The sequence below is a fragment of the Callospermophilus lateralis genome, chromosome 19 (assembly GCF_048772815.1).
Source record: "Callospermophilus lateralis isolate mCalLat2 chromosome 19, mCalLat2.hap1, whole genome shotgun sequence".
NCBI classification, from domain to species: Eukaryota; Metazoa; Chordata; class Mammalia; order Rodentia; family Sciuridae; genus Callospermophilus; species Callospermophilus lateralis.
Genome location: NC_135323.1, coordinates 22,624,540 through 22,695,765, shown reverse-complemented (window position 1 = coordinate 22,695,765; position 71,226 = coordinate 22,624,540). Strand labels below are relative to the sequence as shown.

Sequence of the window (71,226 nt, the reverse complement as noted above, 5' to 3'; positions counted from 1 at the left end):
TTTCACTAGTGCATTGCAGTACGTGATGACAGGATTTGTTGTTCCATATTTGTACAAGCACATAGCACAACAATAATGATTTGGCCAATGTCACTCCCCAGCACGTCCCCCTCTCTCCTGCCTCTCTCCTACCCTCTGGTTGAGCGTAGTATTTTTTTTTAATTTTGTAGTTGTAAATTAAACTGGACAGAATGCCTTTATTTTATTTGTTTATGGTGCTAAGGATCGAAGTCAGTGCTTTGAACATGCTAGGCAAATGCTCTGCCACTAAGCTACAGCCTCAGTCCCAGCGTACACCTTTTTTGATAGTTTTGAGTTTTAAAAGCATAGCAGTATCCTACATATTCAAAATATATTTTATATGTATGTACATATGTGTGTGTATGTATATATATATATATATATATATATATATATATATATATACACACATGTGAATGAGAAGAAAATAAAAATTGAAAATAATGAAACTGATTCTATTGCAAAATAGTTCCATAACCACACTGAAAATGGGGGAAAGGAACAAATTCCAGTAACTGAACACGGTGTTTGACTATACACCCTCAGTTGGGGGGCAGATGTATGGTGAGGAGAACTGTGAACCAATCCTAGGTGTGATGCTGCTAATGGTCTGGATGAAGCCATTCACAATAGAAGATGAAGCTGATGTGTTGATATAGCTGGGAAACAGATTCTCACTGAGGAAGAAGGAAGTGCAAATATGGAGCAGGGAAGGCAGGAGCTAAAGCACCACAGGGAGGGGTCCAAGTGAATGAATGGTTTCTAAATATGTATGAGGCTTGTGTCATCACGCATCACGGATGTGCAGATGAGCATGCAGATCTGTGTGAATGCACATACACCTATTTCCTAACTCTGTCCACTGAAAGAGCCAAGCAGCAAAGCAGCAAATACACAGAATCTTCAGTGTCTCCTTAGTGCCACCCACCAAAAGAAATCAGGGCTTCTCAGAGAAGAGGCAGAGCCCAGGGCTGGCGAAACACACGGCAGGAAAATCCTTTTACACCAAAGCAAGGAAGTGATTTTAAAAAAATATGAATTACATTACAAGGGCAGAGGAGACAGCCTGAATGGGTTCCCACAGGCAAATCTGTGACAATCTGAGTGTGAAAATAATTACGTAATGAGTTGTAAGTTGTTAAAAACAGGAACCCACACATTCCTTCTGTGAGTCCATAACCAGGGACAGATAAGGTTTCCCGCTCACAGAAGGAAAGGAGGGCAGGTGGAAAGGTGGAAGGGTGCTGAAGGTGGCAGCCATCACGGTGAAGGCTGGATGAGGCCAGGACCGGCGCCGTGGGGCCAGGGCTGAATGCAGAGGCAACTTTGATGAAGAGCACGGCAGCACCTGGCACCCCTTACCGCCTCACTGCTTATGAGCTGAAAGGCAGGAATAAACAGAAATGACCATCCAGCGTGGCATGGGGCCACGGGGTGACTGTGTTCTGTACTCATCAAATATCTTTAATTCATTTCAAGATGATTTGGGGAAAATGTACTTTTATGTTTATATTGTGCTTCTTTTATTTTTGCAACTTTTTTATGAGTTTGAATTTATTCCCAGTAGTTTTAAAAGTGTGGGAGAAGGAGGCATTACATAGAAAGACTCTGCATGAAGCTCCTGAGGAAGGCGGGCTGGGGGCTGCCGGCTGACCCAGCAGAGGAGGAGCCAAGTACGGTGACCCCTGCTGATGGGCTTGAGGGGCCCACAGGAGTCCCCGACTGCAGTTGGAGAGGCGGATGCCTATCGTGCAGCCTGATCTTGGGGCGTCCACACTTTTGACCTCTAGCCCCTGGGCTAATGGGGAGACCTCCAGCACAGAGCTCTCCCAGATCACCCCGTGTGATCCTGCCTGGCTGGGGCCTGTGCTGGATGCAGTCCCGACTGTAGTCCCCTCCCGTGACCTCACCTGCATCTGGCCATCTCCCCCAGATCCCAGCCTGTGTTTCCCTCTAGTTGTTCTGGCTCAGGGTGCCCTGCCCTGGCCCTGACTCCATGGTCTGCTTATGACTCAGGACTCTGGCTCCTCGACCCAGGACCCCACCCTGCCCATGTTCTCGGCCTTCCCAGGGGAAGAACAGGGCCTTTTAACCCAGAACCTGACCAGTTGTCCTGAGAAAGGTCGACATGAGCCCTCTGGTCTGTGACCCCAGCTACTGACCCAGCTAAGCCTGGGGACAAGCAGTGACCCACGGAGCTTCACACAGGGCACCAGTGTGAGCGGCGAGTGCTCTCCTGGGGACCTACATGTCACAGCCATGGCCTGCCTGCCCAACCCCCCTTGCCCCACTCTGGTTAGGGGTGCTTGGGACCCACAAGGAAGGAGCTTCAGAAACAGGATGACCAGGAGGGGCTGTGTTAGTTGTATACAGAGGAACGTCACTTTGGCCCACTGTCCTGAGCCAAGGCTAAGGGGCATCTGGTGATGACTTTCTCACTAGCAGCGCCACAGCACAGGGCGTAACATGTCCCTTTGGTCTCTCGCCCTCCCCTTGTGACTGATGCATGGTATTCAGCATGGGCCTCACTCCCTGGCCTAATCTGACCTCCTCCCTCTCAAGAGACCCAGTCTGTGTTGTGTTATGAGCAACAGAAAACCAAAAAGACAAATTCAAATGGACACGTCTCCAAAAGAGACACCCGTGGCCAATCTGCACATGAAGAGACACTCAACTAGTAATCCTTAGAGAACTGCAACTCAAAGCCAACGTGAGATACCACTTCACACTGCTCAGGATGGCTACTCTTAGAAACAAGCGGGGAAGAAAACCCCCAGAAAACGAAGAATCCCCGGAGTTGGTGAGGAATAAGAGGCTGGAATCCGCACTGTGCACTGCTCCTTGGAGTGTAAAACAGTGGCTGTTGTGGAAGACACCTGGGCAGCTCCTCAGAACATCAGGTGCAGAACTGCCACAGGGCAGGCAATCCCACCCTCACACAGAGAATTAAAAGCAGAGACTCAGCCAAGAGGGGGAAACAAGTCGAGTGCCCATCAACAGATACGCAAGCATGGCAGAGACATACAAAGGAATATTAGCTGGCCATAAAAGGATGGAATTTGGATAATGGCACACATTGTACAAACCTTGAAAATTCATATGTAGTGAAATAAGCCAGACACAGATGGACCATGCAAGGTACCCAGAGTACAGAAGGGGGTACCAGGGCTGAGGGGGAAGAATGAGAGTCACAGTTCTGGAAATTGCAGTGGTGATGGTCACAGCATTGGGAATATACTTTAAGCTACTGAGTCATAAGCCTAAAAATGGTACATTTAATATTGTACATATTTTACTACAATAAAAGACATGGGTGAGGGCAAAGGCTTTGTGCTAAGAGCTGAGATATCTTGAACATCACTGTGAACCCTCCAAACCAGCTGGTGAGGGATTCTTTCCAGCACAGGCCCCATACTGAGGAGAAACTATGGGGGCTGTCAAAAAATGGAACAGGGCCAAGGCACACAAGACAAGGGAAGTTCTAGGCCAGAGTGACAAAGGGGCAGCAGGTACACATTCTGGAGAGCAGAATCCATGGTGTAGCTCCTCAGTGCTGCTGATTCAGACTGAGAGCACCCATATGCAATACACAAATGATGCACATGGTGTATTCCAATAAAATGCTACTTAAAAACAGGTGGGCCAGGACTGTGACTGTGGCTGTGGCTCAGTGGCAGAGCACTTGCCTAGCATGTGTGAGGCACAGGGTTCCATCCTCAGCACCACATAAAAATAAACAATAAAAATAAAGGTATCATGTCCATCTACAACAAAAACCAAAAAAGCAGGCAGGCCAGGCGTGGTAACTCCTAATAGCTTGGGAGGCTGAGGCAGGAGGATCATGAGTTCAAAGCCAGCCTCAGCAAGTTAGTGAGGTCTTGAGCAACTTAGTGAGACCTATCTCAAAATAAAAAATAAAAAGGGCTGGGGATGTGGCTAAATGGTAAAGCACCCCTGAGTTCAATCCCTGGTATCAAGATTAAAAACCAACCAACCAACCAACCAGAAACATGGCAGTTCTGCAAGGTAATGACGGAATATCAAGAAAAGTAGGCTCATAAAATAGTGAACCACTTTATTTTTATTTGATAATGGCAACTGAATCCACAGGTGCTTAGCCACTGAGCCATATCCCCAGCCCTTTTTATTTTTCTGAGACGGGAGTGCCCCACTGTGCCTGGCCAATCCACTGTATTGAGATAACGCTGATCTAGAGATAAAGCTTGTATATTTCACACAAACAACTTGATGAAATCTGGAGATGGATACATGTTCCTGAAAGCATTGTGGTCTATGCCATGACCTACCCATCACCCTAGAAGTTTCTTCCTACATTCTTGATTTATTACTATGACTTCATGTGACAAGAACACTTGTAGTGAGATTACCCTCTCTGAAAATCTTTGCATGCACAATGTAGTATTACTAACTGTAAGTCCTGCTATAGGAGACATCTTGGGACTTACTCATCCTGTATAACTGAAAATCTGTGTACCTCTCTTGCCCCTGCCTGTCAACCACCATCCCACTCTCTGCTTCTGGAAGTCCATTTTAGATTCCTCCTATAAGTTTGGACTTGTTAATTTAAGACCAGCTAAAAATCATTAAGAAAATAATTTAAGACATGAAAACACTGTTACCGCTTTTGACCTGTGATGAGTCCTTGCTTCCCCAGTGTTGAAGAATAAAACCAGAGAAGCATGCCAAGGCAAGGTCAGAGTGGAAAATAAGAAGTTTATTAAAGGACAGCAGAAAACACTTCTCCCAGAGAAAGAAGGGGACCCAAGAGATGGAATCTGTTGAAGGGCGAATGTGTTCCACTTTTTATAGTTTTCAGTAATGGAATGTGGGTGGGAAGGCCTGAGGGTTGGGACACAGGTGGGCCAAAGAAGTAATCTGGGTACTTCCGAGTCAGCATCTTCAAGTTTGCTGTTCATTAACACTTCTTTGGGATGGGCTATCTTCATGTTTGCTGGGGGCTGTTCATTAACTCTTCTTTGGGCTTTTTCCTAGAGTTCATTAACATTTCGAGAGTTGCTCAACTTTTCTGGGAATTCATTCTCAACATGGCCTCCATTTTAGATTTCACTCGATATTAGACCCGATTTACTTAACTACACTGACTACCTAACTTTAAATCTGGCTTCACCAAGAGTAAAGAGAACAAACATAGTGAGGGATGCCCATATGGGCATGAACCAGGCAGGAACCCAAAGAGCGTTAGAAAACATGGTCCTCAGGACCATGGTCTACTCACCCTTCATGCCCACACACTCCTCGAGAATCTTCCTGACTCCCCCAGCAGGCTCAGGACTGCATCTGGGACTGGGTAAAAGTAGGGCTCTGGAGCAGCTGGCCGAGCTCTGCTTTTGACCTGGGAGTTGTTAACAAGGAAGCTCTCCTTGTAATCCATTGAGCTATGAATTTTAACTCACAATCACAAGCTGTCCGTATCATTCCCTCCTCACGACCCATGTCTTGTATAGAACTTTTTGGTAACTGTGTTTTACTGAGCAATAAAAAAGTTAAGATCATTTCAAGCCAAGTCCTGTCATCACTGCTGTCCCCAATATCCTATGTGGACACACAGCAGATGTGACTCACCTTGAATTGAACAGAAGTGGAATCAGGGGCAGTTTCTGATGAACACAAGAGGGCCAGGCAAGCATCGCTACACATGCAGGCCCACATCTGGCTTAGAGCTGGGTCAGGAACAGATGGTCCTGTCCACGGCAGAGTGGCCCTGCAGCACAAGGTGCTCAGGAAAGGTTTCCCAGAGAAAGGCAGCAGCAGCTCTCGAGGTGGAATATGGGTATTTGAAAAACCAGGTAGTACAAGCAGATGGCACGGTATGCATGAAAGCTCGGGCTAGAAAACACTGAAGTATCCTCAGGACCACGATCTACTCATCCTTCATGCCCACACACTACTCGAGAACCTTCTTGACTCCCCCAGCAGGCTCAGGATCTCCATGATGTGCTGCCTTGGTTCCCTCTCATTTGAAACTCTATCCACAGCTGCAACTCACTAGTGAAATAGTGAAGATGGTCGTTCAATATCTCTGCTCTCTTCCTGGTGGTTGGCAATCTCCCCAGCCAGCCCAAAGCCTGCATGATCAACATGTAAGAATCCCTTCAGGAAATGAGTGCATGAGCCCATTGGCTGACAGGACACAGAGATAAACCCAATTCAGATTCATTTCTTCCTAACAGGCTCCCAACACAAGTCTCTTCCATGATCACAACATATGTGGGGGCTTCTCCCCACTGGCCACCAAGCCACCAGGTCCACAGCAGACACCAGCTGGGTATCCTTTACCACACTTCTGACACAGGGGCTGAGACTGCTCTCTGCTTCCAACACCAGTGGCAAGTCTGGGCCTCTGGAACTTCTGACTAACTGGCTACGAAGTGGGGTTCACATGCCCCCTTTCTGAGTTCAATTAATTTTCTAGAGTGGCTCACAGAACTCTGGCAAACACTTCCCAGTTATTATGTAAGGATGCAGACAAGGATACAAATAACAGTTGCATGAAGAAGCAGGCAGGGAAGGGTCCAGAGTGTAGGAGCTGCCCTCCCAGTACAGTCGGGCACGGCACTGTCCACTATGTGGACACATTTTGCTCAACTTCCTGCTAGCCTCCATGTGCTCAGCTACCCAGATGTTCACTGAGGCCCTTCCTTTGGGCTTCTATGGGACTTCGGCCTGTGTGCGTGGCTGAAGCATGGGCGACCCTACGGAAGCATGATTAGACAATATGGGTGTGATCCACTATGATCAGGCCGAGTAGGGAAATGCAGCAAGGCCTGTGTACACCTTCCTGGCTGCCTGCAAAGTGCTGCTCCCTCCAGAGTAAGGAACAGGACCCTTCTGAAATGGGGTCTTACTATCTACTATCAGACAAGGCAGGCCAAGAGCTTAAGGCCAGTTCTAAGGGGGAAAGGCTGGGAAAATGATGATTCTAGCTTCTGCAGCATCCCTTGGGGAGAAGGAGCAGGTGAAGGAGGGCAGAAGGCCAGAAACACTGCTTCCTGTGCCCTGAAGTACCTCATGTTACTATATTATAAACAACAGTAATGACGACTCACCTTTAGTATTTCGAAGCTGTTCTGAAAGCTGCTTCAGGAACCAAGTACAAAAGGGCAGATTTATGAGCTAGGAACCACTGATGAAAACCAAATATGTGTACACCAAGAAATCAGACGGCTGTGTGAGAAACTGACAAAGCCGGAAGCTTCTGTGAAGACCAGATGCGAGTGATCAAGAATTCCAGGGTTACATGTTCACTTCTTGGATAAGAGAGGTGCAGCTCGAGGGTGGGCGTCATCCGATGGGGCTGGATTATACCCACTTGTTTGTTGTAACTCTGCCCCTTGCCTTCTTTGAATGGCTTCTCCCCAATAACCCAGGTTAGAGGTGTGCTCTTTCTTACCTGCCTTGCCCCCTTGTGGAAGCTGTGCCCAAGGAGTGGTCACTGAACCCAAAAGGGTACTTTCTGTGTCTGTATCTTTGTTTAGTCAGCCAAAATTCACTTGGAGTGACCTTGACCACTTAAGTCGTGTGTCGTGACAGAAGGGCACTGACACGCTTGATGAAAACCATCTGCCCTACGTGAAGGCTTTGCTTCTGGGCTCTCCTACCCTGTTCATCTATATATCTGCATTTATGCCAGTATAACTCTATTTTGGTTATTCACTTTGTACTACATTTTGAGATCAATAAGCAATTTTCCAGACTTTTTAAAAATATCTATTTTTTAGTTGTAGTTGGACACAATACCTTTATTTTTTTTATATGTGGTACTGAGGATCGAACCCAGGTCCTTGCACATGCTAGGCAAGCGCTCTACCACTGAGCCACAACCCCAGCCCCTACCCTTTCCAACTTTTAAAAAATAAGTTTGTTTTAGCTACTCAAGTAGTTGTAGATGTGTCCATCTACAACTAAAAAAAAAAAAAATTAGCCATTGGGACTTTGATAAGGGTTATGTTGAATATATCGATCACTTTAGGTAGCGCTTAAACATCTTCCAATGCATGAACATGGAATGTGGGCTGGGGATGTGGCCCAATGCCAAAGAACTTGCCTAGCTGGAGCGGGAGGCCTTGGGAGGCCCCGGCACCACACACACAAAGAACATGGAATGTTTTCCATTGATTTGTATTAATTTCCTTCAGCAAGATTTTAAAGTCTTTTTGTTTTGTTTTTAAACATTCAAATATTTTTCTTGGTTATTTTGAATCTTAACTATTTTTTAAAGACAGGGTCTTGCTATGCTGCCCAGGCTGTTTCAAACTCCTGGGCTCAACCAACACCCTCAGACCACAAAATCCCAAGTAGCTGGAATTTCTTTATTTTCAATGTGGTTACAAATGGAATAGTTTTACTGATTTTTAGATTGTTTGTTGTTGGGGTAAGAAAATGCAACTGAAGTTTATATGTTGATTTTGTATCCTGTCACCTGCTTTTTCTGAGCTGATATGCCTGTAGGCAGGCTCCCCCTTGTTTTGTTGATGTGGTACATAATGCCTACTGATTCTTACTTGAGGCATTCTTGCATCCAGGAATAAATATCATTAAGTCACAGTGCATCACTGTCCTTATACACTAGTGTATTCTCTTGAGGATTCTGCATCAAAATTTGCAAGGGACATTAGTCTTTAGCTCTCTCTTCTTGAGGTAGTATCATCTAGATTTGGTATTGAGGTTTGTATTGGCCTCACAGTTAGGAAGTGCTTCCCTTCTTCAGCATCTTGGAGGATGCTTGGTAGAATTCATCAGTGAAGCCCAGGAGGGCATTTCTTTAACACAGGGCTTTGATTATAGATTCAGTCATATGCACGCGAGCGTGCGCGCGCGAACACACACACACACACACACACATATACACCTTTGTTTATTTACTTTTATGTGGTATTGGGGATTGAACCCAGGGCCTCACTATGTTAGGCAAGTGCTAGGCAAGTTCTCTACCGCTGAGCCACAGTCCCAACCCCTAGATTCAGTCTTTAAAAGCTGTGGTCTACTGAGATTTTCTTAGCTTTTTCATTTATCTTCTGGTGTTGGGGATTGAGTCAGGGCCTCATGAATGCTCAGCACAACTCTACCAGAACCAAACTCACATCCCCAAGATTTTTTCTTTCTTGGCACTTGCCTGGCAGGTTTGCAGGCATTTGCACATTTCGTTCTGGTTGTCAAATTTGCTGATGTACAGCTAGCTGTCCATCATACTTTCTTATAATCCTTAGTCAGTAGCAAGGTCCTCTTTCTGATTTTAGCAATCTGAATTTTCTTTTCACTTAACCAATCTAGCTAACTGTTCATTTGTTACTCTTTTCAAAGAACTAAATTTTGATTTTGATTTTTTTCTTATTCTTATCTAAGTTTAAAAAAAAATATTTTTTATTGTTGATGAACCTTTATTTACTTATATGTGGTATTGAGAATTGAATCCAGTGCCTCACACATGCTAGCCAAATGCTCTATCACTGAGTCACAATCCTACCTCTTAAGTTTTTCAAAATAATAAAATCTAATTTTTTTTGTTAGCTTTGGTTTTAACTTGTTCTCTTTTTCCCATTTCCTTAAGGTATCCGTATAGGTTGCAAATTTGTTTCTTTTTAAGTATTTGCAACTATTCATTTTCAACTGGCACTGCTTTTGCCACATCCCTTAAATTATGGAATGTGATTTCATTGTCTCATTTTCTAATTTCCCTTGTGATTTCTTCTTTGTATCATTGGTTCATAAACCTGTTTAGTTTCCACAAAACTGTTAATTTTCCAGTTTAAAAAGTATTTTTAGTTGTAGATGAACACAATACCTTTATTAGGCTTATTTTTATATATTTATGTTGTATTAGGATCGAACCCAGTGTCTCATGCATGCAAGGCAATACTCTACCACTGAGCTAGAAGCCTTTAATTTTCCAGTTCTTTTGTTACTGATTTCTAGTTTCATTCAATGGCAATCAGAAGAGAGTCTGTATGATTACCATACTTTAAAATTTGTTCTTGGGCTGGGTATATGGCTGTTGGTACAATGCTTGCCTCGTATGCACAAGGTCCTGGGCTCAATCCCCAGCATAATTAATTAATTAAAAATTTATTCTTATCTGGGCAAATAGCACACAGCTCTGTGGTCCCATCTACTCAGGAGGCTGAGGCAGGAGAATCACATTTGGAGGTCAGCCTCAGCAACTTGAGACCCCATCTCAAAGAATAAAAAGGGCTGGGGATGTTTCTCAGTGGTAAGTGTCCTGGGTTCAATCTCCAGTGCTGCAACAAAGAGTGCATCATCTCGTCTTATCCTGATACATGCTTCCTCCTGGAGAATGTTCCACATGCATTTGGAAAGTGTGTGTGGTGTTGTTTTTGAGGGAAATGTCTTCACATCTGTTAGGCCCGGTCAGTGATGCTATTGGAGTCCTGCATCCCTTTACCAATCTCACCTCATTGTTCTATTCTGTATTGAAAGGAATATTGAGGTCTCCTATAATTAAGCAATCATTATTCTCTTCAATTGTCAATTTTAGCCTCATGTATTTGGATGGGCTATTTTTACAGATGTAAACATATAATTATTGTTAAATATTCTTGCCATGTTGAACCTTTCAATATCTTTTTTTAAAACTATTTACAAAGCATTTTGTTTATTGTAAACTTCTTATTTAAAATTTAGAATATTTTGTTTGATATTACTATATTCACTTCTGCTCTCTTTCGGTTACTATTTCCAAGAAATATATATTTTTTACCCATTCACTTCCAACCTATTTGTGTGTTAGATCTGAAGTGAATCTCTTGGTGATAGCATATCATTGGATCATGTTTTCTAAATCTATCCTGTCAACTTTTGCCTTTTGATTGGAGAATTTAATCCATTTACATTTAAAGTAAGTGCTGATAGGAAATGACTTATTTTTGCCATTTTACTATTTTTATATGTATTGTTTTTGTTCATTTCCTCCATTACTACCTTCTTTTTTGTTCAGTTAAGTTTGTTACCATATGTTTTAACTAGCTTCTCATTTCCATTTGTATACATTATAGCTATTTTCTTCATGGTTACCATGGGCGATTATATATAATATCCTGAAGTTATAACAATCTCTTATATTTCTTGTTGTAGTAAAGCACACATAAAAACTTATCATCCTAGCCATTAAGTGTCTAGTTCAGAGATGTTAAACACATGCCAACTGTTGGGAAACATCACTATTGCCGCAGTCTGGCTGGGCACAAATCACGAGCCACTGAAGCAGGAACAAACTTTATTTTTGAACTGCAAGAAAACACTTCATCCACGCTCCCGGGGAATTCTCCCGAACACCACGCGGCTCCTCCAGGAACCCGCAGCCAGAAATATCTCTCCCTGAAATCCCTCCTCCTGCACTTCCCAAACCAATGGGAACTCTCGGGGAATCCCCACGAGAACTCCAAAGTAGCCCGAGAACTCCAAAGTAGCAGCTGAGGCAGATAGTAATGCCTCACCTGTCAACCAATACTGTTGGCAAAATGCCAGGGGGCATACAGACTCAGCCGTGGCTCTCAGCACACTATCATACCTTTCCATAACTTTTCATTTGGTGAAATCTGAAACTCCACACCAGCAAACAATGTCTCCCCATTCCTTCCTCCCCCAAGTTCTTGGCAACCGCCATGTTAGTTATTGTTTCTATGATTCTGACTACACTAAGTACCACATGAAGGTGGACTCATAATATTTTCCGGGGCTGGGATTGTGGCTCAGCAGTAGAGTGCTTGCCTAGCACGTGTGAGGCTAAAAAGATATTGTGTCCAACTACAACTAAAAAATAATAAATATTAAAAAATAAATTTTTAAATCATAGTGTTTTTCCTATTATGGCTGGCTAACTCAGTATGATGTTCTCATTCCATGTCACAGAATGTAAGAATTTCCCTCTTTCTCAAGTTTAAGTAACATTCCACTGAGCGTGTGTGACACATCTGGCTCACTGGTGCACCCATCAATAGACAGCTGGACTGTTTCACAGGTGTGAACAATGTTGCTGTGAACATGGTTATGACAGATATCTCAAGACTCCGCTCTCAATTCTTTTGCATATACACCAAGAAATGGAATAGCATATGGTGCTTCTCTTTTAATTTTCTGATGAACTGTCATATTGCCTCTCAGAGCAGCTATGCCATTTCACATTGCCACCAGCAGTACACAAAGGTTTCAGTTTCTCCATACCTTTTTGCTATTGTTGTTTAAGATTAGCCATTCTAATTGGTTTGAGGTAGTTCTTCCTTATTTGAAGGAGACTTTCAGGTACAAAATTTTCTTGGTTGACAGTTTTTTTATTTTAGTTTCTTAAATACATCATTTCATTGCTTTCTGGAATCCATAGTTTTTTTTCTGAGGAGACAGTTTTGAATAATCTTTTTCTTGCTTTCTGCCCTTTTTTTGTTGGTACTGGTGACTGAAACCAGAGGCACTTTAACACTCAGCTACATCCCCAGTCTTTTTTATTTTTTAAAGACAGGGTCTCAATAAGTTGCTGAGGCTGGCGGCATTACAAATACAAATCTCCTTTACTCTGTCCAGCAAACTAAGTAAGAAGACGACACAAGTCAAGAATAATGAAAGAGATCTACACACGTAACATCCAATGACAGCCACTAGGCCAGACACTGGCCTGGTCAGATGCTGCAGTCTTCCAAGCTCCTCCCAGAAGGCAAGAGTGCCTGGGCTGGGTTCAGCCTCTATTCAGGAAAATTCAACTGTCAATTCCAAGAGCAACAAGCAAATGGACATTTTTTTTTTTTTTAAAAGACTAAAACAGACACATAGCCAAAAATTAAAACAATACAGAAAGATACAAAATGAAAAGGAAGCTCCGATCCCCAGATGTGATCCTGGTTCTCTTATATAAAATGACCTTATTTCTGAAACATTTAACATGGCAGGAATATATACATTAGGGTGTATGTATTTCTCATGTATGTTAGATATGTTCTGATAAAGGTTAAGTCTTCCAGAGACTAATTGCTGAGGCTAAATTCAGGCCCCAAATATATAGAGAAAATTTTCTTGAAATCCAATAAAGAAAATAGAACAGATTCAACCTTTTTTGAAAAATCACATTTTGTCCTTTAAATCATATTTTACTTTTTCAATCTGTAACAATATAAACTCTTGAAGTAATTTTTAAACAAAATGAGTACCAATTTGGAAAATTAATTTTATGGGCATTTTCTTCCCCAAACAGGGACCAGTGAGTGCAAGAAATCAGACTTTAAGCAAGACTCCTAGGATTTAAGGCAATCGCATACTTGGAACAAATAAACTTTCCAAAGAACACTTAAAATGTCTTGACTGTAATTATCTTAATATTTTACATTAAAAAACTGATGCAAACTTGCAATGAAAAGCAAATCCAAACTCTTATTAATCATCTTCTGGTTTATTTTTTCAACCTCCAGTTTTTACATGATCTGTTCACACAAGAGAGCTACATAACTGTGCCCCTTTTAAAGATGTAAATGACTTGCCCATCATGCAAACAAAGCTCACCTGGTCTCAACAGGCACTGTGTGGCCTGGGCTGCTGACTCAGAAAGACAGCCAACACAGTATTCCTGTTGCCACTGTCATACTGTTTAGAGTTTCTACCTTGAATTGGAATGAGTTGGTCTCTAACATTCAAGACTCAGTAGGTCAGTAAACAAAGTCTGTTTGGGCAAAAGAAAGGGGCATTTAGAAAACCTGAGAAGGGCAGGCTGGACACAGTCTTATCTCTTTTTCTTATCTCTGCTCTCAAGGAAGTTCCTTTAAGGTGAGCCAACTTTGTGGTTCATTTTAATCTAGAGCCACTATGTGCTGCTCTTGGAGTCTTGAGCCAGCTAATTGTCTCACAGTTCAGCTCACATCCCAACAGCACACTTAGCTTAGGACTTGGGAAGTTCCTAGGGAAGCAGATGAAATTCATTAAGACAGAGCCCATCAAAGGCAAGAGCATTTTGCCATCTGTGTATACAGACCTCCCACAGCTGTGGCAAAGGCTACAGAGGAAGTATTCCTACCACAGAGAGGTCCAGTCATTGTTCTCCCCTCTTCAGCTCTCTGCCCTGACAACCTCAGCTGCCTCTACCATGTTTCTTCTCCCTGAGGCACAAACATTTCTTTTCAGCTTATTTTTGTGATTTTTCCCCCCCAACTAACCATGAAATTGGGCCTATTGGGATAGAGGGTAAAGTCAAATAAGCAATCCTTTGTATGTCCAGGAAATGGCCACCGGGCTCCTCTATGCTGGGTCCTCTTCATCCATTGCTGCATCGCTACTGGCATTCTTCGTCTGCTCAGCCTCTGGCCCTGCAGGCAGAATGCTCATGACAGTGTGGAGAAGAGCTTCAATCTGCTCCTCCGTGAGCCGCTCTTCACTCTCTTCCACCATCTGCCCAAGAAAGAAAATCTTCATGAATCACAGTGAGCCTAGCCATCCTGCCCCACCCTGCCCAGAGTTCAGCATCAGGGTCCTGAGCCACCTGGTCCCCAGGAGCCTCTTCATCTAGGCTCCAGGGTAGGGCAAAGCCACGTCAAATCCCAGGACATGTCAGAGCAAATGCTCAAACTGCAACTTGCAGGACCATATTAAAACAAAAACAAACAAACAAAAAAACCTAATCAAGGGCTCAGTGGTAGAATGCTTGCCTCACACATGTGAGGCACTGGGTTCAATCCTCAGCACCACATAAAAAAATAAATAAAGGAAAGATATTATGTCCATCTTAAAAAAAAAAACACAAAAACTCAAAAACCCAAAAAAACCTAATCATTCTATATTCATCCACTTCCACATACAGATATGAATGTTTTTTTGTGCAAAGAAAATCCACCTCTGGGGAGTGAAACAGCACTTTATAAACACATCTGTACCTTGATCAACTGTATCTACAACTCCTCTTTCTCCTAATTCTTACTAGCACTCAGGAGATCCCTTGGGGGGTCTCCCATGTACCTGGGGATGCACATTGTGCATGAAGACTACTATCTTCTTTTAACCCTCACAGCAATCCTAGCCAGGGGCAGAACTGGAATCTGAAGCCACGCCCACGCAAGTCTAGTGCCCACCACCTCACACTCTTCACATGATGGTTTGGATCTTGAACAGAATCTGTACACAAGGGGGCCTGGACCATCTGTCATCACACCTTTCTCGACTCCACCTTCCCGACTGAGGGCCTGTGCTACGGTATGTATCACAGCAATCTCTTGAAACCTGGCAACAGGTACCAAAGGAATTCCAGAAAGAAATCCTGGCAGATTTAAGTAAAATAAGGCTTACAGTCCTCAGAGAACCTCTGTCTGACTGTCCTATTTTAAGATGCTAGCACAAAAATTAGAGAAGTCCAAGAGCACACCACTCTCTCCTGACAAAGCATCCAAACAGCTTCTCTGCAACTAGAAAATTGTCCCTGGTATCACAGTGGGAAAGATCCTGAGCAAACCAATGGCGGCTACTTCCCTTCATGTAGTGAAATACAATGACATTTTCTGAAGATTCAGTGGCTCAGTAAAATACAACTTCTTTGCTGATCAAAAACAATCCTCAAAAATACATATTTTCCAAATATTTGGTTTTTAGTAGATGAACACCATACCTGTATTTTATTTATTTTTATATGGTACTGAGGATGGAACCCCCAAGTGCCTCTCATGTGCTAGGCAAGTGCTCTGCCACTGAGTCACAACCCCAGCCCATCCTTTATCTATTTTTGTTGTATTGGAAATTGAACCCAGAGTGCTTTACTACTGAGCTACATCCTCAGCTCTTTTTATTTTTTAATTTCGAGAAAGGGTGTGATTTTCCCAGGCTGACCTTGAACTTGCGATCCTCCTGCCTCAGTAGCTAGAATTACAGGTGTGTTCCACCATGCCCAGTTCAAAAATGCATTTTTAAAACTAGACATGCAAAATTAGGTCCTGTGACAGCAGTAATCAAATATAGACTCCCCCAAAGAATGAGGGAAGCAGGGAGCTACACAATTTGATTATTTATTTTACAACAAAAGAATGTCTCCAGGTGTAAAGCCATTGGTCTGAACAGCTGAGAAAGAGCCTCCCAATAGTTTACAGTGCTTCCCTGTGTAGGAGGCCCTGCTCCAATTACAGACACCAGTGTTTCTCCAAAGCCCTGCACACAGTCAGAACATGGGAGTTTTTTCTAAGGAAAACTTCACCTGGGCCTCAGTAGGCATAGGTCTTCTGGTGCTAAATGGCAGCTCAGTCTAGAATGCCATGGCCTCCACAGGAGGTTAACCATTTTCCTCTCTCAAAGATGCTGTACACAGACTACAGTCCACTGGTTTGAAAGTCTGGCTATGTGTCCTCTGGGGGCCTTCTTCTTTAGAAAACCAGAGAGGCCACCTTCTTCCATCCTCGTCTCTGGCTTGGCACATGCAACTCTGATCAGGTGTCACCTAGCTGTGTTTATCAGCAAAATGGCAAACCTGGTAAGACCAGAAGCTTCTGCCAGCACCCAAACCCCAGGGGTCATCAGAGTCAGAAAACTTTTTTTTTTCCCAGTCCAAGATTCCCAGTCACAAGAAGAAATCCTAAGCTGCATTGAGCTAAATAAAATATACACAAAGAAGTTTTAGAAAGAAATGTATTAACAGCTCTTGGATCAGTGAAATAAATGATAGCTACACCATGCCTCACTTTTTCCTTCCAACACAGAGAAACACAGCCTGAATAAGGAAGCACAAAGCAGCACACTAATATTCTCTGATATCAAGGGTTTCCAGTTGTTCAGAATATAAAGGCAAATTAAGTTAGCTATCCAAAGTAATGGCAGATGGGTCATGATAAATTTTTATTATATAAAATGATTATATTAATCCCCAAGGTCTGTCCAACTGGGCTGGGACTTCAAACATGGCTGTTTCTCATTTTAAGGTGCCAAGCCTAATGCATTCCTTTCCTCAAAACAAGTGAAACCCTAATTAGAGTGAAACTTACCTGAAACCTGAAATGCCCTAAAATCCAACCCTTTCTGAGTGCCAACATGACACCTCCAGTGGAAAAGCCTGCACTGACTGCACGTGACAGCCTGTAGTTACAATGGAGGCTCAGCAAAGACAAAGCACAGGGTGCTATGAAGCGTGAACAGCCTGGGTGAAGATGCGGGCCTGTCCCCAGGGTATCATCACATAAACACAAATATTCCAAAAGGAAAAACACTGTGGTCCCAAGCATCTTGGATAAGGAACACCCAACCTGTGGCCCCAACAGTCACTTCTCGCTATGTTAACAACAGCTGACTACCTTCTCCAGCTGCAGCTTTCTCCAAGGTAAAACCAAAGCAAAGAGAAGGCGCATCAGTGTCTCTAAGCCGGGCAGGGAGTGCTAGAAGCCATGAGACAGCCCCACTTCCCACAGACCCAGCCACAGGCAGTCACCAGAATGTCAAAGCCACTGTCAAGGCACAACCAGACCAGTGAGTCTCAGCTTCCAAGATGCCTGCTCCCAACCCAATACCAACAAGCACTGGGAGCCAGGATACTTTCTGGACCAAGGAAGAACCCATAGTGCTGAGTTCAACACAGAGAAAGTCTCCAGTCCTTGCATTTCCACTGTGAATGCCTCCCTTCTCATCCTTCTGTAGTGAGGAAATGTGGCTAGAGGCCCTGGCAAATGACCTGCTACCTTCTGCAGCTAGACCCTAGGATGGGAGGAATCTGGCTATGCAGCGGTCCAACTGCTCAGAAAGAGTTTTGATCGAGGCCCACCTCTCTGAGGAAGGAAGAGACTTTCTTCTCTCCAGCTGTGTCAGCTGACTTCAGGGGTCAACTTGACTAGAGGACTGGCAAGGCACTGCTCTGGTCATGTCTGTGAGGGTGCTCCTGGAAGACTGGTGTATGAGCTGGTGGGTGGAGGGGGAAATCCACCTTTGAGGTCGGTAAACACCATCCAGCTGGCTGGGGACGCCATGGACTCTCCCTCCTGAAGCTGGGACAGTCTTCTCCTATCCTTGGACATCAGAACTCCAGGTCCTGTGGTCTCTGGACCTCAGGACTCACACCAGCAGACCCTGGATTCTCAGCCTTCAGTCTCCGAGTCACCTGATCAGCTTCCCTGGTTCTGAGGCCTTCATATATGGACTGAGCCACGTTGCTGGTACCCCAGGTCTGTGAAACTTCTAGGCCTCCATAATCACTTGACCTACTCTCCAAATCCTTTCATCTCTCTCTCCAGAACCCTGATTAATACACGGGTCAAAAGTACATGGCTTGGAGGAACCAAGGGGAGGTTCTGAATGAGACCTAACTGGCCACACTCCAAACCTCTGGGCTAAGTGGAGAGAACTCTGTCCTTTCCTACACAAGGGTGAGGGCACTAAGTCCAGCTAATCTAACCAACTAATGACAGAACTTTCTATGGACTCTGGGATGAGGTCATGCAGTCTTCCTCTTCTCCATCTGTCTTCAGCCTGAGTACCATGTGCTGCTGGTTAAAGCTGGAGGAGACAGGACATGTGATCTGTGACCCTGAGGGGCAGGGATTAGTTTCTTACTGTTTTGTTTTTTTCTGTCCTGTAAATTGAATCTCCTAACAGTCTAAAGTATCAGAATAATGAGGATACTTTAAAAAAATTACCTCTATTTAGCCTAAAGGCCAATTCATCCAGAAAGGCATGCTAATGGAAGGAATTTTTCTAATTTATTTTTGGGCACATGTTGAAGAACAGAAACAACTCTGGGAAGACAATGAGGGTTTTAGTCAAAATTCTGAAGAAAAACTGCAACAAGAGAATCCAGAGAACATAGGGTTTTTTTTTGTTTGTTTGTTTTCATTTTTTTAATCATTTTCTTTCATACTTTTCTATGGAGAATTTCACAAAAAGCTGAGTACTTCTATAAAAGTAACTTTGGAAATGGCTTTATTCTTTTTTTGGAGGGGAGGGTACCACGGATTGAATTCAGGGGCACTCAACCACTGAGCCACATCCCCAGCCCTATTTTGTATTTTATTCAGAGACAGGGTCTCACTGAGTTGTTTGGCTTTTGCTAAGGCTGGCTTTGAATTTACAATCCTCTTGCCTCAGCCTCCTAAGCCACTGGGATTAAAGGCATGCGTCACCCGCCTAGCAGAAATGGCTTTACTGCTGTTGTATTAACTCTCTAGACTGAAGTTTTTATAATGATGGTCAGAGACTCTGCTCAGTACCTGTAGCTTACTGAAGCATGCAGCCATGCCCAGAAGGAAGCTGCTTTGGTGTACCAGCAGATCAGTCACTCCTTTATCACTGGACTTCATTCTCACAGTCTCCTCGTACCACCTCGGGGCTCCCAATCTGGCCGCCCTCCCCAGTTCTAAAGCAAATTCCCGATGTGTAATTTACAAATGCTGGCTCCACCAAATAGCTCTGTGCAGAGAAATGCAATCACACTTGTGGCTTAAAAGATGATCTATGATCGTGGCACAGAGGAAGGAACTGCAGGGGACCACATAGGAGGCAGGGAGAATGGGGGAGGACAACTGCAAGAGGAGGGCTAAGAAACAATAACAGAAATCAATGCCATGAAGCAGGGAGAGAAGAAAGAACAGGCAGGTGGGAGGTGGGAGCAACAGCAGAGGGGACTCACTGAATGTGAGATGAGGGGAGAGATGACTTCCAGGTTTCTGGCTCAAGAGATGAGGCCAGGAGAGAAGATGAGTGTGTGGGAAAACGTACACATGTACCACTAACCAGGAAAGGAGGGACAGGGGGAGATAACCTCCACTAGGCAGAGTTTAATGTTTTCATGCAACATCTGGCCGATGATAACCACTGCAGGGAAACAATGGCCAGAATGGCCCAGAACACAACCGCAAATAGCTGCCAAACTCCATGGGAGAAATCAAACCTCCTCCAATTCCTGCACTTTCCCTGAGTCTATTCTAACTAGGATCAAACTGGTGAGGTCGCTTTTCTCTTACAAAACGGGGACTGGGCAGCCTCTTCAAAACAACTGCAGTTCCTGCTTAGCCCTTCCAGATTTCAGACCCAGAAAACACTCTGGAGCCCAAGATTCTCACTCACCAGCTGGATCTCAACAGCAGTCACAGGCCTGTGATTCAGCAGCTGCAGCTTTTCAGCCCTGTCAGGAGAAAGCACAGAGCATTTAGACTCTTATACCCCGGGCTTGGTCAGACGTGAACTGAGACACACTGTAAGGAGGCCCCCTGTTGGTTCAGCTGTAAAATGAGAGAAGGGAACAGGAAAGTGCAGGCATAGGTGTGTTCCAGGGCCCTAAAAGGCAGAGAGAAGGGATGACAAGAAATGCAGCGACAGGAAAGGTATGGTTTTAAAAACCACATTTGACATAGTAATCTTCATCTAGAAAACGTGAAGAAAATAGTACTTTCTTAATCCAATTTAAAGAAAATAAACAAATATATTGGTTGGTCATTACTTAGAGATGGTTGAAAATATCTTTTTGAGAATAAGACAAAATGTTACTCAGATTTGATCTGCTATCTTAGGAAAAAAAACATAACAACAACAACAACAACAACAACAACAAAAAAACGGACTGTAAAGGGACAAATTAATACACAAAACTATAAAGAGGTTATAAGCCATTTGGGGGAAAGAAGATGAATATATGAAAATTTCCAAAATAAAAATTTCAGAAAAGGGTGAAAGAGAACATGTCTCTTCTGTCACAAAGGCACACACAGCTACTGCTGGTGGGGTTGAAAAGGTGAAGGGGCTTCAAAAGAAAGGGGACTTTAATTGCCACCCCTGCACAGGGGTAATTTCTAAAGTTCCCCCTCTCCAATTCTGGAGATTCAGACCCATCTTGCGATTCAGTTTGGCAAGGTTCCCTGCACTCAGACACACTGTGAGTGAGAAGACAAGTCGTCACTCCTGCAGCCACATGCTGGGAGAAGCAGTGTAAGTCACTCAGTGTCCTGGATCCAGTCCACCACGGGTGAAACAGGGTTGGTAACAGAGCTTAGCACTCAGGAGAGGGTCATGAGGGCTGATAATCTCCTACTGAGTGTGTCAGCAGCAACCGTCTATTGCTTGTTTCCACGTGGCTATCACATTTAACCCTTGGACTCAACTGAGGCCGAGACAGGAAATAACCTGTCCGAGGTACACAGCTAGTACAGGAAGAGCTGGGCTCTGCATGAAAGCTCAAGCTCCGGACCTCTGACTCCGGCAGAAATGTGACAACAGGGAATGCGTTCTTCAAGAGGCCGTCCCACAACAGTGCTTCTGTAAAGGTGGCCATTCCTAAGGCAGCTATAGTCCTGCTCTCCTCCTAATCCCTCACTGACTCTAGACTCAAAAAGGGGACCTCACAAAACAGATGACCTTTGCATGGGGCCCTGAAGGATTTTCTAGGCTAAAGAGATGGAAGAGCAAGAACAAAGGTGAACACCCAGAACAGTAAGAGTTTTCAGAGTTTTAGGCTGCTAGGAATGTACGAGACTGAGGCTGGACGCTACTTTGTAGAACTGAGCGGCAACCAAGGAAAGGAACACCGCACTCTGGCTGGTGCTGGCAGCAGTTCCAGGACAAATGCAGAAACCAATGGAAGACTCCCAGGTGAGAAGGTGAGATTGTGAACCCAGCAGTAGCAGCAGGAGGAATGGCAGTGAGAACCTGACACACAAAATGCTCCTGGTCACCCTCAGGAAGAATCATCCAGATCTGCCACCTGCCTAGCAAGAGTGGGGATGAGGCAGGGTGAAGGAAGCAGGAGAGTCGAGGTTAGCCTCAATGCTTGGGAAAAAAATTATTTAAAACTGCGTTTGCAGAAGTTTAATGACTATTATGAATAAGTGTCTGAAAAAGAGTTTATCAAATCTGGTCTAGAATTAACTAAAAAAAAAAAGACCAGAGCTAGACATGCAAAGAAAGTTAATAAGTGAAACCACACTGTGACCAACTGTGGAGCAGATGAAGACCCAGGGCAGAGCAGCACAGAACACCTCCACTTCAGGGACAGGAGAGAAGACAACCTGGGATGGTGTCAGGGAAGCCCAGAGAGGACATATCAAGGAGAGGGATCACCAGCAATGTTAAGTGCTACAGGGAAGTAAGGAGGTTAATAGTGCAGAAGTCACTGAATTTGCCCAAACAGGTCACTGGCGGTCTATGTAAGCAGTTCACTGATGACAGTGGTGTTGACAACTGGGTTGTAGGGACTGAAGAATGACTGCGGGCTGGTGCTCCACCAAGATCACAGGAACATGGAGAGGGGCTCTGAAAGGTGTGACTGCTTTCTGGACCACCTCTAGGGAAGCGCAAGTGAAGCGACCCCGGGAGGGCTGGGAGTGAAAGACAACATGGACCAGATGCTGCAGAGAATCTGGTAAGGTGAGGCCCTGAGAGAAGACCAGAGGCAGTGCTGAAGGCCCAGGTGAAATGGAATCTGAGCCCTCGTGCAAAACAAAACTACGGTGGCTTTTCTGAATTTCTTGTTTTGCAACCAAACAACAGTATGGATTTAAAAAAAAGAATAGGAACAGAAAAAAGGTATAGCGGAACAAAAGAGTATCTCCTCTCCCAATCAGCCAAAGCAGCAGAATGCAGTTCCAACTGTCCTTTTTCTGCCAGGCTCTGAACTCCTGGAAAAGCTCAATGCCACACTCTGAAAGACCCCCCAACTCTGGGCCAACCAAGGAAATTCCTGTCCCATACCACAAAGCTGTGCACTGCTGGAGTAAAACCACAGACCTGCGTGCTACAGGCTCAGAAGAAACTCTCTCACCATCTCTATAGCCCAACTTATTTCCACTGTTTCCAACTTCTTCCTAAGAGCGCATATCCCATTTACCCAAACTACCCACACTGGAAGAAGTCACTCAGCTACCTTCTGAGTCCATGTCTTACTCAGCTCGGGGTTCTCCCCCTGCTGAGGAAACATTTCCTCACCTGCATCTGGTTGACTTCTTTATAACAAAGCTATTGCCACTTCTTCCAAACAAAATAAGCATAAATTCTGACCCTGCAATATCTCTTCACTGTGTCCCCACTACCACTGAACTCTTTTTTTTTTTTTTTTTTTTAACACAATACCTTTATTTTTTATTTTTAGATTTCTATTGTAAAGTGAGTGCTGTGGTGCATGCCAGCAATCCCAGCTATTCAGGAGACTGAGACAAGAGGATCTTGAGTTTAAGGTCAGTCTGGGCAATTTAAGCAAGACCCTATGAAAAGGGAAAGGAGGGGTAGGGGTGGGGGGGGCAACGGAAAAAAAATGGCTGGAGATGTGGGTCAATGGTGAAGTGCTTACCTAGCATTTACATGCAAGGCCCTGGGTTCAATCCCCAGTACTGACAAAAAAAAATTTGTAGACAAGATGATATAAGCCCACTAAGGCCTGTCTCTCCACTGATTACACTGAAAATCTCTGGACAGAATATAAAAGCAATAGCCTGAGGACTCTGTAAAGCAAGCCAAAGCAGGTGGATTGAGGGAAACAACAGATAAAGAACAACTGGGGAGAGTATGGAATTTCTTACCCACACTCCTCTTAGGTCCTTGGACCTAGGGTGGCTCACAGGTAGTTAAGAAAACTTCAAGAGAAATCTGATGTGAAAATCCAGATGAATTTCCTAACTCAAGGGCAACTCCCCAGCAGAGAAACAGCAGCAGGAAGAGACCTTCAGGTGCAAAGTGCCCCATTTCCCTTTCTTTGCTCTCTCCCTGCTGCACCCCAAGGGCAGCCCCAGTGACAACCACACCAGCAGAGAAAACACACTGCCACTGAGCAAATCAAACCAGCCCAGACTTCAGAAACTGAGCAGATGCGGTAATCCTTGCCCTTGGAAGGTAGACTGGCCTGAGGTCTGAGCCTAAGTGGGCTGACTGCTCACTCCAATAGGAAGAATAACATCGACCAGAGGCTTAACAGAAGTCAGAGACTCAACTACTTAAATATAATATTTTAAATGCCCAGGACACTACTTAAAATTATCCCAACCAGGAAGATGTGACTCATTCTTGCACATGTGAAGCACTGGGTTAGATCCTCAGCACCACATAAAAATAAAGATTGGGTGCCTGTAATCCTAGCCACTTGGGAGGCTGAAGCAGAAGGATCATGACTAAATAAATAAATAAATAGGACCGAGGGCACAGCTCAGTGGTAAAGAACTGCTGGGCTCAATCCCTAGTACCAACAAATAAATAAATATGGGGTTATCTTTTTTTGGTACTGGGGATTTAACCCAGGGGTACTTAACAACTGAGCCCCAGCCCCTTTTTTGTATTTTATGTAGGGTCTCGCTAAGTTCCTTAGGAATTCAATAACTTGCTGAGGCTGGCTTTGAACTTTGAGATTATAGGTGAATGCCACTGCACCTGGATTGAAAGCAGGATCTTAAGGAGCTAACTGTATACCCATGTTTCTAAGAGCATTATTTACAATAGACAGAAGTTGATGTATACAAGTATACATCACTGGATGTTGAATAAACAAGATATGGTTTATATATAACGGAATGTCATTCAGCCTTGAAGAAAAAAAAAAGTGTCCACACAAGCAGCAACACAACACCCCTTGAAAACACTAAGCTGAACAAGCCAGGCACAAGGACAACCACTGCACACACGCACTCCCTGGAGGGACTCAGGGATCCTCAGGTGCAGAGACAGATGCAAAGTGACAGCTGCCAGGGGCTAGGAGGGCAGGGGTCCTGTTGAAACAGGTAGAACTCTGGCTTTGAAAGATGGAAACTGTGCTGTGGATAGATGGCAGTGAAAACTGTACAGTGTGAATACCCCTAACGCTTCCTAAAAACAGTTAAAATGGTGAAAAAATAAGGGAGATTAAACAATACTCATATTTTTTTTTAAAAAAAAGACAAATACTATATGATTCTACTTATATGAAGGAGTCAAATTCACAAAAATAGAAAGAAGAATGAAGGTTGCCAGGGAGAGGGAAGGAGCAAATGGGGAGCTGTTTAAGATACACAGAATTTCAGTTTCAGAAGATGAGAAAGTTCTAGATATTGGCTATATAATACTCATCAACATTATACTTAAAGTGGTTAGTATTATGTATATTTTACTATAATGAAAAATAAAATATATATAATACACACATGCAAGATGTTTGTCTTCAGAGTTCTTTTCAAGGAGAGAGGTCAGGTGAGGAGTATTCTTAGTTTACTGGTTGTGTAGCAACTGTGTGCCAGAAATAACACTACACTGTCCCTCCAAAAGAAAATCATCCATTACCCTGAACGATACAACAAAAGCTACTGGAATTCATCAGCACTAGTATTAAAATCAATGATATTTTGGACCCCACCATAAGCTTCAGTGAGTTACTATCTTCACGGTTTCCAGGGACTGGATGATAAAACTGATTGCTTCTGTGCTGTCTGCAGAAAACAATGCTTTTCTGCCTTCTTATTGTTGTTCTAGCAGGATCCCTGTCCAATCACCCGCCCACCCCCACATGGAACCCTGGACTGCCCATGGCCCTCCCCCAACTTCACTCTCCCCCAGCAGGAGACAGTCAGTCTGAATCAGGCCCAAATACCCTAAAAGTATTTAGAGGCCAACATCCTTAAAGGCCCCACCCATATATGCTAGTCAGCCATGAATGGGTAAGCAGAGGAGCAGGAAGACCCCTGAAGACCACAGGGAACCTTACCTGACAGACAATCCCTTGAAGATAGGAGATACCTGTGTTAAGCCCTCCCAGTCTTAACTGATAAAAATTAGTGCTGGGGTGGTGTAGAAAACTTAAATAGTTTTTTTCTCATGTAAACTTGATTTATAGTGATGTTAATTTTTATAAGCTGAAAGACCAAAAGTAACAGGACACAGCAAGAGCAGAGAGAACATTATAGGCACTTTTGCCTCATATCAACCCAAGTATCAAATGACCTTACTGTGAACCTTTCAATACAATCTGGCCTGATCACTGAGAGGAGGTAGAGGGTTAGGCCATGTGAACTGGGACCCCAAGAAGGACTTTGAGACAAACATGAGGTTCTGTCCTGCTCCGGAGCACTTGTACACCTCTTAGCTGTCTTATCCCAGGGCATCATAGCCACATAGTAGTAAGGGCAGCTCTGGGAAGCCTTCACTTTCACCACGTGTCCCTCTCGTCCACTCGGCTGGTCTTCACTTACTTGGTCAACTTGTGGCTTTTCATTGCTGTAAGAAATTCTCTGACAATTTCAGGACTCTGGTGTCTGCACGGTGTTTTTGATATATATTTTAGCGTCTACAACAAAAAACAAAAAACACAGAAACCTACTGAGAAAAAGGGAGCAATGGCTAAAAATTAGTATTCTGAAATTTTATTTTAAGAATCTTCTATAAATAAATGTTTTCAGAAAATTCAATCTTCATATGATAGGAAGGGGGAGTGTGAAGTTGAACAGGAGAAATCAACAAAATTTTAGAAGAAAATTCATTCCATTTTTAAAAAGAGAAACAAAAACTCAATCTGACAATTATGTTACCATATTTCAGACACACACAAAACATGTTTTTAAAAGAGGGAACCCGAAGAATAAAATCACCATAAGACTCTATGGATTGTAGAGGAAAAAACAAACTCAAACTCAGTTCCTTGTAAATGTCCAACGCGTTTCTGACACAGGGTACATACGGTTTTTCCTGCTACCAAGTATGCAAGGCTACATCAGCAGTGGACACCACTGGGTGTCCTCCAATCCAACATTCTGATGCTGCCTACTGGAGGGAGCCTCGGGCCTCAGACTGAGGGCTCGACCCTGTAGGCCAGCTCTCCAAACCCCAGACTGCTCAGCTGTTGCTTTCCAGGGTAACAGGCCTGAGTCTGTTAGAAGGGAGAGAGCGGGTCCTCTCAGAGAGGAGAGGGACAGAAGGCCTTCTGCCTTCCAGTGTTGCCGGGGGTCAGAGCGGTTTCCAGGGAGCTCTGCCCAGGTCCATCTCTTTACTTTTGACTGATAGCATACTAGCTGCCTGGACTGACCACCTACCTGTCTCCAGGAGAGGATGGTGTGGTGCTCAGAGTCGGGGACTTTAAGAAAACTGACTCCCCCTGCTTTTGCCTCAGTTTCCTGCCCCCTTTAAAAGGCCCTCAGCAAGCTTTCTTTGTGAGGGTCTTGATGTTTTAGTTGCCAAGGTGATTGGGGGCTGAGATAAGGGAAGGTTCACGCCACGTGATAGAATGTGACAAGACCCTGAAACAGCTGGGAATGTGACCTTGGCTGAAAGGTCACATTCCGGGCATAGAGAGCCTCCAGGTGCTTATCAGGTAAGGCTCCCTGTGGTTTTCAGCAGCCCTTGCCTTTTCCCTGCTCACCCCTTCATAAGCCCAGGGTTGTTTTACCTTTGTCTCTAACAGTCTGGCTAGAAATTCAGGTTGCCACAACCTTCCTTGGGTTCCATTAATTTGCTGGATTGGCTTACAGAACCCAGGAAACACTTAATGTTTAGTTTATTATAAAGGATAAAAGATAAGAGATTAAAAATTACACAGAGGAAGGCACAAGAGAAGGGGCAGGGAGCTCTCTATGGCACTCCCTTCCAGGAAGCTGCAGTTGGCTTTTGGAACCTCCAAATCTTATCCTTCTGGGTTTTTATGGACGCTTTACTACATAGGCATAACTGATGAACACACAGGCCACTGGGGATCAACTACCCTTCAGCTCTTCTCTCTTCCCCAGAGCCAGTGAAGGCTGATGGTCTCAGCCCCCAATCCTGCCTTGGGGTTCCTGGTGATCAGCCCCATTCTTAAGCCACCTAGAGGACACAGATATCAGTCAACTCATTAGCATACAAAAATAACCTTCAGAGAGTCTGAGGATTTTGAGTTGTTTAGAAACAGAGATGAAGACCAAATATGTATTTCCCACTATCACAGGATATATGCAATTGAATAAATAACAGACAACTTTTCTTATAGAAAAAAGGAGGGGGGGAAAATCACCATTAGGCAATTGTACCTCAGTTGATAATCACTGCAGGAAAGATCCCTTGATGAATACTAAGTTAACTGTCAAAAGTTAAGGGTCAGGTGGACATCTGCACACCTCAGAGCAATTCTCCAAACACCTCCTAATGCTGTGCTGGTTCTAACACATCCCAATTCTTTGATGCTCCCCTTCAAGAGGGGATGCTTAATCCCCTTTCCCCTGAAGGCAGGAGACAGGGACTCTTTCCTAAGAGAATAACGAAATGGAGAGAAAATCACTTTACTGTGCAGAAACCAGGCCAACACCATCTTCACCAAGTGATCAGTGTCAACATCATCAGTAAAATCACATTGTGCCAGGCACCCCAAAGTCTCACAAGAAGAAGGGCACGTCATCTCTGCAGGGTTCTTCCCTCAAGAGCCATAAGCTCAGTTTAGTCAGGAAACAACATCAGTCCAATCAAGGAACATTCTACAGAATACCTGACCATTATTATTCAGAATGTCAGGGTCATGGAAAATAAAAAAAGAACTAAGATTGGAGAATATTAGTAAAACATATTAACTAAATACTGTTGAGCAAGAACTCTTGAGACTGAAGATCTCTGAAAAAGCAGGGCTTACTGAGCTGTTGCAGATGCCAGGCAAAAAAAGGCACTGTTTTCTGGGACACATCTCCACAACTACCAGCAGCAAAGCAGACAAAAGTAGAAAAAACATGTCCACTAGATCTACAGCCAAGAGTATTTTTAGGACAGAAATCTAGGGAAGGAAAGCCTAAGATGTTTACAGTGAACCTAGACTGGCTGCAGAATAAGAAAGGCAGAGCATCAAATCAGGAAGCTCTGGAACAGGAGAGCAGCCCAAGGAGAGCCAATGCTGCTGGACTGGTTGGGGCTAGGAGCCCAGGAATTGCATACTTACACAGGGCCCAGGGCCCTGTGTGGCTAGGATGGGATTTGAGTACATGTTTCAACACTTGTTTGGGAATGTGAACTGGAATCCCCATAGCTGTTAACTGATGAATTTCCTTGTCTTTGCCCTTCTCCATTCTCCATCCTTGTAATTAATGTGGTCATCTTACCGATACAAAATGGTATTCTGAATTAGACCCTGGAACATAAAAAGGATAGTAGTGGAAAAACTCGGGAGATAAAAATAAAATCCTTAGTTTAATAGTATATACCAATGTTAACTGCCTAGTTTTGATAATAGTATCCTAGTTATGTTAAGATGTTAAATGTTAAAGAAAACTAGGGGGGAAAGTCTTTGGGAACTTCCAATACTATCTTTGTAACTCTACTGCAAAATAATTTTAAAATAAAAAGTTTTTTTTTTGTTTTTTTTTAAAGAGGGAACCCCACTTCGACATAATTTGAGAGGAATTTCAAACCTAAAAATAAATAGTAGCCTTAAGTGTCAAAGAATCTCTCAAAAATTGTAAAAATCACATCAGTCTTAGATTCTTGCCTAACATAATACCTATGCTAAACCAAAACTCTAGAGAGACCCAGGAAGCTCTAAAATAAAAGGGCTTACTGAGCTATTATAAATGCTAGACCAAAAAAGGTCTTGGGACAAGTTCCCACAACTACCAGCAGCAGAACTAGTTGTCAGTTAAGAAATATCCAGCAGATCAGAGCATTTACTATTATTTTTTTGTTGAAGGGCTTGGGACTGACCCAGGGTCGTCTTTGTGCTAAGCAAGAGCTCCACCACTGACCAATGTATACTAGCCACAAGAATATTTCTTATGACAAAAATAGGGAAGCATAGCCGTTTGCATTGATATTACACTGGCTGCAAATGAGAGAGGCAAGGAAGAGTTGGGAAAATCTGCCGCTTCTGGATGGAGGGCACTGCAAACAGCATGTGGTGGGCCAGGGGTGGGGAAGGCGTCAGAGCTCAGGTTTCAGCAGCCTTTCAGGAGTGTGCTGGCCCTAAATTACCACTGATGAGCCTCTACCTTTACTCCACTCCATCCTCCAACCCTTGCAACTAAACTCAGGACATTTTGAACTTTTTCTCTGATCACCAATAAAACCCGAGAACTTCATATTCAGACAAGTTGTTGTTCAAATTAAAAACACTAGAAATAAGCCAGGCATGGTGGTGCCTGCCGTAACCCCAAGGGATCTGGAGGCTGAGGCAGCAGGAACACAAGTTCAAAGCCAGCCTCAGCAAGACCTGTCCCTAAATAAAATATAAAAAAGGGCTGGGGATGTGTCTCAGGCTCAGTAGTTAAGCACTGGGTTCAATCCCCAGTGCAAAAAAACAAAACAAAACAAAAACACTAGAAATATATATTATCAAGTATCACAAGCCTCGAGACAATTACTACCATAACTTTCTTACATAAGAACTTAAGGAAGAAGAGAGTGGCAGCAAGTTTCAACTAATCTAAGTATACAGAGCAGGAACACTGAATGGTTTGAAATGTGGTCAAAAAACTAACAAACACCACCTTCTAAGAAATAGAGGACTATGTGATGAAAGAGAACATGAACAAACACAGGAGGGATGGAGTTTGCACAACCCTCGGAGGAGGGTGAGGAGGGTGAGGAGGGGAGTGCCAAGTCCTCTATTTTCCCTGAAAATCATTAGGACAACTTGAATAAAACTTAGTAATGTCTCTGGAAAGATGAAATAAAGACAATTAAAACCAATTCTCTACAGGGGCAAAAATCAGAATTGTAAGGAAATAGAAAGAAAAGAAAATCAGAATTGAATAGAATGAAAAGACAAGAAAGATTCTTTATGGACAAAGCACAGGTTGGAAAGAACAAGGCAAACCGGCATCCAGCCAGCATGTGATGAGCGGCTTCTGCTTTCTTCTTTATGCCCTCAGCACTAAGCTTTCTGCAATAAAACATATCACTTCTTGTGCGTATAAAGAAGCTGGCATTGCCCAAAGAAAAGCTCTGGCCTGGGGTTGGGACTATAGATCAGGGGTAAAGTGCTTGCCTCGCATGTGTGAGCTCTAGGGTCGATCCTCAGTACCACATAAAAATAAATAAAGATATTGTGTGCTCACCTTCAAATAAATAAAGAAAGAAAGAAAAGAAAAGTTCCGGTCTTTGTCCTGGGCTTCCAGAAGGTAATCTTGAGGTCCTTGGAATGCTATACCTAATGGGAGTACCCTTGCCTGGGCCTGTGGTTCACAGTGGACAGTTGTGTGTGTGTGTGTGTGTGTGTGTGTGTGTGTGTGTTTTGTTGGGGAATGAATCCAGGGGAGTTCTACTACTGAGCTACAATGTTTTATTTTGAGATAGGGTCTCACTAAATTGCTGAGGCTGACCTCAACCTGTGATCCTCTTGCCCCAGCCTCCCAAGTTGCTAGAATTACAGGCGTGTACCACCAGACTAGGTTTGCACCGTGGATACTCTTAACTACGTGACTTAGGAGGACAGAGGTTGGTCTAGTCTCTCAGCTTTAGGGTGGAAGTTGGTTGCTTGCAACAACTTTGGACTTCAAGGTTCACCAGAGCTTCCCTGGTTGGCAATATTCTGTGCACATTGCCACATAATGATTTCTGGAGAGTCATATGTCCTGATACCAAGGGAAAAGACAATGGAAATTTTGTGTCTGGTATATATCCTGGACTTTGCTCCCATTTTCTTCTTTTCTTGGCTATTTTTTTTTTCTCCAGTACTGCAAATTGAACCAGTGGTGTTTTACCACTGAGCTACATCCCCAACCCTTTTAAATTTACCATTTTGAGATACGATCTCCATAAGATGTCCTGGCTAGCCTCAAACTTGCAATCCCTCTGCTTCAGCCTCCCAAGTAGCTACAATTTCAGGCATGGTGCCTGGCTAAATAAGAGATTTTTCAAATGCAGTGTTGGGAATCAAACACAGGGCCTTGTACATGCTAGGTATATGCTCTACCATCTGCCACGCGACCAGCGCTGGCTTCATGAAAGAAGGTTCGATTCATAAGTAATTGCTAGGGAGTTTTAAATTAAAGAGACAAGACTCTCATTACTTTTAATACCAGCTCCGAGACGGCTTCTCCTAGCTCCTGTCTCCAGCCACCTAATGCGGTGGCGAGGTTTACAGAAGAGACTAGCGAGAGAGAGAACACGCCAGGGAGTGGGCTTTTATTGGGGAACGAAAAATTCAAGGGAAATTCCCATCCAGTGAAGGTTAAGGGGGGCAGCATCCCAAGGTCAGGGGCGATGACTGGGTCTTCAGGGTAGTGGCCAGGCACGCCTATGCATGGACAAGCCCTCGGACATGGGAAAGGGTGGGGAAGGCTCTAACACAGCTGTGTCTAAGCACCTCTCACCCAGCCAGGGAGGTAACTCAAATCACGTGCGAGGATGGCCTCCCACACTACCACAGAACTGCATCCCCAGCCCTTTGGTCACTTATCATCTGCATCCTTTCCCTGAAACACGGAATAACTATAAATGATGGCTTTCATTGAGCCTAGTCCCAGGAAACCGTTGAATCTGAGGAAAGTTCAGGGGGAAAGCCCCAAAGGTACAACATGTTTACAAGTGAAGGCAGTTTTCCACTCCACTCCCTCTCTAAACAACAGAACCTGGGTTACTGCCAACCCACTCCAATCAGGGAAGAGGCCAGCCATCAGCGGAGTACACTGCCTCCCAGCGGTGGCTCAGGCGGGCTTTAGCAGCCGGGCTCACCTCGTAGGTGATAGTGTTCAGATTCTGCTGCCCAGAGCTGTGCTTGTTCTTCCCGCTTTCTTTGCGCTGCTCTTTCAGATCAGTTAGTAACTGGAACACCTAGGAAGAAACACACAAAAGATTCCTGTAAATCTGAGAAATGTACCTACTACAAGGTTTCAAGGGGAAATAAGAAAGTCTAATACCTCCTTACTTCCCATAAACCAGCCTCTCAACTCTTGGTTTAGAGCAAATGCATCCCATAAGCAGGTGACTTTTTTTTTTTTAAACATTTTTTTTAGTTGTAGATGGACACAATATTTTTGTTTTTATTTATTTTTTTATGTGATGCTGAGGATTGAACTCCAGTGCCTCATGCATGCGAAGCAAGTGCTCAATCACTGAGCTACAACCCCAGCCCGCAGGTAACATTTTTAAGTGTTCTTTTTATCTACACTGAATACATTCATTAGTTTAATTAAAATATTTCAAATGTTTCCTATCAATATATACTACATTACTGATTTTGATCTCAAAGCCATATTCACTATTCCAAAGTAAATGTTCCTAAAATAAATATTTTTTAAAAAAGAGTCTGCCTAATACATATATTTAGTATAATTTCTTTCTATAAGAAAAAAATTGTTGGGGAGGTAGCTCAACGGTAGGGCACTTGTCTAGCATGTGCAAGGCCCTGGGTTCAATCCCTGGTCCCAAAACAAGAGAAAGAAAAAAAGAAAAAATTCTGAGGCAAGTGATAGTTCTTTAAAAAAAAAAATGGATGGGCTGAGAGTATAGTTCAGTGACAGGGAGATTGCCTAGCTTATATGAGGCCCTGGGTGCAGTCACAGCACTCTTAAATAAATAAAAATCTAAAAATGCTATAGATGTTAAATAGTAAACTTTCCCCACAAAGAAAAAATATCTGCCTTAGTATTGGAATGGGGGTGGGTGGTCTGTCTTTCCTGTTTGAGATTCCACCAGAAAGGTGAGGGCAATAGAGGCTCAGAGACCATAACTCGGTGCAATGCAAACCCTCCCTACCAACTAGTCCTTTCAGAAAGAGTGGCACAAGACTCAATGAACGTTGTGTTCCCCCCAAACACCACACCCAAGTCCAAGCTGGACATGGAAATTCCTGAGAGCCAATGGCTTGGCCTCACCCCACTGCATTCCTATCATAAACAGCAGCCATGCAGGGTTAACCTTTAAGACCAGCATGCTCAACTGCATTTATTCTGCATACACATCAAGCATAAACCAAAGACCCAGGTTTCCTCCACATCTCCGCAAGTCTGGCCTTTGACTGGATGTGCAGAAAACTGACGTGGTTCATTCTACACCTGGCACTAACCCATCAAATGGTTTAGCTAGTACCAAACAAGATCCAGGCAAAGCAGGAGGCAGGTGAAAATACCGTTATATTTCCCTTTCCTGTCTTTCACCAACAGCTCCACCCTCAAGCCCCCAAAATTAAAAACCTGTTAATCTCTTATTATTAAATTATTCATAATGGTGAGTTGACTGAACTCTTACTTTCAAAATGAGGACATTAATATCTTTGTGACTATTAAAGATCAAAGTAACATAAGCATGTTATAAGTCAAGGATGATAATTAAGAAAAGGCATAAACCAGGCACAGTGGCACACACCTGTAATCCCAGTAAGAGGCTAAGACAGGAGGATCTGAGTTCAAAGCCAGCTTCAGTGGGGATGGGGTTGTGGCTCAGAGGTAGAGCACTTGCCTAGCATGTGTGAGACACTGGGTTCGATCCTCAGCACCATATAAAAATAAAATAAAGATGTTATGTCCACTTACAACTAAAAAAATGTCAACCTCAGCAATGGCACGGTGCTAAGCAACTCCATGAAACTCTTGTCGCTAAATAAAATACAAAAACTAGGGCTGGGGTATGGCTCGGTGGTCAAGTATCTCTGAGCTTAATCCCCAGTACATTTAAAAAAAGAAAGGTATAAATGTTTTACTAGGAAAGTTGTGTGGGCACTCAGAAATGGCTCTAAAACAAATGCTTCTGTTCCTCAAGGGCATCCCAAAAGATGACCTACAATCTCTGGGACTTAGGGAAAGGGACCTATTATAAACCAAAGTCTTACCAGACTCCCCAAAGTACCAAGCTTAGAGTACTTCAAGGTCCACCAGATAGTGCCAATTGTCCTGTTTGAGAGTGGAAAATCCAAATGAATTCAATGATTTCTAATCAACAATCCTTACATCGAAGAGCAAGCAATCAGGAAGGAAAGAGAATGACCCACTGTAGAGCTATTTACCTCATAATTACTGAGCAGTGCAGAGCTTGCATCCTTCCTGCAAAAGAAAAGAAGCCATCATCAGTCCAGGCTCACAGCCTTCCTGAGCGTTCTTCTTGTAAAATAATTCTGTTGCCAAGAGCTAGTCATCTAGTTCAGGAACCTAAAACTGAGAAACGTCCTAAGTTCTACATGTCTTATCAGGCTGAGGACAATTTCAGAGCAGACTCTCCTTTTTATAGCCACAGCATATCACACACCAATCAGCAGGCAGGTGACTAAAACACGACACTTATTCCAAATCCACGTAGGCCGGAGTTCAGCACTTGGGAAGTGAAGATGGTCGGACACCATGGAGAAGTGAACTACAGGAAGAACAGGAGGACAAGATCATAGAGGTCGGAGGGTTCAAGGAACAGTGACAGTGTGGGTGCCAGAGATGCCTGGAGAAACCAAGTGCTGCTCCCTTCTGAACCCAGGGCCCCTTCCCATTGGCCAACAGAAATGATCAGCCTGATACAGTGTCCTACCTAACATCCACCAGGAATTCCAGCAATGGCCGGGAATCCTGTGAGACATCCACAAAACGTTAATGTGTTCATCCTCTGTCAACTCAAGAGTCTCTACATCGGGCAGTGGTTAAAAGCCTGTTGCACCTGAGAACCAAACAGTGCAAACTATCATCTTTCATATATGACTGAACACAGCAATGTGACATGTCAAATTATAACTGATCTACCCTACAATATCACATAAGAAAGTATTTACTTTCAGAACCCTAGAGCCAGTGTAGTATGCCAATCCAGAACACAATTTTGAAGTCAGACATATTTGGGTACATAACCCAGCCCTACCATGTATAAGGTGTGTAAATTTTAGTGCATCAATTTCTAAGTATATCCCTCTAAAACAAGAAATGGGGATAATTCCAAATCTGGAAAGGCAGCCTGGATTCTAAACCCAACTTCACTATGCACTAGCTAAGTGAATCTGGGAGTTATTTTATAGTTATGCTTAAGTTTCCTATCTATAAAATATAAGTGTACACAAGATTAAACTGAAACAGGAAGAGTATCTGAAAACAGTAAGCTCCATAAACGCTATTATTATCATTATTATGACTTTAGCCACCACCACTACCACCTCTTCCTACCTCATAAAACTGCTACAAGAAACTTTAAAAGTTTAGTACTGTTCTTGATACTTACTAAGATCTCTATAAATAAAGGCTATTAATATTTTTTTAGTTGTCAATGGACCTTTATTTATTTATATGTAGTGCTGAGAATTGAACCCAGTGCCACATGCTAGGCAAGTGTTCTACCACTGAGCTATAACCCTAGCCCCTTTTATTATTAAAAGATAATCACCCTTATTCTCACTAAAATTCCTGTGACAGAGGAGCTATTAGTATGATCCCTACTTTATAAATAATGAAGCTGAGACTCAGAGATTAAGTAATCAGCTCCAGGTCACACAGTAAGAAGTCTAACTAAAAGTGGAAGATAACTACAGAATAGTGAAAAATGAGACTGGATTAGATGAATGGAAACCAGTAATCAGAATCCAGAAATTCACATTGGGTAGTCTGGATTTGACATAATGGGCAACAGGGACTACTATATATTTTTAAAATAGGAATGGAGCTAGACGGTGAAAATGGCAATGACAAAACTTTAAAAGTGAGGCAAACAGATGGGTGATTTCCCCAGTCAACAAATACAGCAAAGCTGGCAGGTGCTTACCATGGGGACTTACCATGACCCAAGGTCATCAGCACACAAAGCTTAGTCAAATACTAGCAGTAATTCAACAAATGGCTGCCATTTCACAAATGTACTGCTTTGCCCAACAATCACACTGGACTCAGGTCACAAGCAATATTATTTTTAAAAAGAACCCAATCCAGGAAGGACAACAGTATTATATGATATGGTTCATTTAAAATTGAACATGATAAACCAAACAGTGTCTACTTAATCAGGAAATCCACCAAAAGGCTTCCTCCAATCTTTGCCAGAAACTGAGTTACAACTCCCCATATTCTCAAAGGAGCATTTTGTACCTGTGATGTCAAGGCAATAAGACATTTCTTCTAGGAACAATAGAATGGGGGAAAAGTACAAATGTCAATTTTCTTCAGGGCCAATGGATCCATCCCAGGTGCTGTTATTACAACTTCATTTCCAAAACAGACCCTGTCCCTCTATCATGGAGAATATTCCATTCCCTGACAGATTCATCCTAGGCCTTTCCAAGTTACTGCCCCACTACTCAGTCAATAGTTAGTTCAAGAATCCAAAGAATATAAGCTGCCTTTTCTAGGATATAGGAAGAGAAGGGAAATTCTCTTTCATATACATTTAATTTTTTGCAGTGCAGAGACGGAACCCAGGGCCTCATGCATACTAAGCAACTGTTCTACCAATGAGCTACCTCCCAGCCCCTTAACATACATTTTAATGAATCTATGTTTAAACTAGGAAAACAACAGATGTTTAAACAAGAACTGCAACTTGTACACTCTTGCTGGCAGAAGCTAATGCATTCATTTATCTTCTTTCATATAAATAATTTTTTACCCATTTATATGAGTATATGCCAATATATGCTAGGCCTTCCTTTATTCAGTAAAATGCGGGTGAGGGCTGGTTGGTACTTCAATGGTAGAACACTGCTTAACATCAACAAAGTCTGGTACATTCCCCATTATTCCCCCACCCCTGTCCCAAAAAAGGCCAATGAATACAATATCTGTCTTTTATGGAGGTCTAAATAAGCTATATACACTAGAAAACTCTTTTAAAAGTAAGTTTTTAACCTCAAGGAGTTAAGTGACAGGTTGTTGGGAACAAGATATGAGATCAGACAGACATTAACATAATCAAGTTATACAATTTAACAGCACCAATAATAAGGATGTGATGCACTGAGACACATTCCTTAAAGCAACTCTGCCAAAAAAAAAAAAAAAATGTTTAATTTGAATCTAATCATGAGAATTTAATCAGACAGCTCCAAACTGAGGAACATTCTTCAAAACAGCAGCCTAGATTCTTCAAATATCAACATCACTGTCACAAGGCCAATGTCGCAGACAAAGCCTAAGAAAACTGTTGTACGGAAGATGAAAGAATCATGCCAACTAAATGCAATGCACAATTCTTAACTGGATCCTGAAGCAGAGGAAAAAACCTCAGCTAAAATGACATTATTGGCTAAGAGAAGAAATGTGAATATGCACTGTTTTAATAATAGTAATTACATCAGTGCTTCAGTTTCCTGGGTGTGGCAATGGTGTTGTGTTACATGAGATAATGCCCCTTTTCAATAAGAGGTGGGATAACACGAGGGCTACAACTCTCAGGTGATACAGTAAACTATGTGTGTGTGTGTGCTCGGGGCGGGGGGTGGGGGGATGTGGGTATGAATGCACTGAATGGAAAGACAGCTTGTGCGTGTACAAACGAAATACAGCAAACATCACATCAAGTGGGCTGGTGTTGTGGCTCAGTGGTAGAGTATTTGCCTAGCAGGCATAAGGCACTGGGTTCAATCCCAGCAGTACATAAAAAATGAACAAATAAAAGTATTGTATCCACCTACAATCAAAAAAATTTTTTTTTAATGTTTACAAGTAACTCTAGGTAAAGGGTATAAAAGTATTTGAGTGCCACTTTTGCAACTATTCCTTAGGTCTGAAATGTTTCAACCTAAAAAGTTGAGGAAAATGGACACGTAAAATAAAGAATTCATAAGGTTAAAAAAAGTCACTGCTATAATTTATAATTGATGATATAAAATACACTTCTATTCAATGCCTTTGAGAGCTCAAAAAAATCCATCCTCTGGCATGTTGTCAAACTACACACTTATAAAATGTTGTTCCCTGCAGAGCAGGCACTTCTCTCGGAAGCCAAAACCTGATGTCATGAACACATTGACATGCGCTCAGACTTAGAAAAACTGCCCACCCACGCAGAAGTATGAAATCTTCTGTAAAACTTAGTACTGATTTATAGGTGCTTAAATATTCCAAATGAATTTTAAAGACTGAATTTATACTCCTAGCTACAGTTTCCTTACATAATGACTTACTGGGCTGAAACTGATTATTTGAAATTTGACCTGTAAAATCTATTTAACTTGCTGAGTCAATTTAACGAATGTGAACAACTACTGTGGAAAACCAAATTCTAAATAAACAGTACAAAATGATCTATTGACAGATTTTCCTTAAAAGCACACAAACAAAAGCCCACACAAACAGTGTCTACTAATTGCCACACAGTTAACTTACGAATGCAATGACGAACAGAATGGCTCAATTTCCACATTCAACCTATGCTATCAATTCATGTTTTCAAAAGTTAACCTTTGGTACAAGAAAGCTACACAGGCTTCAAAATCAGATGTCAGCTGTAGCAGCATCTCTGAAATCAACCAGCAAGCCTCCTCTTTCCAGGCCTGTTACTGAATCACTAACTACATACTAACTTTCGACCCTCAGTATTTTTAGCTATAAAGTGGAAGAAATCCTGAAAAAAATCCTCAAAAAATGACACAAATGACAACAGTATCCATTTTCTTTACTCTGTGCACTAAGTTCAAGAGGAAACAAAGAGTATTCCAGGTACACAGATGATTCCAAAGAACCAGACAAAATTAGCTTAACAGTAAATTAGACAGTAAAGAACAGTTCTTAATCTTGTTATGACTATTTTTTGTTCTTTTACCTGAGGACATCACTTCCAAACAATGATCAAGAAGCTGTTTGCTCATACTGGGCATGGTGGCACATGCCTATAATCTCAGTAACTCAGGAGACTGAGGCAGAAGGATCATGAGTTCAAAGCTAGTCTCAGCAACTTAACCAGGCCCTCAGCAACTCAGCAAGGTCTTGTCTCTAAATAAAATATTTTTTAAAAAGGGGTTAGGGATGTGGCTCAGTGGTTAAGTATCCCTAGGTTTAATCCCTGGTACAAAAAAAAAAAAAAAAAAAAAAAAAGTTGTTTGCTCATAGAGCTGTTAAACTTGCTGTGACTACTTTATGTTCTTTTACCTGAGACATTATTTCCTAACAATGATCAAGAAGTTTGATTTTTTTGGCAGAGCTGGAGATTAAACCCAGGGCCTCATGCCAGGCAAGTCATGTACCACTGAGCTACTGAGCTATACCCCCAGCCCTGCCTGGTCAAGAAATTTTCAAATTATCATTTAGTCAAATAAATATGCATGTTTAGGCCTGGTGCAGTGGTGCATGACTGTAATCCCAGCAGCTCAGGAAGCGAAGGCAGGAGGATCTCAGGTTCAGAGCCAGCCTCAGCAATTTAGCGAGGCACTAAACAACTCAATGAGACCCTGTCTTTAATAAAATATAAAATAGGGCTGGGGTTGTGTGTGGCTCAGTGGTCAAGTGCCCCTGAGTTCAATCCCTGGTACCTAAAAACAAAAATTTTAATAAACATACATGTTTAAGAAACTTCTGAAATATGTGTTATTTACTCAGTGGGTATTTACATCATAACTGAAGAAAAAAGAAAAACCTCAGGAAAGTTTTTCCCCTGTGCCTCCTCACTTCAGGTCCCTGGAGTGCCCTCAGAGTCTCAGGATTCTACTGAAGATGCTGTAGACCAAACTGCCAGAGGTCACACCTCATGCTGGAGGCCACACAGAACTAGAAGTGAGGCCTCTTGATCCTTCCACTACCAAACCACATTATCTACCCCAGCAGACTTCCCTTTCTATAAGTTGATAGCTGAAAATTTCTTGAATGGTTTCAATAAGCCAATAACTTCTTGGGAGAAGTTGTCAGGTTGCTATAGGAGTAAAAACCACTGACTTCATCTGTTTCACTTAGGAAAATCAGAAAATCTATATGCCCACCAGTCAGGATGCTAGCCAGTTAATTTATATTTATTAAACTAACACTGTTATATTTCTATATTCAACACACATTTTCTGAATGCCTACTCTGTGGTGGATGCAGTGCTAAGCACTAGGTGAACAGATACCAGTCCCAGCCCTATGGACTAGGGAAGTAAACAATCATCTATTATTACCACTTACAATTATTTAAGGGAAAAGTGAACCGAGCAGCTATGAGACAAAAAAGAAGACTTATTTTGGACTGAAGAAATAGGGCGGGTAACCTTGAAAAGAGACATTCAACCTGAATAAGGGAAAAGGCAGGAGAAAAAGTATACAGTCAGAAAGAAGAGCAACACGAAGATCTGAGGCAGGAAAGAGCTTGGAAAGGCACAGAAACTACCTATTAAGCAGAAAGCGCGCGCGCGTGCGTGTGTGTGTGTGTGTGTGTGTGTGTGTGTGGTGGAGGAAGGGAGGGTGGCAAGAGATAAGGCTGGGTTAAGAGAGCAAGGGTTGTACATTCCTCTAAGTGCAATGGAAGGCCACTCAAGGGTTTTACGCAGGAAGTGACCTGGTCCAGCTAAAGTTTAAGATCACTTTGGTTATTGTGTGGAGAATAAAATGGAAAGGGTGGCAAGGGTGAAAGCCAAAAAGGCCAGTGCTAACCCAGACCACCGAAGATGGACTCCAAGGCTGGGTGGAGAAGGTGGAAAGGAATTGCATTCAAAATGTATTCTAAATTCAAATTGCATTCTAAAGTATAAATAACAAATCAGCTGTTAGGAGTGAGGAAAGAGGAAGATTTATTTACTTATTTGTTTGTTTGTTTATTTATTTATTTATTAAATCTAAGCAATCCAGCAGATGATAAAAGCCAGAAATACACTTTGGGGAACCATTAGCATATGGATGAGTAAAATGACAGAGCAAATGTGAAGAGAGGGGTTCCAGGACTAAGCCCTAAGATATCTCAACATTTAGACACAGAGCAAGGGAAGAGACAGGAAAAGATGCTGAGAAGTAGTCCAATGCACAAGGAAGTCCAGGAGTGCACGTCATAGAGTTTCTAGTTTGTCTATCAACTGCTGAGTGATCAAGACAGTTGATGCCAGAAAAAAGAATCTTTGATTTGACAAGATGAAGTGCTCAGACTGTCTTCACAGAAGCCATTTTAGTAGAGAGAACCAAAGTCCAACAGAATGGTGGACAGAATAAGGGGATAAACAATACTTTAAGAAATTTCATTGAAGGTGGGTGCAGTGGCACACACCTGTAATCCCAGTGACTCAGGACATCGAGGCAGGAGGATCGCAAGTTTGAAGCCCACTCGGCAACTTAGCAACACCCTATCTCAAACACTAAAAAAAAAAAAAGGGCTGGGGATGTAGCTCAGTGATAAAGCACCCCTGAGTTATCTCCAATACCCAAGCAGAAAGCAGATGGGAAGCAGAAACAGAGCTACAGGTAGATATGAATGTGGAGACAAGAGATTTTTTCAAGTTGGACAAATTAGAGCAAATTTGATGCTGCCAGAAAATGTTGTAGAAGAGGGAGAAATAAATAATGACAACTTCAGACTAATGTATTATACAGTCAGCCCTCCTGATCTGCAGGTTCTGCATCCTTGGATTTAACCAAGTGCAGACCAAAAATATTAGCAAAAAAAAGTGTCCATACTGACCTTGTGCACACTTTTGTCATTATTCCCTATGCAATACAACTACTGCCATAGCATTTACTAGCACTTACTGTGTAAGTAACCCAGAGATGATTTAAAGATTATGGGAGGACGTGCAATTATAATTCTCCAGCAAATTCTGCGCCATTTATATGCCATGTTGAGTGTCCCCGGATCTGAGGAGTCTGCAGAAAGGAGACTACGGGTGTCTTTCAAGTCACAGGTTAGACCTCATCAGTGGGTTAAAAACTTTGGTGGGTCCATACTTTCAGTAAGAGAATGGATGACGTCAGAATATTGCAGCAGGACAGTGTTGGTTCGGGAAACTTTCTCTCTTTTCAGGAACAGATGACGTCAGAGCACTGCAGCCGGAGAAGTGTTGGTTCGGGAAACTTTCTCTTTGAGCTGCACGAACACAGTGTCAAAAGAAAAAAGCAGGGACTGCAGGCGCGGCTCGGGTCCCCCCATCCGGCCCTGGGACTGACGCCCGCGCCGGGGACGGTCTGAGACACGCGGTTCACCTGCGCACGCAGCAGGAGGCCCGCGCACCTGGAACGCACCGCGGACCCGAAGGCCGCCGCCGAGAAGCCCCGGGCTTGCCGCCCCGCCCCGCCAAGCTGCCCACTCCGCCAGGGTCCCAGGGCGGCTTACACTTCCATGTTGTTTGGCCTCACGACGGCGGCCACTCGCCGCGCTGCTGCCTCTGCGCTGAGAAGCCTCAGGCTCCGCGCGCCGCAATGCAGGCCGGGAGGGACGCGGTGCACGGCGGGAGCGCGCGGTGCACGCCGGGAGCGCGAGGTGCACGCCGGGAGGGCCGCGCTGCGCCGAGCCGGAGCCTCGCGCTGCACGTCGGGGGCGCGCGCCGCACGCCGTCCCCACTACTGCGCGTCAGAGCCGTCGGGAGCGCGCGCCCCAGCGATTCGGGTGAACTCTGCCTTTCGCCCCACCCGAGTGCTGTCCGGTCCATGGCGGGGCCTTGTATGCGCGGTCCAGGTTTTATTAGAGCTCTGACAAGCCGGCCCCGTGGAGCCGCAGCAGCCGCGGTACCCTTCCCAGGAAAGAGGCTGGGCTCGTGGCGCTGTGCGGCGTGGGGAAGCCGGGAGCCCGGGGCGGGAGAGTGGGCAGTGCACTGCGCTTTTCTGCTTGTTGGATTAAATGTTAAATCTCCTGCAGTCGAGGAAGCAGCGCGATCCAGGAGTAGCTCAGTTACACACGCTGAAACATGGGAGGGCCCAGATCTGTAGCGAATTCCGCGGCAGTTGGTATTCTCGATACTTGAATGTGCCGCATGTGCACAGAGAGAGAAAGAAAGTACCATGGCGCGCTGTAATCGCCGTATTGCCCGTGGAAAATACAATGCCTTAAATAAAAACTATGTAAAATTGGAAAGTCGAGCGCGGTGGCACACGCCTGGAGTCCTAGAAGCTCAGGAGACTGAGGCAGGAGGATCGCGACTCGGCAAGACCCTGCAGCGGGTGTGGCGCAGTGGTTAAGCCCTGGTTCAAACCTCCCCACCAAAAAAAAAAAAGGGCATAGAAAACAAATGCCTAGGGATAGGGAGAGTCGGGTGGAGGCTATTGTCCTCATCTCCCTACTTTTTGTGTTTGGAATATTCCCCTTGGGGAGTGAGGCGGTGCCAGCGGTCTCCGAAGGATGAGTCCAGGCTGTCCCGGGGCTTTTCATGCTTTCCTGTCCCGACCTTTGCCAGTACTTAGTACCCGTTCCTCTGAGGGGACCGTTCGCAGAGCTGGGGTGGAGCCCAGGGCCTCGCCCCAGGCAGCCTACCGTCTGCCCTACCTGTGATCCTCTGGTCTCAGCCCCGGGCTGTAAGCCCTGTAAGCCGCAGGGTGACCCTTACAGGGTGCTGGGCACGCCACAGGTTGCTTACAGGTGCTGATACTGTCGCAGGACGATCATGACACGCTATGAGTAGATCCACAACTATGCATATTTTGTGATTGGAGAAATCGAGGCAGGCTTGGAAAGACTGATTTACCCAAGGTCACTCAGCCCGAATTTGATCCAGAGAAATTGAACCCCAGTTGATCTGAACAACATAAGGAGTGTCTGATGATAGGATAAACAAAATGTGCCAGATTCATACAGTGGAATACTGTATGAATACATCAATAAAAAAGGATGAAGTACTGTCAAATGCTACTGCACAGATGACCCTCAAGACATGACCCTAAGGGAAGGAAGCTAGCATGACAGGGCCACATCTGGAATGATTCCATAGGTGAAACGTCCAGGAATAGGCAAGTCTACAGAGACAGAAAGTAGATGAGTGGCCTGTAAAGGTTAGGAGGAGGTAGGGGCCAGAGAAGTGGACTGACAGTGGAAACAGTTTCTTTGTGGGGAGATAAGAATGCCCTGAAATGGGGCTGGGGTTGTGGCTCAGTGGTAGAGCACTGCCTAGCATACATGAAGTACTGGGTTCGATCCTCAGATCCACATAAAAATAAAGGTATTGTGTCCACCTACAACTAAAAATATGTATATATATTTAAAAATGCCCTAAAACTTTTGGGGGATGATTACACAACCCTATGGAAATACTAAAAAAAACAATAATGAGTTGTACACCTTAAGTGGGTGAACTGTATGGTGTATGAATTATGTATATCAGTAAAACAAAAATTGTACTGGTAGTTGTGTCTGGGAAATTGATTAGAAGAAAGGATTTTTAACATTTAATTTTGTATACTCTGTATTTAAGATTTCCAATGAACATGTTATTTGAAGCTTCAAAAACGTTTTAAAATTAATTTACTTTTAATGACTTTTAAAGTCAACCGTTGAATAAAATCGCCCCCAGCCCAGCAGGGCGGGTTTGCATGGGTCCCCGAGCCTCCCGGCCTCCAGAGCAGTGCTGAGGAGGCTCCCTGCATTCTGGTCACCTGTGGTGACAGCTGTCAGATGCAAATGTCACAAGTATGAGTGACACCCTCTACCCTGGCCCGCAGACGGCCTGGTTGAGGAACCAGCTCTGGACACAGATAACCCCGCACACCAGGTTTGACCCGATGGGCAGGGAAGACGTGACTAATGGGGCAGGAGGCGTCCCCACGCCAGGGGAGGTGGGGGGGGGAGGAGCTCCTGTGGAAGAGAGCAGGTGCCTCAGGGCACCCGAGACAGCCAGGGGTGGCTCAGGGTGGGGATTAGAAAAGGGTCAAGTTCAAGTGGTGCCCGCCTGGGTACCTGCATACCTAGACACCTGCATAGCTGGGTACTTGCCTGAGTGGGCACCTACTCAGCTGGGTACCTGCCCACGTGGGCTGCCTACCTAGGCACCTGTCTGCCTGAGCACCTGCCTGCCTAGGCACCTGCCCACCTGTGCTGCCTGGGTACCTGCCTACTTAGGCACCTGCCCACCTGGGTACCTGCCACTCAGGCATCTACTTGTCTAGACACCTGCCCACCTGTGCCCTCCTGGGTACCTGCCTACTTAGGCACCTGCCCACCTGAGCACTACCTGCCTGGGCATCTGCCCACCTGTGCCCGCCTGGGTACCTGCCTACTTAGGCACCTGCCTGGATTCCCAAACAGATGCTGTGTTCTTCATGGACCCTCCCAGCTTGTTCTCTGTCCACATGGACCCTCCCAGCTTGCTCACTATCCATGTGGACTCTTCCAGCTTGCTCAGTGTCCACAGGTGCAAAATGCTGCCTTTTCTGTGGGTCGCTGAGTGCCCCTCCCAGCCGCCTGCTGGGTAGACCCAGGTGTCTCTGGTTTTCCCGTGTACTCACACAGTACACACCCCAGCACATGGGGACCTGGGGACCCTCGATGGCCCCCAGGGCCTCTGTGGGATGTCTGCTAGCTCATTAGCAAGGCTGGCTATGGTTGTGCCCAGCCCCAAGGCACAGCCCCTGCCTGTCACTATTGCCTTGGACACTGGAGGCTTCCTGGGTTTATCCTCCTTCTCTGGCTGCTGGAGTCCGAGGGGCCTGGTGGGAGGCACACGGTGACAGTCACAGTGTTCCTCGAAGGACTGCCCCGTGGCCTTCCACCAAGCAGGACGTGGCTCTGCACTGGGGAGGTGCTTCCTTCCTGGAGCCCACTGGTCCTGCGGGGGCTGCTCCTCGCATCAGCCCTCCCAGGCAGGCTGCCTCCTGGGCCTGCTACAGGTGCTTCCAAGCAAGAAGAGCCCCGGCAGTGCCTGCCGCTGGCCCTGCGAGGAGTGCCCAGCAAGCCCCGTGTGGCCGTGATCTCGGTAGCAGGCTTGGCCTGGAGTCTGACCCCAGGCGACCTGCTTCGTGGCCTTGGGCAAATCTGCACGTCTTCTCATTTCCCTATAGAATGGTCACCAAGCCGGTGCACCGAGAGGGTGAGAGTGACAGTAAAAAGCCGGGTTCTGGGTTCTGAGCTACTTCCCACCCACCTGGAATACGCGCTGGCCTGAGGCGTGGTCTGCGAATGGACTGTGGGAAGTCACTCTGTCCTGGGCCACAACAGGTGACGCACTCCAAAGAGCTGCAGCCCTGAGGGCCCTGGGCCAGCCTACCCGCCCAGCGTCCTCTAGACCACGGTGCTGGGGGCACAGTCACACTGGAGATGCCCACCAGCCCCAAACCTAGCAGCCCCAGCCAGAGAGTCTCCAGGCCCAGGCACAAGATGGAGATGGGGAACCCTGGGAAGGGCCCCGGGCACCCTCACAAGGACAAAACCCTCCGAGGGAGCCGTCCAGCCCCTGGGACTATCAGAGGCAATATGCTGGTCCCTTGCCTGGTTCCTTCTGCCATTTCACTTTTCTCACCTGCAGTCAATCACAGCCTGAAAATATAAAATGGAAAATTCTAGAAATGAGCAATTCATAAGAATTTTTTGTTTGTTTTGCTACCAGGGATTGAAGCCAGAGGCATTTCACCACTGAGCCACATCCCCAGCCCTTTTATTATTTTTTATTTAGAGACAGGGTCTCTCCAAGTTGGTTAGGGCTTCATTAAGTTGCTGAGGCTGACTTTGAACTTGTGATCCTCCTGCCTCAGCCTCCAGAGCTGCTGGGATTACAGACATGTGCCCCTGCACCCAACATAAGTAAATTTTTAAAATAAATTTTATTACAGTATATTGACATAATCACTATTTTACATTAGCTGTTGTTGACCTGTGTGGCTATTCCTTGGTGTTTGGGAAAGATCAAGGGATGGGCAGGGGTGGTGGCACCTGCAGTCTAGGGGTCTGGTGTGTCCCCTGCATGAGGGGACCACGGCAGTGATCACGACAGCCAGTGCACACTCGGCCTCACAACAACAGATGGCAGGGGGTACACATGTGGAATGCTTGGCCCCTGCCCTGGCCCCAGGGCCTTACCTACCGCCAGCAGCACCATCCTGTTGGGCACTCAGAGCCAGTCAGACTCAGCACAGGCCACTCCTCCTCATGCCCAGGGCCTGGGTGTCACTATCTACCTTTGACTGAGTGAGGAGGGTTGAGTAGCCCACCCAAGAGTGCTGAGCCTCCATCCACGCTGCCTCCCCGACAGGCAGCCTGAGGCGGAGCACGCTGCAGCGTGGAGACCCCGCGGGGCTCTTCTGCAACTGTGGGTGGTGAGGCCTGTGCCCACTCTCCATCAGGGACAGCAGGACTGGGGCTCTGCCATCCCTGTGGCCTTCCTTCAGGCTGGCTCAGGCATGCCCAAAGCCAGGCACACCTGGTCAGCCTAGTCAGCCAACAGAGGGTCGGGCAGTGGGCAGCGGGCAGGCCGGTGACCCCTGTCACTCTTGTGCTTTCACTCCAGGATGGGAAGGCAGGTGCTTGTCCTGCGGGTAACTTCGACAGGCCAGCTCTGCACAGGGCAAGGGCGCTGGCCAGACAGCCTGGCTCGGTTCCAGCCTGCCCTTCCGACCTGACCTCTCCCAGACTCTGTTTCCTCCTGTGCCAAATGGGGACAGTGCAGTGCCGACCCGGGGGTGAACTCGGGGAGCCTGGTGCTGCGCAGGGCCTGGTGACAGCTGCTTGCTCCTGGCTCTCCATGGGAGGACCCCAGCCCCACTGGATTCCTCACAGTCCTCTCATGTTCAGGCAGGCTCCATGCTGGGGTTTTGAGGGCCTCTCTGTTCCCTCCCATCTTCCACTTCTTCTGGAAGCAGGATGGCCACCGTTGGTGACAGCAATGAGAGCCTGTCTGTGGAGAGCGGCCTGTGTGGGCGCAGGGCTGGTCCTGGGCTCTCCACACTGTGTTGGTTCAGACCACCACAAGGGGTCACAAGATGGGGTCTGGCTCCTTCTTGTCCACCCAGCATCGTGGGCTGTGCTCCCTCAGTTCTCGGAGACTGGGAGAAGAATGGAGCAGACAGGACAGTCAGGAGGAAGCCGACAGGGCCTGTCAGAGGGTGACAAGGACACTGGGGGAGGGAACGGGAGCAGCACAGGGGGGGAGCAGGAGACATTGCCCTCCAACGCGCGGTCGCCGTGAGGAGGGGGCGCTCAGCTGTGCAGCAGACCCTGTGACCATTAGCTTCCAAGACCACATTTTGGAAGGTTCGGCCCACTGTGGACTGTCCCCAGTGTTGGGCCTGTGCAAAGGCAGCCACCATGGCAGAAGCGGATGGCAGAGTGAGACTGCTCGTCCTACAGTGGGGGGCAGGGGAGAGGGCAGGGGGCTGGGATCCCACTGTGCCTCTCAGAGGCAGGGACTTGAGGACCTGCCACCACCCCACCCCACGGCTCAGGTTCCACCACCTCCTGGAGACATCGTGCTGGGGACCACACTCCCCAACAGGGCCTCCCGCAGGACCCCCTAGGTCCAGGGTAGAGCAGCAGGTGAAATGTGGGCAGACATGAGGAAGGGAGGACGAACCCCTGGAGACCTGGGCCCCATGGCAGCAAAGGGCACAGCAGGATGGGAGTGTGCCTGGGGTTAGGAGAACAGAGAGCTGGTGGCCAGAGCAGAGCGGCTCCATGACAGGAGAATCCTGAGCCGGGAGGGCAAGAGGTTGTGTGGGAGACCACAGCAAAGGTCACAGGGAGGGAGGACACTGAAAGAATGAGAGCCCCTGGAGAAGTCCCACAAGTCACACAGCCTGACTTGTCTTTGAAAAGCTCCCCAAGACCAGGAGCCCAGGGGTGGGTGCGGGGCACCAGGGGAGCCGTCCACTGTCCAGGCAGAAGCAGAGGAGGCAGGGACAGGTGCTGGGTGTGAACTCAGGTAGAGCCAACAGGCTGCTGTGACAGAGCAGGACAGATAGGGGAAGAGGAGTCATAGGGACTCTAAGGGGGGGGTGGCTGAGTGTCAAGGAGTGTGGTGCCATCCTTGTCATGGGAAGGAGAGGACGTTGTAGAGAGCAAGAGCGTAAGTTTGGGTTGGGATAGCGCTGGGCTCCCGCAAACTCACTGTGGACACCTGCCACCAGGTGGGGTTATTTGGACGCAGGGCCGAGGGTCACCAGGGTGGAGCCTCTCTGAGTGGGATTCATGCCCTGGTAAGAGAGACCCCAGGGAGCTCGTCCATCCCAGGGACAGTGGGAAGAGGCCATCTGTGACCCAGGAAGCAGCCGCACCACACACCAAACCCCTGGATCCTTGATCCTGGACTCCCGGCCTCCAGAACTGAGTAGAGGACTTGGTGGTTGATGGGCCCCCCGAGCCGTGGTGCCTTGTTACAGCAGCCAGAGCACACCAAGAAAGATGTGTTCAAGTTCAGCTGTCCTAAACACGTGAGGGAAAGCATCAGATAGAAATGCGGACATAGAAAGTTTCTCCCCATTTTACGGCAAGTAACAGGTTGAGGTCTAAACCAAGGTAAGTCCATGAACGCCCTACCTTACCTGTTAAACGTCTGCCACCAAACCTTTGCCCCTGGCCAGAGTAGGACTCCCGGGACCTGACTTAGTATCACACGTGAAACAAATAAAAAGTCAAAAAGACAAAATGTTGCTGGGCCTGGTGGCCCACACCTGCAATCCCAGCCACCAGGAGGCTGTGACAGGAGGACAGAAGCTCAAGGCTAGCAAGATCCTGTCTCAAAGTAAAATACAAAAAAAGGGAGTTGGTAATGCTCAGTGGTAGAGCATTACCTAGGATTCATGAGGCCCTGGGGTCAAACCCCTGCACTGGAGGAAAAAACCAAAATACAGAACCATGGTAGGGGACTTTCCGTGAAGGATGAGGGCGGCTGAGAGGTGGAGGCAGAGGTGAGCTCGGCAGCCATGCAGCCTGCTGTTGTGAGCAGCTCCCAGGGACACCAGGCCAGGAGGAGGACTGAGGCGGGGTCTGCTGACACCCCAGGTGAGAAGAAGAAGAGGGGAGCCCAGGGAGGCCAAGATCTGTAGGGTCCCAAAGAAAGGTCTGCACAGCCACGTCTTTCAAACGTCCCTCAATGGAGGACTGAATAAGCAAAATGGGACCCACGTAAAATAGGAGGACAGGAAAAGGAAGGAAATCCTCCCACGCTGGAACGCAGAGGAGCCCTGAGGCCATTGAGTGACATAGCCAGCCACCGAGGACACACTGACCCCCCTCTCATGAGGCAGTGTGCTGGCCCCACTCACAGACACAGGAGAACAGCAGCTATAAGGAGCTGGCGAGGGACGGAGGAAAGTGACCGTTCAATGCGTACAGGACACTTCTGCAAACTGGTGGAGTTGTGGAATCTGTTCCATAATATATAAGAGTATCAATATTGGGACGGGGGACACAGCTCAGTTGGTAGAGTGTCTGCCTTGCATGCACAAGGCCCTGGGTTCAATCCCCAGCACCTCAAAAAAAAAAAAAAAAAAAAGAATATCAACATTAATTAACAATATACTTAAAAATGGCTGAGATGATATGTTTTATTGTGATATGTGTTTTTCATACTAAAAATGTTAATATGCAATAGCATTCCCATATAATAAAAATAGTAATGTATTATAGAAATTATGAAATCATCATTTTGTATTAAAAAAAAGTTAAATAGAGACAGGGAAGAAATAAACATGACCCATACCAAACTGGAGCTAAAAACTACAAGACCTGTGATAATAGGTCAGATTGACAGAAGATTAGACACTGTAGAAGAAAAGATAGGTGTGTTAAAGTCATAGGAAAAGAAAATAATAAAGTCATAGAGGAATTACCCAGAATGGAACAGAGAAGAAACATGCATTGGGACACACTAAGTAGCATCGTAATACACAGGTAAGAGGAGTCCCAAAAAACGGAAAGAAAAGGGAAAAATGGAAAGAGAACAAAGGAGAAAGTGGAGATAAAATATTTGAATATTAAAAATTATAAATCTGGAGCTCCAAGAAATTTGACAACCTCCAAGCACAGGAAAAAATGATTGTAACTATAAGGTCTTACTTAGCATCTGGACGGCCATCTTAAGTGGCAGCCGCCATTTTAAGGAAATATCTTCGCTTTCGCGCCCAAGGGCCTTTCTGAGAAAAGCTCACCACTGGCTCCTACCAACCCCACCCCTAACCTTCCCCATCAGGGCCCACCCGGCTCTGATTCCTGAGCCTGCCCCATAGAAGTCCCAGAACCCAAGCCTCTCCTATAGGGAGATGGCCTTTATTGGTCAGCTCTGACAAATGAACTGGTCTCAGTCTTTCACTTCTTGCTTACCCATCTCTCGTCCCTTGCTTTCCCTTCAGTAACAGTGTCCACTTTAAGCTGAGGACAGCCCTTGCTGCTCTGCCACTGAGACTTATCTCCCAACTTAACAAGTGACTTACAACTCCAGACAGAGAACACGTGGAATGTGGCCTTTGAGCCACCTCTTTAAAAGCCCCCTGTTCCTATGCATGGGCAGAATCCCAGCCTCTGGGACAGGAGTCCCCTGTGCTTCTCCTCTTCTGGCTGAAGGGAGAGTGAGGAATGAGAGACAGGTAAGCGAGGAATGAGAGACGGAGACCAGGCAGAGATGCACACAGAGTTCATTTCTCAGAGCTGACCAATAAAGGCCGTCTCTCTATAGGAGAAAGGGGCAAAACAGGCTTGAGTTCTAGGATTTTTATAGGGCAGGTTCAGGAATCAGAGCCACCTAACCAGCCACTGAGACTCTAATGCCCCTGGTTAAGGGTGGATTTGGTATGAGGGGTGGTGAGCCTTTCTCAGAAAGGCCCTTGGGCGGGAAAGCAAAACTTTTTCCTTAAAGTGGTGGCTGTCACTTAAGATGGCCATCCAGATGCTAAGAAAGGACCTTATATCCACCCTTTTCTGTTTTTTATTGGGCCCCTTAGGGAACAGGGATATAGGTCAATCTTCTATAACTGCTTCCTGCTGAGAAGGGGTGGCATTTGAATCACTGGAGCTATGATGAAGGTTGAGAGGTGGTGGAATACTGTCCCCATGGCCCAATTTTGGTGAGAGACTGGTTTTCCTTTAGCTGAGGCGAGCTGTTGTTTTTGACGTTCAAGGTCCTGTTGGAGTTGTTTTGTCTTGTCCTTTACTATACCAGATTGATTGACATGGAAATAGCATTCCTCCTGTAGGGACAGACAAAGTCCACCTTTTTTGGGCTGTAAGAAGATCAAAGCCCCTTGGATTCTGCAGAATCACAGCAGCTAAACAATTAGGCTGGGGTTGTGTGGTCAGTAAGGTTTGAGCAAGTTGCTCTAAGTCTCCTAGAAACTGGAATGGTAACTCCTGGTAACGGTCCCCCTGGGAGGTGAGTGCAGAATGAGGGAGGAGGGCCATAATGAAAAAGGAAGGATGATCCTCACGGTCTGCAGTGCCTCGTGGTCCCCAGAGACTGAAGGAAGAGTGGAGAAAGGCAGCTTGAGGGGGCCTGTGGATGTCACTGTATAAAGGGCAGAGAAAACTGTTTTAAATGGGAGTTATGAACCCAACATGGGATGCCCTCAAGGCAGGTCTCGGAGGGAGGGGTAAGAATGACCCGATAGGATCCAGTCCATTTTGCAGAGAATTGAGAGGAGGAAGGGGGCCTGTGGTGGGGGGGTGTTAAAAAGTACCAGGTGGCCATGAGACAGACTGGGAGAAGGGGAAGAGGCAGAACTAGGCTTTGCCAGAACAGCATCACTGTATTACCAAAGAAGATTCCTAATGTATGCAAGAAGGGGCCAGAAAAGATGAGAAGCAAGGGGCAGTGGAGAATCAGAGGGTGGTGAGCTGAGCAGGGAGATAGTCTGTCCATATAGGAGCTCAAAAGGGGAGATGTTGGGTGGCTTCTTTGGGAGGGCTCATAACCTAAGAAGAGCCCAGAGAAGGAGTTTAGTCCACCCTAAATGTAATTCAAGGGACAGTAGATGTTGAGGGAGGCTCCCTTTGCCAAAGTGAGGGCTCTGATGAGGACAACCAGTTCAGCCTGCTGGTTGGATATGTTACTGGGGAGGGGAGCCACTTCCACCATGGAGGTTAGAGAGACATACCCTTCCTGACTCCCTCCTGAAGGAAGGAGGAGCCATCTGTGAACTATGTGTATGTGGCCTGGAGCAAGGGCCTTCCTGTGTGAGGGAGAGATGTGGAAGGAGCTCCTCCAGAGTTTCAGTGCATGAACAGGTAAGAGGAGAAGAGGTGGCAGAGTCCTGAGGAGGAGGGAGGAGAGTAGCAGGGTTTAAAGGTGAGCACGTGTGGGAAGTAAGACTGGGATCTTCCACCAGGGAAACCTGTAGAGACAACAGGCGACAGGGGGTAAGGAATGTAAGCCCTTGTAGGTGAGGAGATCCTTTAGGTGACGGGGAGCGGTAGGTAGGCAAGGGGCCCATCCCCGAACAGTAGGGTTAAGAGCCTTCAATAGATAAGCCTCAGGGGCAAAGGTTGGCCCTAGCAGGTGTCCAAGGACTCCTATAGCAAATCCCTGCTTTTTAGCCACATAAAGGTGAAATGGGCGTGGGAGATCAGGGAGATAGAGAGGAAGCTTTGAAGTCATTCTTCTGGTTTGTAGCCAAGGGAAAAGTTATACTGACTTACTCCAATGAGGCCTGAGTGTGGATGAAAAAGAAGAAGAAGAGAGCTGGGTGAATGGAGGAAGGTGGGTGGTCATTGTCCTGGGCCCTCAGGCCACAGTCCCAGGTCCCAAAGCAGCTCAAATCCCCGAGGGGAGAGCAAAACTGATGGGAGAACAAGACCCAGTCACTGGCACCAATGAAAGACAAGTGGCGCAGGACTAGTCACACACACGCCTGGGGTAAGAAGCGGCTTGTTGGCAGGAGCCCCACAAGGCTGCTCTGCAGAAGGAGAGGGACGGCAGAGGCAAGGAGGGAGAGTGGGCATTGTGACTGGGCAGAAAAGGGAGGGGACTTGAGACGGATTGAATGGGCTCCTAGTGTAAGGCAATAGAGGACTTGAAGCATCCTAGACAGTAGTATCCACCTCAGAAGTGGGTCATACGGGAGGCACTGGCAGGCAGAATAGGGCATGGTCCTAAGGTAAGGGTGAGGATCGGGGAGCAGCAGGAGAGTCTGGATGGAAGCATGGCCCCCTTGGGCAGTTAGGAGCCCTCCCTCGAGGTGTCTTAATTTGGTCTTAACATCGGGGAAACTCTGGGAGAAAAAGTAGGTCATTAGCACTTGTCTCCCATCTGGAGTCTCAGATCCAGGTTAGTATATTGTAATAAAGCCCTGGTCAGGGGGTCTAAACATGCTGAAGGGTTTCATTCTTATCTTGGAGGACTTCCTGGAGCTTTTGATAATTGATAGCCTTATGTGCTGCGTTTCCATGTCCTGCCATGAGGCAAGTAATGAATTGGTTTCTACTGGTTACTCCTTTAGGCAAATTATAATCCCTAGTGGTGTTCCAATCAGGGACCACTTCAATGCCAATCGGATGGGCAGGGGAGGTCAGATGTACCTCAGCATAATTTCTAGCTTGCTCTCAAACTTGCCCATGCTTCTCAGGCAGGAAGGTGTTAGACAAGATCATGTGGACATTGTGGAAGGCCAAATCATATGATTGGGTCAGATATTGAAACTCCTTGATTATGTGGTGGGACTTGAAGTTTAGGACCCAAACTGCTCTTCTATCTGTGAAAGTTCTGACAAAGAGAAAGGCACATGAACCCGGATTGTACCATCTACCCCAGCCACCTCGTGTAGAGGACACCAAGATGCGGGTTGGGCAGCGGCAACCCGTGAGCGTGTAGCAGGAGGAGAGAAGGGTGGAGAGGCTGAGGGGACAGTTGCTGCGTTGACTTCATCAGAGAGAGAATTGTGGTATGGCGGGGGCTCATCTGCTGGGTCAAAAGAGGAGGAGTCCTGGGTAGGATCTTCTGTCCTTTGGAAGCTGCCTTAGGAGAGGTGAGAGCTGAGAGGACTTGTGCGGGAGAGCAAGAGTTGCAGAGAGAGGGCTTAGAATGCAAAGAGGAGAAGGCCTGAACTTATATCTCTTTCCGTTTTCCTGAATGCTCACGATAGTTGAAAAGATCCCTGATAATATTGGGAGCTAGAGTGCCGTTAAGCAGCCATTTAGAGTCATTATCCAAAGGATATTGAGGCCAGATCTGATTGCACAAAAAGATAAGCTTTTAGGGCTTTAGGTCCGGGGTGAGAGAGAGACACTGGGTTACCTAGGGGACTATTGCAGGGATGGATGAGGAGCTGCCCATGATGAGACATAGGAGATGAGTCTAGAGGTGAGGCGTCCCCCAGTCTCTAGTATATTCCAGTCGAGAGGACAGTTACGCTCAGGGGGTCGTCACCACCGCTGGGTAAGTGTCTGGGCAGGAGCCCAAAGAGGCACTCGGGTGCCTGGCCAGGACTAGGTAGTAGGGGCACAAGCTGTAGAGATAAACCCAAGGCCGAGAGGGCTCACCAGAAACAACTCCCGGTCATCCTCCGTGGTTTTTTCTCAAAACCCAGGATCCAAATAACAGACCACCTATAGACCCGGTCGACAGTAGGGATCAGCCATAGCTGTGAAAGCTGTGGCTGGGGTGCCCCTGACCACACGGTAACCCTGGGAGTACCAGACAATCAATGACCACTTCCCAGGACCCTTAGGTTGTTTAGGTCGACTGGAGACAGGGATCTTACCTAAAATGTCCAGTGGTGGGTGCAGAGAGGGCGTTCGGCAGAATGGAGGGCCTGGTCCCATGATGGAATTTGGATTGGGGCCTGGGGACGCTGAATGACCCTTGAAGAGGGATCGGGCACACAGGGAACCCAATCCTGAGTTTTGGACCAAAATGAAGGAAAAGTGAGGAATGAGAAACAGGTAAGCAAGAAATGAAAGACGGAGACCAGGCAGAGACGCATACGGAGTTTATTGTCAGAGCTGACCAATAGAGGCCGTCTCTCTACAGGGGAGAGGGCAAAACAGGCTTGGGTTCCAGGACTTTTAGGAGGGAGGCTCAGGAATCAGAGCCAGGTAGGTCCTCATGTGGGTTAGAGGTTGGGTTGGTATGAGGGGTTGTTGAGAGCCACAGCCAAAGGGGCCCCAGCAAACTTTCAGACTACCAGCTGATGATTGGCTCACAGCGGCCCCAGCAACATCTAGCTGATTGGCTCCTCTGCGGTGATGCTCACTGGGCTGTTTCCCTGCCCTTTCAGGCCACGGAGCTGCTCATTGGGGGACTTTTTTGGCTCCGCCCACGCGACCCAGCCAATCCAATCGGCCTCAAGAGCAGGAGGATTGTGGGAGGTGGAGAGGCTGATGGTTGAGGGAGAGGCTTGTGGGAAGCCAGTGGTGGCAGTTGGGCTCTGAAGGTTTTCCTGAGGAGCTGTTTTGTTTGGCGTGTGTGGTCCTAAAAATAAAGTTCGTTTCTTTTGACAAGTGGCTCCTGAATTGTGCCCAGCCAGGCCGCGGCAAGGGGTGGTGAGCCTTTCTCAGAAAGGCCCTTGGGCGGGAAAGCGAAACTTTTTCCTTAAAATGGCGGCTGTCACTTAAGATGGCCGTCCAGATGCTAAGCAAGGACCTTATACTAGCACAGCAATAAACCTTCTTTTTTCTTTTTCTTAAAACTGTGTCCTCGTTATTGGGTTGGCATCCGGGAGAAGGCCCTAGTTCTCTGCAATATAATGAGAACTACCCTGTGGCACATTATAATCGAATTGCCCCAAACCAACGATAAAGAGAAAAATAAGAGCAGCCCAAGGAGAAAATGATAATAAATACGGTGGCATGAGGAAAAGGAGAGTCTATTTCTTGTCAGAAGCAACACAAGTGAGAAGACAAAGGAGACGCATCTTTCAAGAACTGAAAGAGGGCTGGGGATGTGGCTCAAGCGGTAGCGCGCTCGCCTGGCATGCGTGCGGCCAGGGTTCGATCCTCAGCACCACATACCAACAAAGATGTTGTGTCCGCCAAATACTAAAAGATAAATATTTTTTAAAAATTCTCTCTCACTCTCTCTCTTTAAAAAAAAAAAAAAGAACTGAAAGACAAAAGGGTCAATTTGCAACACTCTGTGTGAACAACATATTTCTCCAAACCAAGAAGAAATGAAGACAAATTTAGACCTGCAAACAGAGACCTATTCATCACCAGCATTTGTGATGCCCTGGGTTTGATGCCCAGAACTGAATCAAAACAGAACACTGGTGAGCTATCACTTCACAGCCATTAGAGTGGGCACCCTGCAGGGGAAGAAAAGGGAAGAAAACGGCAGGTGTTAGCAGGACAGGGAGAAGCCGTGCCTTGTGCACACTACAAGGAATGTTAAGGAGTCCTTCAGACAGAAGGGTGATGACAACCTGGAAATCCAGAGCAGGAAAGGAAATGGAGAAATAAAGAACACAGAGATGGAAAACACACCAGTCACACCTAAGACTGTGCTGACGATTCACGTCTCCGGTGTGCATGTACAGGGATGTGATGAGGAAATCCCACTTCTATGTGTGAGTATAATGCACCAAGAAAAAAAAAAAATTGAAATCTCTATAAGCAAAACTTACCACTTATGCAAAATGACAATGAATTGGGAATAGAAGGAGCTTCCTCGGTCTAATAAGGGCATCTATGAAGGCTCCAGCGTGGTGGGTTGAACCGTGTCACCTCTACTACTTGTGGACAGGACCTGAGCTGGAAATAGGTCATTGCAGGTGTAATCAAGTTAAAGTGAGGTCACACCAGATTAGGGGAGACCCTAAACCCCATGACTGGTGCCTTCAGCGGAGAAGGGAGGAGGAGACTTGGATACGGAGATGCCAAGGAACAGGGAAGAAGCCCGTGGGAAGGTGAAGGTGCAGCTCAGAGAAAGGCAGCCACAGGACCAAGAAGGCCAGTGACTGCTGGGTATCACCAGGTGCTAGGAGGAGACAGGAAGGACACCTCCCCAGAGCCTTCAGCAAGCACCCAGCCACGTGGAGACCTCGAGGTCTTCATGGCTAACAATACATTCCTGTTGTATTAAACCAGATCGATTGAAATTTGTGTTTGTGGAAGTTCTTTAGAGCAGGGCTAGGAAATTAATGCAGACATGAAAGACCCAGAAAACATTGCTCGGAGAAATTAAGGAAGAATTAAAAAAAGAAAAGAAGAAGATATACACTTCGTTCATGTGTCCGTAGACTCAATGTCCTTAAGAGGTCAATTCTCTCCAAATTGACTGATAAACCAAGGCAAGCCCAGTTGAAATCCCATCTTGTAGAAATTGACAAATTGGTTCTAACATTCACTCCAAATGCTAAGGATTTAGAATAGTCAAAACAACTCTGAAAAAAGAAAGATGAAAAGCTAACACTGCCTGCTTTCAAGCGTGTCCACCTGTAATCCCAGCTTCTTTGGAGGCTGAGGCATCAGCAATAAAAATTCCGGGCTGGCCTGGGCAATTTGGTGAAAACCATGGCTCAAAATAAAGCTAAAAAGGAAAAAAAATAATAAAAATTAATAAAAGTAAAAAAGGCTGGGAGTATGACTCAGGTAGAGTGCTGGTTCAATCCCCAGTACCACAAGCAACACAAAAGGATTGGATAAAAATGCACCAATTCTGGGCTGGGGATATAGCTCAGTTGGGAGAGTGCTTGCCTCATATGCACAAGGCCTTGGGTTCAATCCCCAGCACCACACACACACACACACAAAAAAAATGCACCAATTCTGCAACAAAACAGAATAAAAAGTTTAGAAATAAATCCACACATGTGCAGTCACTGATTTGTGCTAAACATGCAAACACAGATGGAGAAAAGACTTTTCCACAAGTGATATTGGTCAGAAAATGCAAACTAAGCTATAGTTACTGAAAACAGATGGGTGCTTTCTTGTGGGTGGGTGGGAAGAGGTAGGAGGAAGGATCTGAAAGAGGCATGGGCACTTTGGATATGAAGAGTGCATTCACTCTCCCGATTACAGTGGGTTTCATAGGTGTGTGCAGGTCAGATCTTATGTACTTTAAACATTTGTATTCTATTATGTATCAATTAAATCTCAATAAAGCTGATATATACACATTATAGAGGGTGTGTGTGTGTGTGTATATATGTGTGTATCAGGTTCATTAGTGTCTTAACAATGAAATTGTGAATATTTTTTAACACTTGGAAATTTTCAAACATACCCACTCCAGTTGACTCCATTGACATGTTGCCAGCCTCAGCAACCAAGCAAGACCCTCAGCAACTTAGCAATACCCTGTCTCAAAAAAATAAATAAATAAATAAATAAAGGACTGGAGATATGACAGAATGGTAAAGCACCCATGGGTTCAACCTTTGGTAGCACACTCACACCAAAAAAAATAAAAAATAAAAATAAATAAATAAATAAATAAGAAGAAAGGAAAAAACATCTTCTATACATAGATACCAATACTATTTCTTTCTTTTTATACTGAGGATTGGACTCAGGGGCACTCAACCACTAAGCCACATCCCCAGCCCTATTTTGCATTTTTTTATTTAGAGACAGTGTCTCACTGAGTTGCTTAGCACCTCACTATTGCTGAGTCTGGCTTTGAACTCGTGATCCTCCTGCCTCAGCCTCCCAAGCCATTAGGATTACAGGCATGCACCATTGTGCCCTGCCCAATCCTCTTCTTCATTCCTTCCTATAGACCCACATTTCCTTTCTGATATTGTTTCCTTGGTCTCCTGGCAATGAATTTAGAATGAATTTAGTCACCAAGTTCTCCCTGAAAAGAAGAGAGAACAAACACCCAAGGATGGGTTTCCTGTCTCTAGAGGAAGGCGGGACTGTGCCTGTCACTGGCTAGTGGGTTATCAGCACAGGAAAGATAAGCAGGAAGAACAGGTCATCTCTAAACACTAGGAGATATCCCTCTCTGACTTCTGGTCCATACAGGCCAGAGAGGGTTCTGAAAGGTGACTGTCCCAACCATGTGTGAGGTAACACTCAGTACAAACACAGTCTAGCAGCTGCCCCACCAGGCAAGAGGACTGAGTGGACCTTGCAGCCAGTGTGGGAACATGGCTGGAAGGAAGACGGCTTTGGGTCGCTCTGGAGAGCAACAGCAAGTGCCTCATTATTGCAGACTTCTTTGATCACCATCAGACCCAGATCCCTACAGACTACAGGGCAGGGCTGCTGGCATCTGGAGATTGAGGTTAGTCCACTCTCAGGAATTGCTGGGGTTGTCTTGATCACATAGCACAGTGGAAATGATGGATGGGATTGAATCAAATTCTCAATCCTTGTTAAGTGACAGGTGTCTAACCCTAACCCTAACCCTGTATTTCTTTTTATTTTTAAAGAAAACTTTAATAAAGTCAAAAACATAATTTTAAAAGAGGGCTTTGCATGCAGTTGCAAAGCTCAGAGATCTTGACAAATAACTTACCTCTGCTTTAAGTGAGGGCTTTTTGCACTCCATTGTGTATACCTTTGGGGTGAAATTTGTTTTAAAGGAGCACACCATTGCATTATTGGAGATCCATATGATTTAATATTAAAAATGAGGCTATTGAGCCGGTCAGAGTGGTGCATACCTGTAATCCCAGCAGCTCAGGAGGCTGAGGCAGGAGGATCACAAGTTCAATCAATGCCAGCCTCAGCAACCTAATAAGACCTTGTTTCAAAATAAAATCTTTTTTAATATTTATTTTTTAGTTATAGGTGGACACAATATCTTTATTTATTTATTTTTTAATGTGGTGTTGAGGATTGAATCCAGTGCCTCACGCATGGCAGGTGAGCACTCTACCTCTGAGCCACAATCCCAGCCTTCAAAATAAAATATTTTTCCAAACGGCTGCGGATGTGGCTCAGTGGTAAAGCACCTCTGGGCTCAATCCTGGTACCCCCCCCCCCCCCCGCAAGAAGAAACCATTCTCCAACTGTGACTTAGATTTCCATAAAATTTGATTTCCACAATTTAGCTCAGGAGATCTGAACAAAATGAAATTCCAACCAAGCATGTTGTTTGAAACTCTTTGATGTGTTTCTAATGGATTTGCAAGAAAGTCCAACCCCCTCCTCATCTGGATTCTTAGCCCTGCTTCCTTCATGAACTACTCTGCAGCCACCCTGGTCTTGCTCTGCCTCACGGTTTCTGGGCTCTCTACTCTCTTTGGGACGGGAGTCATTTCTCTGGCGCTCAGGAGGTGCTTGCTGAATGAATGAATGAGTGAGTGAAAGCATGGCAAACATGCCACTTCACCTCACACGTGTGGCCTACATGGGCCCCAGCCTGTTGTCACACCCTACATGGGCCTTAGCCTGTTGTCACTATCGACCACCACCCGGATCGGCCATGCCTGCGCGTCTGCCAGCGCAGCTCGGACGCCGGTCAGGGTTCCCAGAGCAGGCCCTGCCCACCGCAACCGGGATGGCCACGCCCATGAACATGATTGGGCTGCTGGGGCGACGCCCACCTCTCTCGGCTGCCCCGGATTGGTGAGACCTCCTCTGGAGGCGGGGACAGGGCGGGGCTTTGCTGACGCCATCCGGGCCAGAAAAGCGCCGCTGGCGGAGGAGAGGGGACTGCGCGGCCAGAAGGGGTGAGCGAGTTGGGCACGCGGGGTGGGCGGCGCGGGCGGCAGGGCGGGACCGGAGATAGGGGACCGGGCGCGAGCGGGGGCGCCGGGCTGCCCGCGTCCGCCTCCCGGTTCTGCGCTACAGCACTGCCGGGCTCTGCGCGGCCCCGCCCCAAGGACCTTGTGGCCGAAGTCGCCAGTCCGGTCTTGTCTTCCAGACCGGAGGACCCACGCGCCTGGAGCACGCGGAACCGCCCAACATGGCATCAGAAGTGAGTGAGACCTTGGGGGTCCCGGTCTCCGGGCCTGCCAGCCCCAGCCGCCACCTGCGCGCTGGAACCTCTCCTGCCGCACCTGCGGTGGGCCACCTTCCAGGAGGCCAGCACCACTGGGCACATTGGCCTAAGCCCGGCAGAGACCTTTGCCAGTGCTCACTGGTGTTCCCATCACTGTCTTCCCACTCCCCCACCTTGTGCCTAGATGACCCCAGTGGAAAGCCCTCCGACAACTGGGGGTTGGCTGACCCTGCCCTGACCTGACAGTGTTGCTACCATCCAGAAAGGTGCCATCCACACATGCAGCTCCCTCACCTCTTCATTCCTTCTTCCCAATATCCTCTTGCCAGTCCCCACCCTACACAGTACCCCTCTCCTGCCACAGCAGCTGTCCCTGTATATAGAAAAGGTAGCAGCCAGAAAGTGTCTTTGCTGTCCACTTCTGGCCTGTGGGAAGAGCCAGTAGGTAGGAGCCTCACTGTGGCCCTCCCTGGTCTCAAGGGGTGCCTGACCTCTGCCTATCTCACAGTGTCTCCTCCTGACCTCTAAATGGCAGGAGTCCAAAGCACAGGCTCCTGCCTTGGGCTGCAGTGGATTTATCTAGCAAATTAGGATAATAACAGGTGCCTGCCTTCATCTCTAAGGTACTGGATCATGAGGTCATTGCTTTGAACCCTTCAAGCAAATGAGGCTATTAGCTTGAAGCTGATGAAGGGAACTCCAGGCTTGAGAAGCAGCTGTCTGGGTTCCAGGCTCTCTGGCCCTCATTAGCGGGCGAGTCACTTCCTCTCTCTCAGTTCATCAGAATAAACAGGTTAAGAATGTCTGCCCTGCTAGTGTCTGGATTGTGGTGGAGGGCCTGGACTTTGGAGCCAAACAGACTCGGTTTCTGTACCAGAGTCACTTGAGCTCTCTAAACATCTTTCCGCGCTTGTAAAGCAGGCGTAACAGTGCCCACCTCAAAGCAGGGTGTAACAGCTCTTGGAATCCCTCCTACAGGGCCACTAAAATAGGTACTCAATTAATGGTGGCTAACAGGACTACATGATGTTCCCTGTGCACTGCAAGTTGGCTGTTGCTCATTCAACCCTGCCCTTCTGCCCCCAGAGTTCATTCTGGACCAGCTGTCTCCTGGCTGGGGGCAGTGCCCTCTCCTACCATGATGGGCCTACCCTCTCTTCAGTGACCAGTTGGAGGCACCTCACTCTGACCTCCTCCTGCCATCCTTTTAAACGCCTGCCAGTGGATGGGAGCTTAGTCCCAAAGTACAGTGGTCTGCCTTCTGACCAGCCTCCGGGTGGCCTCAGCTTGCCCCAGGCCATCCTGTGGGATGGTGCTAATTGGTTTGGCTGCAGCTCTGCTTGTTACAGTTGTAGTTATTACTAACAACTCAGGCAATGAGACCCTGAAGCCTGCCAAGGGAGGCGGTGCCAGTCTGCTGATCCTCCTCCCCAGCAGACTCCTGGCTGGCTTGGATTCTGACTAGCTGGCTCTGGCCCTGTGTCCCCCCTGGTCAGGCCCAGGGCCCCACAGGGTGCTTTGCTGAAGATCATCTTAGTGGGGCAGCTGAAGGGTCAGCCCTGCTCACAAGGCTGGTGGGGGTGGAGGCTGCCTCTACAGGGCAGAGCCCCACTGGGCACTGTCGGATCAGCTCACAGCCTGGGGCCAGAGCATTGCCAGCCCCTGTGGTGCACATTGCAGCCTCAGGATCCCTGGCTGCTCCCCAGTAATGAGAGCACTGACTGAGCCCTCTCTATCACCGGGTGTTATACTGTGCCAGTGTGTGGTACATATATCCGATTGGGGGTTCACAGCAAGACTATCAGGTGCTGTTATTACTCCTGCTTTCCAAGAAGCAGCCCTGAGGGTCAGAGAGGGTGTGTAGTGTTCCCAAGGTCAGTGGTTCACAGAGGCAGGACACTGCAGGGGGCGGAGGAGGACATTTGTTCACTGGCCCCTTGTAGACACACCTCCCCTCCATGATGCAGGTGAAGTAGCCAGCATGTTCCCTCCTGGTCTTGGGCACTTGGTGCTCAGGCTGCTCCCAGGTGTTCTGCAGCCCCTCCCCTCTGCCCCTCTGCTCCTCTGCCCCTTGCCCTGGCCTATGCCCTCGTTCAAAACACAGATTTTATCTCTCTGTCCTCAGCTCCTCGGGTCCTCGCCTCCTAGAAAGACAGCAATGGTGAGGGGTCAGTGGTCTCCAAATCCCCAGGCAATGAGGAAGAGAGGTACAGGAAGCCGAGGTCCAGGACACCACAGCTCAGCAGAGGGACCCTGGTGGAGCATGGGGCTAAGGCGTGGGCTGCAGTCCCGGCCATTGGTGGGAGCCAGCTGTATGGCTCTGTGCCTCTGGCTCCCCTCTGTAGAGGACAGTAGTGGTGCCTACTCAGAGGGTTGCCGTAAGCACATGCCAAGCAGTTAGCATGGTGCCTGGCACACAGAGAGAAAGCAGTGTATGCTCATTAATATTTATATACACATCATTATCTTTGGTGAAACTCAGGTTCCAACAGGTGACTTCTCACCTTAGTCCATGGTAAGGAAGGACCAGGATTTCTGTTGGTCCTGGGGATGCCACCATGCAGTAGGACACATTCCTGTCTTCCACATCCAGCCACGTTCCCACACTCCTTCCCGAGAGCTCTGGGCAAGGCCCTCATCCTTTGAATTTCAGTTTCCCTGTCTGTCCAGGGAGAACAATCCTGCTCACTACCCCCATCAGCAAGTTCCCTGGGGGCCCTTTTTTGAGAGGCACTATTCAGGTGGGTGGGTGACTGATTTTTCCTGCTGTCCTGGTAGAGCGGGAAGCTATGGGGTGGCCGGTTCGTGGGTGCAGTGGACCCCATCATGGAGAAGTTCAACTCGTCCATCGCCTATGACCGGCATCTGTGGGAGGTGGATATACAGGGCAGCAAGGCCTATAGCCGAGGCCTGGAGAAGGCAGGGCTGCTCACCAAGGCCGAGATGGACCAGATACTGCATGGCCTGGACAAGGTACTCCCATGTCCCAAGCTGCACCAGACCCCTTCCCTGCAACCCTGGGCTCCCACCAATTCCCGAGCACAACTTACAGCGTGCTGAGCCTGTGGCTTCCCTGTGGAGTGATTGTCTGGTTAGAGAGCTGCCATGTGGCCATGTGCTAGGTCTGCTCCTCATCTTTCAGTGGTCCCCATGTGCCCCATGGCCTATGGCAGAGATGTGTAGGGTGTGAGGAGCACCCTTAGGGCTAGGACTCCTGTGCTAGGACTTAACTTCTGTGCAAAGACAGCCATCGGGGAGGGAAGAAGCCAGGACAGGGGCCCGGGTTGCTGTCACCCACTGCAGGTGGCTGAAGAGTGGGCCCAGGGCACCTTCAAGCTAAACCCGAATGACGAAGACATCCACACAGCCAATGAGCGCCGCCTGAAGGTATGACTCTCCCCGCCTCACAGTCCCCCTCCACCTGGCCCAGTCACTCATGTCATTCTGTTCTTCCTCGTTGGCAGAGTGTGGTTGGGACCCCTGAAGGGGAGGCCTTGGTAGAGATGGCAAAACCGCGGGCACTCCGGGGGCCCTGGGGTAGGGAGGGAGAGCCACAAGTCCTGCAAGGATCCCTGCAGGCCTGGGTTGACCCTGGGGGCTGTGAGCAGGCAGTGCCTGACCCTGTGCCTCTCTTCACCCCAGGAGCTCATCGGTGAGACTGCAGGGAAGCTGCACACGGGACGGAGCCGGAATGACCAGGTGCCACCAGCTCCTCCTCCCTGGGAGCCCAAGTGGCATTCAGCTGGCAGTGCCTTGGTCCCCTCAGGGGCCAGCAGTCTCCTCCCTGAGTACCTCTTCCTCTTCCCCAGGTGGTCACAGACCTCAGGCTATGGATGCGACAGACCTGCTCGAAGCTCTGTGCCCTCCTCTGGGAGCTCATCAGAACCATGGTGGATCGTGCAGAGGCGTGAGTTCCCCTTCTGCCCCCAGGGACACCCAGATGGCAGAGGGGACTGTCAGGGCAGCCAGCATCTCCCCTCCCTGAGGCAGATGGCCTGAGCACCAGACCCAGGTGGCCATGGTGACCAGTTAGTAAGGCCGACTTTGGGTGTGGGGAAGTCCTGAAGCAAGGTGGAGTGGCCAGGAGGGACATCTGGCTGCCTTCCCCACCCCAGGCCACCCTTGCTCAGCAGACAGGGAAGGTTGGCCCTCGGAGGGTTGGAAGGCAAGTGCCAGACCTCCAAGGCAGCACCTGGCTGAGCCTCGAGAAGTCAGAGTGGCTTGTCGGCCTGCTGGTGCCTGTGTCCCACCCAGCAGGGCCGGCACAAGACAGAGCCCAAGGATGCCTCCCATCAGCCTCATCCCAAGCCTGGGTCTCTGACCTGAATCCTTTGGAACCAGCTTTGCCTCTTGCAGACCTGGCCAGGGGCTGCTGGGAAGTCCCAGTGTGGTGGGACTGACCTTGGTCAGACAGGCTAACCCCCCTCTTCCCCAGCTCTCCATGATGCTGTTTCACAGACCTCAGCCACCTGGGCATAGAACTGTGCCCCCCGTCACCCCACCCCACCCCTGCTGCTGGGAAGAACAGGGAGTGGGTGCTAATGACCACAGGAGATTTTATGGAGTGACGAAAATATCCTAAAACCGATTGCAGAGATGGTTGTACACAGAACTGCATGACTGGCAGATCCCACGTGTCTCAGTGTAGCTACTCATTTAAACAAAACAACCAATCAGAATCGTCCCCGAAGCCCCTGTGCCTCTGCCTCACTTCTTCAAAGTGCCCTGTTGTCTCTGGGGTCCTTCAAAGCGTCTCTCCTGTTTAAAAACAGGCCTCGTGCCTCATGGTACCCCCCATGGCCTCCTCCCCTGCTCTGGCCCCTGCTCAGAGCTGCCAGGCTAAGGGCCTAATCCACCCTTGGTCCTGGAGTGACCTTGTCCCTGACCATGGCCCTGGCCTAGTCCTTGGACCACACAGTCGCACCTCTGCTTTGCCCAGAAGACCTATTTGTGCCCAGGCCTACAGTGTCCTCTGACCTGCCTCTTAGCACCTGCTCCTCCTCCCCCACAGTGAGCGGGACGTCCTCTTCCCAGGGTACACGCACCTGCAGAGGGCTCAGCCCATCCGCTGGAGCCACTGGATCCTGAGGTGAGCCACTGTGGCACAGGAGCAAGTGAGGGTCGTGTGGGAGGGGAGGCCCTGCTGCCCTGACCCCCCAGCCTGCCTCCCACAGCCACGCCGTGGCGCTGACCCGAGACTCTGAGAGGCTGCTGCAGGTGAAGAAGCGGGTTAATGTCCTGCCCCTAGGGAGGTGAGTGGGGTCCAGCGCCATGTGGGCCTGGAGGGGTTGTGGGCACTGCTGGCCAGTCAGCATGGCCCTTGGGGATTGAAGAGGAGAAGCAGGAAGCACAGAGCCAGCCAGGAAGCCAGGCGACTGGCCAGGAGGAGAGGATGAGGGCTGTACACCAACCTCCAGCTCTTCCAACACGGGGCTGACTCAGCCAGAGAACATGTCCAAGCAGGGCCTGAGCTTTCCAGGAAAGCTCCTGGAGAGCCCAGCTGGCCATCACAACCTGCCATTTCCCCTGCATGGGGACAAGTGTTCTGGCACCCAGGGCTGGGCCAGGGAAGGGATGGGCCCTGGCAACTAAGGCTTGGTTCGGTGGGTACATGTAGATGTGCCAGGGCCTACCTGCCAGGAGCCCTGGTCACTGTGAACCCCCTGTCCCCACAGTGGGGCCATTGCAGGCAATCCTCTGGGTTTGGACCGGGAGCTGCTCCGAGCAGGTGAGGAGCCCTGCCCGTCTTCCCTGGGGAGAGTCACTCTCAGCACCTGCCAGGTGACCCCCCCACATGATTACCTGCAGGCTCGGAGGTGACCAAGGTGACCAGGTGCTGGGCACACTCAGGGTTCCTGCCTGGGCCTCTGCAGAGATCCCATCCCCTCCTCTGATCCTTGTTCCTGAGGGGAGTCGGGGTTGTGGCTGGGCATCCTGGTCCAGGGTGAAGAGGATGCTTCCTGCCCTCCAGCCCAGCCCCATTTCCTCCCCACCTCCAGAATTGAACTTCGGGGCCATCACTCTCAATAGCATGGATGCCACCAGTGAGCGAGACTTTGTGGGTGAGTTCTGGGTGCCACCCACTCATCTGCAGGACCAGTCCTTGCATGGCGCCCCATGTTTGTGAACCAGCCTGGGTCCTCCCGGGTTCTCCACCCCTGGATCCACCTGGCTCAGCTCTAGGCTGGGTGGGGAACCAGGAGGGCCTGCTGACCCAGCGCCCGCTGTCTCCCCCAAGCCGAGTTCCTGTTCTGGGCTTCGCTGTGCACGACCCACCTCAGCAGGATGGCCGAGGACCTCATCCTCTATGGCACCAAGGAGTTTGGCTTTGTGCAGCTCTCGGATGCCTACAGGTGAGTCCAGACGGCCACCGGGCCTGTCCCACTGCCATGGCTTCCCTCCTCCTACCTCCCCATCAGCAACAGCTGGACAGCGAGCCACTGGGCCTGCAGGGCCACCCAGGGCAGGGCAACCCCTCAGTCCCAGCATCTCTGTCCCCAGCACTGGAAGCAGCCTGATGCCCCAGAAGAAAAATCCAGACAGCCTGGAGCTGATCCGGAGCAAGGCGGGGCGCGTTTTTGGGCGGGTGAGCAGGGCACGGGGGGCAAGGTCTCCGGGCCAACCCAGCGGGTCCCGAGGGCACCCGAGTCCCGTCTCCTGAACCTCCCTCTCCTGCAGTGTGCTGGGCTCCTGATGACCCTCAAGGGACTTCCAAGCACCTACAACAAGGACTTACAGGTCTGAGGTCGGGGAGGGGCGAGGGCCATCTGCCCCCACACCACACGCCAGGCCTCAGGGCCAGGCACACCCAGGCAGGTCACTGGGTGACTGCTGCTCCTTGCCCTGCACACACAGCCCTGTGGCTGCCTTGGGGCTGTGTTCTTCCTTGGTGTGGAGGTGAGGGGTGCTCAGTGGTCCCAGTGGGAGAAGTGGGGACAGAGCTGCGGGGCCCTCACCTGCTGCTACGGACCCCCCAGGAGGACAAGGAAGCTGTGTTTGAAGTGTCAGACACCATGAGCGCCGTCCTCCAGGTGGCCACTGGTGTCATCTCTACACTGCAGGCAAGACTGGCCTCCCCTGCCCATCTGCTCTTCTCCCTCCATCTGGGGTGGGCATGCCTGGGGATGGCTGGGAGCAGGCTAGGTGGGCTGCAAGACTCGAGGGCTGTACCCTCTTCTCGGGAATCCCAGAGGGCCAAAAGCTGCAGCAGTGGAGGAGAAACAGGTCCAGGGCCCAGGGCCCTTCTGCTGGCCAGGTGGGTTCTTAAATCATTTTTCAGGGAAGATTTCGGTTGCAACAGTTGCAGAACATGTCAGAGCAGCTTTGTACCCATGCCCAGCCGCAGTGTAGACCCCGCCGTCTTGCTTCAGCCGTCTGTACCTACCCCAGTTATCCTGAAGCAGTCCCACCCCCTCATCACTGCATTTCCAAGTCACGCACGTGTCTTGAGCACTGGTCCTCAGAGCCTCATCCTGGGACTAGCTGCATCCGTGTCAGCTGAGAACCTGACAGAAAGGTGGCCCCAGGCTCCACTCCAGACCACTGACCCCCGCCCTTTAATCAACCTATAAATCATGCTGTGGCAAAGGCTCCTGCAAACCCAAAGGCAACTCTGGGGGCTCACCTAAAAGTATCAGGAATTATGAGAAGATGGGCAAGTAGGGCAGATCTAATGGGCAGGAGGGTCTGCCCAAGTAGGGGGCATCAAGGATTTGGGAGCAGACCCTGGGTCTGGGCCTGGCAGCACCAGGCTCCAGGGTCCCCAGGGCTCATGACTTGCCCGGTTGACGCCTCCAGATTCACCGTGAGAACATGGCTCAGGCTCTGAGTCCGGACATGCTGGCCACTGACCTGGCCTACTACCTGGTCCGCAAAGGGGTGAGTGTGAGGTAGCTAGGCGGAGGGCATGGGACAGGGCTTTGCCCTGAGCTGTGCACGAGGGAGGTCAGGAGGGGACAGGCACACTGGGTAGAGCACAGTGGAGGGAGCTCACACCAGTGTCACCCCTGCCCTGCCCCCCAGATGCCATTTCGCCAGGCACACGAGGCCTCTGGAAAAGCCGTGTTCATGGCTGAGACAAAAGGGGTCGCCCTCAACCAGCTGTCCCTGCAGGAGCTGCAGACCATTAGGTACGGCCTTCCTCTGCTGTCCCCGGGAGGGAGCCTGGTCACCCCACACAGGGCAGCTTGGACTCCCTGACCCATCTCCTGCCCTCCTTCAGCCCCCTTTTCTCAGGTGACGTGAGCCGCGTATGGGACTATGGACACAGCGTGGAGCAGTACACAGCCCTGGGTGGCACCGCACGTGCCAGCGTCGACTGGCAGATCAGCCAGGTGCGGGCGCTGTTGCAGGCACAGCAGGCCTAGACTCCCCACAACGTGCTTCCAAATAAAACGGGCCCCAGAGGGGTGCAGCATGTTCTCGGCCGACCCTGTCTCCCTCAATGGCGCATTTGCCAGGGTCTGTTGAGAAGCTGGTAGGGGCCCCCAAGGAAGTGGAGAGGATGGTGACCTCTTACCTGGGTGTCTTCAGCAGTGCCAAGGTGGCCCCTGGTGGGCATGGCATGTGCCCTCCTTCCCAGTATCCTCTGGACGCCCTGCTTTCCTTCTCTCTTGTTTAATGCACCCTTCCCTGGACATTCAGGCACCATGACAGGTGTACCTTGGGCAGCGGTCTATGCCAGGGCTGCAGGAGTAACCATGCCCTCGTGAGGGGCATGGTGTACTTGGCGGTGTGTGATGTCAGGCATGGGGCCAACTTCACACACAGGTGGAGATGGTGCCTCCTCCACCCTCAAGAGGATATGCCAGG

General features: G+C 47.4%; 2 protein-coding genes across 2 annotated transcripts; one reads left to right on the top strand and one right to left on the bottom strand.

Moving 5' to 3' along the window:
• Window positions 1-13,434: 13,434 nt before the first annotated feature.
• Crcp (CGRP receptor component) lies at window positions 13,435-43,114 on the bottom strand. Its single transcript, XM_076839938.1, has 6 exons — window positions 43,014-43,114; window positions 34,838-34,874; window positions 32,569-32,667; window positions 26,142-26,236; window positions 20,074-20,131; window positions 13,435-14,442 (listed from the first exon to the last, which is right to left on the bottom strand). The coding sequence occupies exons 1-6, from the start codon at window positions 43,019-43,021 to the stop codon at window positions 14,293-14,295; spliced, it is 447 nt and encodes a 148-aa protein (XP_076696053.1). The 5' UTR covers window positions 43,022-43,114; the 3' UTR covers window positions 13,435-14,292.
• An 18,975-nt stretch (window positions 43,115-62,089) lies between these two features.
• Asl (argininosuccinate lyase) lies at window positions 62,090-70,835 on the top strand. Its single transcript, XM_076840033.2, has 17 exons — window positions 62,090-62,143; window positions 62,338-62,391; window positions 65,194-65,388; window positions 65,719-65,802; window positions 66,058-66,114; window positions 66,225-66,322; window positions 67,427-67,504; window positions 67,590-67,667; window positions 68,091-68,143; window positions 68,415-68,477; window positions 68,654-68,768; window positions 68,917-69,001; window positions 69,094-69,153; window positions 69,393-69,476; window positions 70,213-70,293; window positions 70,438-70,544; window positions 70,637-70,835. Exons 2-17 carry the CDS (start codon window positions 62,380-62,382, stop codon window positions 70,779-70,781), a joined length of 1,395 nt encoding a protein of 464 aa, XP_076696148.1. The 5' UTR covers window positions 62,090-62,143; window positions 62,338-62,379; the 3' UTR covers window positions 70,782-70,835.
• The last annotated feature ends 391 nt before the right edge of the window (window positions 70,836-71,226 follow it).

Coding starts and splice junctions, on each gene's coding strand:
- Crcp (XM_076839938.1), bottom strand. Junction 26,237..32,568: donor TGAACACTATCACCTACGAG/GTGAGCCCGGCT, acceptor TTTTTGTTGTAG/ACGCTAAAATATATATCAAA. Junction 14,443..20,073: donor CTGCTGTTGAGATCCAGCTG/GTGAGTGAGAAT, acceptor TTTCTTGGGCAG/ATGGTGGAAGAGAGTGAAGA.
- Asl (XM_076840033.2), top strand. Junction 68,144..68,414: donor CCGGGAGCTGCTCCGAGCAG/GTGAGGAGCCCT, acceptor CCCCACCTCCAG/AATTGAACTTCGGGGCCATC. Junction 69,002..69,093: donor CGGGGCGCGTTTTTGGGCGG/GTGAGCAGGGCA, acceptor CCTCTCCTGCAG/TGTGCTGGGCTCCTGATGAC.